The sequence below is a fragment of the Camellia sinensis genome, chromosome 9 (genome assembly GCF_055761805.1).
Source record: "Camellia sinensis isolate YWXY chromosome 9, ASM5576180v1, whole genome shotgun sequence".
Lineage (NCBI taxonomy): Eukaryota > Viridiplantae > Streptophyta > Magnoliopsida > Ericales > Theaceae > Camellia > Camellia sinensis.
Genome location: NC_138969.1, coordinates 68,210,822 through 68,282,910, shown reverse-complemented (window position 1 = coordinate 68,282,910; position 72,089 = coordinate 68,210,822). Strand labels below are relative to the sequence as shown.

The following is a 72,089-nucleotide window of genomic DNA, read 5'->3' as shown; positions in this document are numbered from 1 at the left end:
ATATGTAAAATTTTCCAAATGTGAATTTTGACTTGACAGTGTGGTATTTCTGGGGCATGTAATCAATAAGGATGGTATCTCCATTGACCCACAGAAAATTGAAGCTATTGTGGACTGGCCTAGACCGACAAATGTATTGGATGTTTGAAGTTTTCTGGGACTTGCAGGTTATTATTGCAGATTTGTGAAAGATTTTTCCAAATTTGCTTTGCCACTCACTCAATTGACACAGAAAACTACACCATTTGATTTGACTAATCAAAAAGAGATTGCCTTCCAAGAGTTAAAGACCAAGTTAGTAACTGCACCAATTTTGACTTTGCCTAATGGTACTGATGGGTTTCAAATTTACAGTGATACTCCCTACAAAAGCTTGGGGTATGTGTTGATACAAAATGGAAAAGTAATTGCTTATGCTTCTCATACAACTTCGCCCTTATGAAAAGAACTATCCAACCCATGACCTTGAATTAGTAGTTATGGTATTTGCTTTGAAAATTTATCTATACGGTGTGCCTTGTGAAGTGTACACTGATCATAAAAGTCTCAAATATTTCTTCACCCAAAAGGAACTGAACATGCGACAGAGACGATGTCAGGGATTACAACTTGTAAATCTTGTACCATCCGAGAAAAGCCAATACCATTACAGATGCCTTGAGTCATAAATCCATGGGTAATTTGTCATGTTTACTCACCGGTCAGAAGGAATTAATATGTGATCTAGAAAGGAATGAGATTGAAATTGTACTGCATGAACAATACGGGATCTTAGCCGCCATTACTGCTCAGCCTATAATCGTTGAAGAGATTAAAGAGAAACAACATGAAGATGAGTTCTTGAAGAAAATTTTCGATGAAATTGACTCAAAATCGAGGCCCGGGTTTGTGATTGAAAATGATATGTTAAAATTTCATGATAGACTTTATGTACCAGATTGTTCTGATTTAAGGAAACGTGTTATAACCGAGGCTCATAATTCAAAATTTGCTATGCATCCGGGGAATACAAAGATGTACCATGACATGAAACAAAATTTTTGGTGGCCTGGAATGAAGAAGAGTATTGCTGACTTTGTAGCTAGATGTTTGCACTGCCAACAAGTTAAAGCTGAACATCAATGACTTGATGGATTGCTTCAGTTGCTCCCAATACTAGAATGGAAATGAGAGCATATCACCATGGACTTCATTGTGGGTTTGCCTCGCTCTTTTCGAGATATGGATTCTATTTGGGTCATTGTTGACCGATCAACTAAGTCTGCTCATTTTCTACCTGTTAAAACTATTTATAATGCGGACAAGTTGGCTAATATTTATATAAGTGAGATTGTGAGATTACATGGTGTCCCAGTATCTATTATATCCAACAGAGATTCGAAGTTTACATTAAGATTTTGTCAAAGTTTACAATCGGCTTTGGAAACTAAACTACGACTGATTAGTGCCTATCACGCATAGACAGACGACCAATCTAAACGAACCAATCAAACGTTAGAGAATATGTTACGGATGTGTGCCCTAGATTTCCAAGGAAATTGGGAGACCTACTTACCATTAGCTGAGTTTATGTATAACAACAGCTACCATTCGAGTATCGGTATGGCTCCGTATGAAGCTTTGTATGGTAGGAAGTGTCATTCTCTGATTTGTTGGGCTGAGATAGGTGAAAGACTGTTATTAGGACCAAAACTTGTGCAAGAAACAACTGAAAAAGTGAAATTGATACAACAACATTTGAAAACTGCACAGAGCCGCCAAAAGAGTTATGCCGATGTCCGAAGGCGTGATAAAGAATATAAAGTCGGAGATCATGTGTTTATCAAAGTGACTCCAATGAAAGGCTAGACACGGTTTGGAGTGAAGGGTAAGTTGGCACCAAGATATGTTGGGCCTTATGAAATCCTTGAGAAAATTAACCCGATGACGTATCAGGTAGCCTTGCCTCCAGTCATAGAAAATATGGACAATGTCTTTCATGTTTCAATGTTTCGGGACAATTTGAAGGATCCATTCCATGTTATTGAGCCGACACATGTACTTTTGAAGAATGATTATATGTATAAAGAACGACTAATTCAAATCGTTAACTGAAGAAACAAGAGGTTGAGGAACAAGGAAATTCCGTTAGAGGAAGTTGATTGGCAGAATCATGGAGGAACTTATGCTACATCGGAAACGGAAGAAGATATGATGAGAAGATATCCAGATTTCTTTTCGTTGGACCCAATGTTTTTTCAAAATGAAGGTAACTCGAGTTTAGAGGATCAAACTCTTTAAGCGGGGAAGACTATAACAACCCTAACCTCTAATTAACGTTAATTCATGATTAAATAAGCCTAATCAGTAATTTAGGTGAAATCTTGAATTAATTGCATGTGTGTCGCACTATTGTGTTTATATCTGTTTATCGTAGAAATATCTATTTGTATTTCTGTTTCGTTCTGCGAATTGAAAGCCTTATCGGCATCTGATTACAAAATTGACTTGATTTAGGTACTATTTAGGATTTTTAGAACATTATGGTAGGTTTAATTAGAATTTGATTCGGAACGATTAAATTAGAATAATTTAATGTTAACTAATTAACCAACTCCTAATTAAGCCTATATAAGGAATTTACTGTACCTCCACTTATTCTTTTTCTTCATTTCAACACATCTTTAAGCTTACACACACAAACCAAACATGGGAGAGAGAGGGAAGAGGAGTCTGAGCTCAAATTAAGAGAATTGCTAGAGAACTTAGAGATTTTGACTTGAAGCTTCCAACAATTAATCACCTAGAGTATCATTGACAAGCCTAGGTAAGAATTCAACTTTTAGATTGTATAATTATGATGTGTAAGACATGAACTCTAGAGAATTAAGTTGGATGATAAAAGAATTGAGTAGTGTAATGCAAGAATTGAACTTAGATGGTTGACCATAGGAGTGTATCATGCATGCATGCATATATCATGGCATTTTAAGTAGGTTTCTAAAGAATTTTCACATGCATGTGTCTATCTTGACTTGGTTTTAAGAATTCATCACATTTCTTACCAGTTGACATTAATTGATTATGTTTTGGAAAGCCTAAGTTCTGAGTAATTCATGTGTATCATGTTCATGTCATATTCATAAATTTCAAGTTGGAGTTTTGATCAATTGGCATGCTTTGGGGCCTTGATTTAGTGAAATGATCTTCAAATCATGGTATTTTACAAGTTTCTAAATGTTTTCTGGAGTTTTGGCACAAAAAGATGAGTTTGAAAGTGTGTGATTCGAGTTAGGAGCTTGGGAGTGCAATCTAGAAATTTCAAATTCTGCACTTCCTCTCAAGTGGCAAAAGCTAAGCTCGAGCGACCACTCTATGGTCTTGTACTTCTGCTCGAGCGACCAGAAGTCCGCTCGAGCATGGAATGCAAGCTTCCAGAAGTTTACATATTTTACAGACCGCTCGAGCGACAAAAGTTGTGCTCGAGCGAAGACCTTAGTCACATGCTCGAGCGACCGTCGAGCAGTCGCCGAGCGAAAATTTCACACAACCAATATTTTTGCAAAATTTATAGACTGCTCGAGCGAGGGAATCTGCGCTCGAGCGACCCATCACATGTTTGTATGTCCGATCGAGCGACAAAAGTTGTGCTCGAGCATGATCCCTGTTTTCAACAAGTTTTGTTAAGAGTTCCAAAGTGCATTTTGGCATCCACATTGCATCCTAAGCAATCCTAGGCCATGATTAAGACATAATAAGAGGTTAAGACATAGAAACACACTAAGAATGAAACGAAAGAAGTTAAGTACCAACAGAGTATATGTTTCATTATGTGTTTCTGCTATATGTGTGTAGGTCACGCATCACAAGTTATCTGATTTGTCTGTTTTGCAAGTGGAGCCATCTGTGAGTAATAACTCTGTAAACTTATATTTAACTTTAATTGTAAACTGATGCTATGAAATGATTAGTTTTCTAAAATGCAATGTTTTGTATGAATGAATGATTATTCGAATTTCTAAAATGTATTCGTGACATCCTTAGCACAAGACCCTTGCCCGAGGGTAATAATACTGTGGTCTACAAGTACAAGGCCCTTGCCCGGGGGGTAATAATACCTTGGTCTCAAGGCCCTTTCCTTGGGGTAATAGTACCATGGCTCAAGTATATTACAAGTTCCCAGTACCAGAGGTTTCTTATGGAACTGACAAGCATGATAACGCTATTGGACGTACCATGTATGATGAAGCATGAATTTTGATTTATGTATGTAGTTTAAACAAGAACATGAATATAAATTTGTTTCTGATATGAACTCTGGTTTCTGAATCTGTTATGGACATCATTCATTTAAACCCTTTACTTTGTTATTATTTACTGGGCTTCCGTTCACTATTTATATTATGTATGTAGGTGAGCAGGTGCATGACCAGGCCTAAGTTGCTGCCTAGAGTGTTTTGTGTCAGCCAACTACTGTGCCTCCTAGGGAGGTTCCTCTTTGAGAAATCAAGTTTTGTGAACCTGTTGAAGATGTTTTGTTGTTTGTTTTGCTTATCTGTATGCTGGACTAGTCCCTCATGACGTTATATGTATCGTGATACCAGTCTTATGCACGTTTGACATTATATAAGTTTAAAACTTATTTGTCTCATGTATGTCTTCACAGCTCTATGGACCTTTTGTATTTTGTATATTTGCTTCTGCAGCCCCTAATATTATGTTAAGAGGCCTTCGGTAATCCTAAGATTACTGACCAGTTACGTCGCTAAACCTAAAGGAAGGGGTTTGGGTCGTGACAGTATGTTTCCAGCTTACTGGCACTAGTATAGCTAGTACTCACTGCTTGTGTTGTTGAGCAACTTTCTTCTCATCATTTTGTCCATAAGACCATTCAAACCATGTATATATCTTAATCACCTCTTTACTTAAAGAGATAATACTTTTCCTTTCTTAACTAATTTGCTGATTTGCTCTTGGCTTTCTATGATTTATATAGATGATGCAGCTTCCTTTCACCTACTACAGATATCCATATGTGCATTATTTTATTGAGAAATGCACAGGACTTTTTTTTTTTTTTTTTTTTTTGGAGGGGGTTGTTACAATATGACATATATGAAAGATTTGTAGAAAATACAAGAAAGGATTTGTACTATTGTATCCATGAAAATGATTTTTTTTTTTTTTTTTTTCAATGTGCCACTTATTTGGAATTTCTCCTAATTTTAATAGGAATGTATTTGGATTATGGATTAAGTTAGAGATTTGAAAAGAAAATGTAAGAAAAATATAAATATTAGATATTTTTTTCTATTTCCCCCACATTTTTTTCCACTTTTTTCAAATGTCCATCTTAATTCATGATTAAAACACAACATAAAAATAATTTTTGACTTAAAGGAGTTCAGTGTAATTTGCCCTTTATATTTGAATTACACGGACTTTCGTTAAGATTTGAAAAATATACAACAAACCCTATAAGTTTGATATAATTATATTGAGCCCCTTTAAGATTTTGATTCAATTAACACTTAGTCCTCTTTTCATCAAAAATTCGCTTTGTATGAATTAAAAAAATGATATTGTCATCCCTTTACATTAAAATGTATAACTTACTAATTACATTGTGTATATTTGTATTTTTATGCCATCGACATCAATTTCAATCTCATTAATTTTACTAAACAAGATATCAATATCATTATATTAAAATTATAAAATTTATTGTATTTTCTATCAAATTTCCAAAGAAGTCAATGTAATTACTGTAATAATAAACTTTTGCCTGGATTCTCATAAACTTTTGCCAAGCCCAAGTGTCCATCTGACATAGGTGACACATGTTTGTTTGTTTCTACTTCAGCAATATATATGCATTCTAAAAAGCTAAACTGGCTTCCATCAACCTTCCCATCTTGGACAAGTTACAGTAATGTAGGTCTGTTCGCTATTTTTCACACGTTAAAAGTTAGAAATATAATTTAAGCGTATCAGTAAGGATTTAAATTTTGTTTATAGATAATAAATGTTAATCTTAATTAAGTGATTGTGTTAAGATTCTCTTACTCTCAATAAAGAGAATTTTATTATGTTGTGTTAAAAAGAACAATCAAAATTTTAACGTGAATTCGTAACAGAATGAGAGGGAGAGATTAAGCAAAAATTACAGTTGATTAACTAAATAAATAATTACAAAATGTTACCTTTAGTAAGAGTAAATTTGAAACTTTTAAATCGATCGGTTTATGAAATTACAAGACTAATTTACTCTGAAAATCCTACGTGATTTGTGATTAGATCAAGATTAACTTATTCCAAATCCCAATAAATCAAAACACTCAACCTAAAATCATCAAACACTTACGAGAGTGATTTTAGTTTGTTTGCTTTTGAGAATAAACAATAAATCGACACAAACGATTTTTTACGTGGAAAAAACCACAATTGAAGAGCCTTCAATTGTAATCAAAAACCACGGGCGAACCGCCACTATCAATCCACTACTGAAGAACAAAAAGATTACAAAGATACCATACAAATTACCCAACCCAGTCAATTTGTCTCTGAATCTTCTGTAACTCTTTCACCACGCCTTCGTCACGGAATTGATCCTGAAGTTGATTCCACACCACAACTTCTCTTGTCGAATTAACGACTGCGTAGAATCAAACACCTTTTGGATTCTACGTTTTAATCTTCGGAATCCACCGAAGAACTCTCTCTCTTGAAATCAAAGTCACCAACTCCTTGATGTATGTATTTTAGATCATGAGTGAAGAACTCTTCTCAAAATATCAAGGAAAAAACTCACCAAAACCCAGAATAAATCCTCTGAACGAAACCCTAGAACCCTTGAATCAGATCTAGCAAAAATCCTCCTAAAAACAACCTAAAACGATATAAATAGGAAACCTGAATCTGCGATCTCCGCTCGAGCGCCCAACAGCCCGCTCGAGCGGCTTCAACAACATACGCGTGTGGTAACACAGTGGTCCGCTCGAGCGCTTCATCACCCGCTCGAGCGCCAAATTACGCACTCCAGTACTTTTACAGACCTGTCACAAATACTGGGAGACCACAAATTCCGCTCGAGCGTCAATGTCCCCGCTCGAGCGGGAAGAACAAAAATACTGAAAAATAAACAACTTGAACAACACAAGGTTTTGTATCTGGATTTGACAATCAAGGGACCTAACAATCTCCCCCTTTGTCAATTCCCGGACAAAACCTTTCTAAACAAATGTTCTTTTCTAAACAAATGTTCTTAAACACACGAACTAAACAACCAAAAAAAAACTCAAAACATCTTGCTAAACAAACAAACTTGCAATGTATCAGTCCATCAAGCCAACTCGTCCTCCAACATATACCTGAAAAAAAAAAAACCAACAACATACCAGAAAAAACAAAACTTGTGGAACTATATAAGAATATATCAAAACGTGTCCATCCGATAGAACCAAAGAAACAAAATAGCCAAGATATCCATATGAACAACAAAATATCCAGAGACCAGGAGAACATAACAATATCCAGGTGAACAAAAAAAACAAAAAAAATACCATCAATACAATATACCATCAATCCATCAAGAACAGCATCAATACAATATACCATCAAGCCATCAAGAACAGCATCAAGAACAGCAAGAACCACTCTCCCCCTTTTTGACCGGGAATGAAGAAAGCAAGAAATCAAGCATCTGTTTTCACTTCCACGGTTTCTCCCTCAGTTCCTTGAAGTCCGGGCATTAGGAAAAGGCTACCTCAGAGGCACCAACCAGGCCATCCTTTATGATTTCATTCTTCTCTGGTTTGGTTTCCATACTCTTGAGAGTGAAAGCCACCAGTGAGTGCCCACCAAAAAAAAAAAAAATGGACTCTTTGATTGAGGGGGAGCCTCCGCATTTACTCAACAAATACCCCGTGATTCCTAGTGGTTTGACTTTTCACTGTATTGTTGAGTTACTCTTGATGGAGGTCCAGCCATCCGATCACTACTAGGATTAACTCTAGCTCAGTGACCTCTCATGGATTGCACACACACACTTTTTTATGTGAGCTCTCATATTGGATTTTGAGTTGTACATTCTCATGTAGCTTATGATCATTGATTATATTTTATCTGCTTTGTTCATGATTTCCAGTGTTGTTTTTTTAAAAGTGCAAGTTCACACGATTCATGAATTACGGATTATTTCATCTTAGTATTCACTTGGCTCAGTATGATCATCTATTTTTGTTTCAGGTCTCACCTCTTGATTTTGAGTATAGTGTTGTTTTTATATTTATAAAAAAAAAAAAAAAAAAATACCATCAATACAATATACCATCAATCCATCAAGAACAGCATCAATACAATATACCATCAAGCCATCAAGAACAGCAAGAACCACTCTCCCCCTTTTTGACCGGGAATGAAGAAAGCAAGAAATCAAGCACCAGGTGGAGGAGGGGGCGACTGAAGCGTCAGCAAGGAAATGATGTGGTCCAGCTGCGAAGTAGTGTGAGCGGCAGTCTGCTCCATCTGACCAAGACGACCATCAAAGGCATCAAAACGGGCATCAAGAAGATCTAACCTCCGGGTCATGGCCTCCTCAAAACGCTGAAGCTGGTCAGGAAAAGGGCAAGGTGGAACAGGTGGAGTAGGATCCTCCTCACCCCCGGCGGTGGCAGCATCATATTCAGCCTCCTCAGCAAGGCCAGCAGTGGTACCTGCAGAAGGATCAGCCCGAGAAGACTCCTCCTTAACATGAGCCCGACTCTGTGAGACAGTTTTCTTTGTGAAAGGTCGGGAGGGAAAGGCAAACTCATCATCCTCGAACACCCGAACCCCAAGGTCAGACAAAAGACGATTAACCAAACACCCATAAGGAAGCCCTAACTGTCTATTCCCAGAGACACCTATCATTTTCCGAATAATCAAGGGAGCGAGATCAATAGACATATGACGGGCGATACAAAATAACACAAAACCTTGGTCTTGATTAATTTCGGAGGAGTGAGTGGTCACAAGAATGTTGGCACAAACAATCAGATTAAGCAGTCTAAACTCCGGAAGAAGTTCAAACTGTTTTATCAAAGTGCCTGTAGGCCAAGGACGGGAAGAACCACAAAGTACCTCAGTCACATGGGTGAAATCACAGGTAGGACGACCTGGGACGGGATAAGGATAGTGTTGAGGGAACACTTGATCAATCTTAAGAAGATGTCGAATGAGAGCTGGGGTGACGGAAATGGATTTGGATCGAACCCAAGTAGTAAAGGAAGGCTCAACATCACTAATTTGCTCAATATTACAATAAAACTCTCGAATCCAGTCGAGATTTTGACGCCCAGAAAACGACAATACCAAATCACCACCTAGAGGATCAAACAGATGACGGATAGGGATGGACTCGAATGTGTTAGGTTGGACAGTCCGCTCTAGGTGAACAGTGCGAGCGTCAAAAGACTTATGAAACAACTTGTCTTGCTGAGCATTTTGAAACCTCTCAGAATTAAAGGTAGGACGAGACACAGTTGCCTTTCGGCGTTTAGGGGCGGACATGATGAGAGGAGAGAAGACTAAAACCAGAAAAAAAACAACCAACCCAAAAAGAAACCAAACCCGAATATCAAAACAGACACAAGACAGAAATCATTAGCAACATTTAAACACAGAATGCAAAATCATGGATGACAATTTGCAGGGACAGCATTTCATAAACATGTAAAACACATATTAATGAAAAGCAGAAGGCAAAAATGTGCATACTGATAATGGAAGAATAGAAATGGCCTAGTGAAGCTAAACACTGAGATCAAAACAAATGGTACTGCATATGACAACACTGCTCTATCTTGTGTTCAAAACAGGGGCTCACACAGGGAGCACAAACACAGAAACTGCAAGCATGTGGAACTCCCACAAACACTGAGGGTATACACAAAAACAAGAAATGCAACATGAGGAAGACAGGATGATGCAGTGAAAGAGTGTGTGAAAAAAAAGAAAAAACAAAAAAAAAAAACCAAGAAGCTAAAAAAAACAAAACACGACCAGAATACAACCCCCAAAAGTGCCGATAAAAGAGACAAAACAGAGGAGAAGAGAGGGGAAAACTTACCAATAGGGAAATCAGGAAGGAAGAGAACTAATCTGAGTAAGCATGGCACTCTGCTCATCAAGGCGGCCATCAACACCATCAAGACGTGTAGCCAAAAGATCAAGGCGACGTGTAACAGACTGCTCAAAGTGCTGTAGCTGGCCACGAAATGAGCGAGGACGTAGCTCAGGAAGATCAGGGGCACCGGCATTGGCGGCCTCAAACTCCTCCTCCTCGGCAAGGGGATCATCATTACCTGCACCAGAACTCCCAACCCCCGACACACTCCCCCTCACATGAGCCTGACTCTGAGAGACTGTCAATTTAGTAATGGGTTTGATAGGGTAAGCAAACTTATCATCATCAAAAGAAAGAACATCAAGGGCAGTGAGAAAACGAGTAAGCAAACATTTACACCTACTCAAGAAACAAGTAACACTCTAGTGATCGAGCATGACACCCAAGGTCTTTCTAAGGAACTCAAACCGAAGAAGATCAAGGGGTTTTGTAAAAATGTCAGCTTTTTGATGCTCAGTGGGAATGTGCTCAAGAACAACAAGGCCTTCATCCACTAACTCTCGAATAAAATGATGACGGATGTCAATATGTTTGGTGCGAGAGTGTTGGACTGGATTTTTTGAAATGTTTATGGCACTTGTGTTATCACAAAAAAGAGTAAGAGTGTTCTGTTCTATCCCATAATCATGAAGCATTTGCTTCATCCACAACATTTGAGCACAACAACTCCCTGCAGCAATGTACTCAGCCTCAGCAGTAGAAAGAGAGATGGCATTTTGCTTTTTACTATGCCAGGAAACCAGATTATTCCCAAGGTAAAAACACCCCCCAGAAGTACTTTTCCTATCATCAGCACACCCTGCCCAGTCGGCATCAGAAAAACCAGTAATCTCAGCTGTAGTATCAGTAGAAAACCAAACCCCATACCCCAAAGTCCCATTAACATATTTAATGATGCGTTTGACAGCAAGTAGATGAGACTCTTTAGGACTAGCTTGGTAACGGGCACAAACACCTACACTGAAAGCAATATCTGGACGACTGGCTGTGAGATACAAAAGACTCCCTATCATACTCCGATAAAGGGTAGGATCAACATCAATACCAGAGGAATCTTTGGAGAGGTGAAGACTGGTGCTCATGGGAGTACGGGCATGTTTGGCAGACTCAAGACCAAACTTAGACACAAGATTTTTCGCATACTTAGACTGAGACACAAATATACCTGAAGGAGACTGTTTTATTTGAAGACCCAAAAAATAAGACAACTCTCCCATCATGCTCATCTCAAACTCATGTGTCATGCAATCCGAAAAATATTTCACAAGATGTTCCGCAGTGGATCCAAACACAATATCATCAACATAAATTTGAGCAACAAGAATATGAGACTTAGTATGTTTCACAAATAAAGTCTTATCCACACTACCCCTTTGAAAATCATTATCAAGAAGAAATGTAGTGAGTCTATCATACCAAGCACGAGGGGCTTGTTTCAATCCATACAAAGCCTTGTCTAACTTGTAGACATGATTAGGACATTTAGGGTCCTCAAACCCTTTTGGTTGCTCAACATATGCCTCTTCTTTCAAGTACCCATTCAGAAAAGCACTTTTCACATCCATTTGAAATAATTTAAATCCAAGAAAACATGCAACACCAAGTAAAATACGAATAGATTCGAGACGTGCAACTGGGGCAAACGTCTCATCATAGTCAACACCCTCTACTTGTGTGTAGCCTTGAGCAACCAGCCTAGCTTTGTTCCTAACAACTGTACCATTCTCATCAGATTTATTTTTAAAGATCCACTTGGTACCTATCACATTCATGTCTCTAGGTCTGGGAACTAGAGTCCAAACTTTGTTACGTTCAAATTGACCTAATTCTTCATGCATAGCATTGACCCAACTATCATCTAGCAAGGCTTCTTTAAAATTCTTAGGTTCAATTAATGAAACATAACACATATGTGATACCTCATCCCGAATCTGTCTTCGGGTTTTCATTCGATCCGAGACACTTCCAATCACCTGTTGAGCTGGATGATTCAGTTTCACCCTAGCTGATGGTTTAAGCTCAGGACTTGCGGTGACAGGGGCAACAGGAGTGATGTCCCTTGGAGCACTCTTTGGACTTGACCTTACCTGTGAACATGGTTCTGTAACCATTTCTTGTGATGGGTCCGCACCTTCTCCTTGATTTTGTGATTCCGTGTCCAAGATTGGAGACTCATCATTATCATCCTCATTTGTTGCTGGAGTAGGTGCACCTGTGTCATCTATATCCACATTGATAGATTCCATTAAAGATGAAGTTCGCAGGTTATAGACTCTAAAAGCCCTACTAGTGGTTGAATACCCTAGAAAAATACCTTCATCACTTCGGGAGTCAAATTTGCCCAAAGGCTCTCTATCTTTGAAGATGTAACACTTACTCCCAAAAGTTTTGAAGTATTTTACATTAGGTTTCAAACCCTTCCACAATTCATATGGAGTTTGTAAAGTGCCGGGCCTTAAATACACGCAATTTATGACATACACAGCAGTATTTAAGGCTTCAGCCCAAAACTTAGGAGGAAGTTTCTTACTAAGGAGCATGACCCTAGCCATTTCTTGAACAACCCTGTTCTTCCTCTCAACAACTCCATTTTGTTGTGGAGTAATAGGGGCAGAAAATTCATGCTTGATTCCATGCATATCACAAAAATCCGAAAACGAACTATTTTCAAATTCACGACCATGATCAGTTTGGATTCTTATGATACGCCCAATGGAAACACCCTGTTCATTTTGGATTTTAAGGACTAAGGCCTGGAAAGCATCAAACGTATCAGATTTTTCCCTTAAAAAATTTACCCACGAAAATCGAGTAAAATCATCAACAGTTAAAAAAATGTATCTTTTACCTCCGATGCTTTCAGTGCGAGTAGGGCCCATTAAATCCATGTGAACCAATTCAAGAGGACGTTTGGTTGTAAAGCTATTCACTTTTTTATGAGGAGCACGGGTTTGCTTGCCAAGCTGACATGGTCCACACACATGGCTCAAATTCTTACCTAGTTTAGGTATTCCCCTCACAAGCTCTTTGTTGGCTATCTTAGTTAGGTCATTGAAATTCATGTGACCTAATCTTTGATGCCACAAGTCAATGTTACTAATGATGGCAGAGTGACAAGTGAGATCATTAGTAGTAACAATCCCATAGCAGTTATCAGATGTGCGAACCCCATGTAAGACAGTATTTCCCTTTTTATCCAAAATTTCACATTTATTTTTAGAAAACAATACTTCATGATGGGAATCACACATTTGACTAATGCTTAAAAGATTTGCTTTAAGACCATCAACTAGTAGAACATTATCTAGCTTGGGAAGACCAGCAACACTTATAGAGCCCTTACCAATGACTCTCGAAGTGCCGCCATCTCCAAAGGTAACAATTCCTCCTTCATATTTTTCAAGGGAGGTGAAGTAGGATTTGTTACCGGACATATGACGAGAACACCCACTATCAAGATACCACATGTGTGAATCACGTGCTTTTAGAGCAGTGTGAGCAACAAAACAAGTCAAATCCTCTTTTCTAATCCAAATCTTTTTAGTCTTGGTGTTCACCCTAGACATGTAAGGTTGTCTCCTAACCCAAAAAGTATTAGAATTTCTACCCTTTTGAGACACCTTACCAAAAAGTTCAAAACAGTAAGGACGAATGTGGCCATACCTACCACAGTGATGACAAATAAAAACCGGTTTTACCTCCTTTTTGTTGATTTTACCAGCTTTCGGTAGACGGAGAGAGAGATCAGCCTGGTCTACCTTCAATTTTCCCTTTGCTTGAGTCTTCTTGTCATGTGAAGTAGAGGCCTGTCCCTTGTGTGCTGTTGCACCATAGCCTAACCCGCTTTTGTCGCAACCCATTTGTTGAGACCCGAGGATGTCTTCTAAAGATTTTGAACCTTTGTTCCACATGGCAATAGTGGCTCTAGCAACCCGAAGCTCTTCATCCTTTTGACAGACTATCTCTTCCAATCTGGCTTGTGACAGCTCAAGACTTTCAAGCTTTTCTTCATATGTGGAATACACCTTCAGAAGTTCATTCCTTTCAGTTTCAGAGGATAGTAATTTTCCACATAAGTCTTGCCTGTCACTCGAGATCTTGACGATATTCTGCTTTGCTGCTACAAGTTCTCCTTTCAGCCTGACATTCTCACTCTCACATGTCTTGAGCTTGAGAGAGAGTTTGTCGTTGAGTTTGGACAAATTCAAGGATTCCTCGTACAGCTTTTCGTAGGCTTGTTGTAGTTCATCGCCATTGATCTCCTCGTTATCCTCAGATGTTTCATCATCCTCTTTTTGCTCTTCATTCTCCTTTGCCTCCTCCAATCTTGCAACTAAGACTGAAAAGTCACTGGATGGTGGTGAATGTGAGTTTCCTCTTTCATGGAATTGGCTCAAAATTTCCCATGCCTCTTTAGCCTTTGTGCAACGAACAACCCGTTGCTGTTCTTCAGCAGAAATTGCTCTACGAATAGTGCTAAGGGCTCTCAGATTGCTCGGACTGTCAACACTTTCTGTATCTTCTTCAATGGCCTGCCAGCCTTCTGGATCAAAGGCTCTCAGAAAAGCCCTCATTCTGATTTTCCAAAACAGGTAGTTACTCCCATCAAAAGTAGGAGCATGATGCAAGTTCTGACCACGAGCTAACTCCGCTGGCTTTGGAAGAGTTTGAGTGAAAGTGGACCAAAAAGCCATAAAAGCACTATCCCCGTCTTCTCCAGATTCAGGTTCTTCGGGTTCTTGCTCCGACCCGCTTTCATCATCCCAAGTTACAGTGTAGACTTTCTTTCGATTCTTTTTCGAAGGGCATTCAAGGGCAATGTGACTAAAACCTTGACATTCATAGCACTTGACCCCTTGCCCCTTTACAATCTTCTTTTCAGTTTTTGAAGCAAGTTTTGGTGGAAAAGTTTTGGGTTTGTCATTACTCTTATCTTTTGAAATAGGGGCTCTGAAATTCGGCTTCTTTTTCAAAAAATTTTTAAACTGTTTTGTAAGCATAGCCGTCATCTCAGACTCTAAATCAAATTCAGTCTCCGGAGGTTTTGCAGTCTCATGGGCACTCGTGAAAGCCATATTTTCTTTTTGCTTTTTCTTAGAAATTTGGTGGGCTTCATAAGTCTGCAAATTTCCAACCAATTGATCGAGCTTGAGGGTATCAACATTCTGAGCCTCCTCAATGGCTGTCACCTTTGGTTGGAACCTCTCGGGAAGGGACCTCAAAATTTTTCCAACAACTTTTGCTTCCGGGATTTTTTCACCGAGAGTGAAACAGGAATTCACGATATCACTGAGTTTTGCATAAAATTCATCGAACGTCTCATCGTCTCGCATAAAAAGGGTTTCAAAGGCGGACGTGAGACGTTGAAGTTTTGCCCTTTTAACAGAGGTAGTACCTTCGTGAATCGTTTCAAGAATATCCCACGCCTCTTTTGCTATTTCACACGTGCAAATTCGACGGAATTCTTCAGGTGTGACAGAGCAGAAGAGGGAGTTGAGAGCTTTGCTGTTCCAACTCGAATTCTGGTAATCGGTTGTGTCCCATTTATCAAGGGGTTTAGGAATATCAATCCCATCCACGGTGATTGTAGGTTCACTCCACCCAAAGATTACGAAGTGCCAAACTTTCTCATCGATGGATTTTAAAAATGCTCTCATACGAGCTTTCCAATAAGAATAGTTTGTACCGTCAAGTAATGGGGGTCTATGAGTCGAGTTACCTTCACGAATAGAATCCATGATACTAATCACACAAAATCACACTCCTATAGTTTTGAAAAAACAAAGAGTGACCCGCTCTGATACCAATTGAAAATCCTACGTGATTTGTGATTAGATCAAGATTAACTTATTCCAAATCCCAATAAATCAAAACACTCAACCTAAAATCATCAAACACTTACGAGAGTGATTTTAGTTTGTTTGCTTTTGAGAATAAACAATAAATCGACACAAACGATTTTTTACGTGGAAAAAACCACAATTGAAGAGCCTTCAATTGTAATCAAAAACCACGGGCGAACCGCCACTATCAATCCACTACTGAAGAACAAAAAGATTACAAAGATACCATACAAATTACCCAACCCAGTCAATTTGTCTCTGAATCTTCTGTAACTCTTTCACCACGCCTTCGTCACGGAATTGATCCTGAAGTTGATTCCACACCACAACTTCTCTTGTCGAATTAACGACTGCGTAGAATCAAACACCTTTTGGATTCTACGTTTTAATCTTCGGAATCCACCGAAGAACTCTCTCTCTTGAAATCAAAGTCACCAACTCCTTGATGTATGTATTTTAGATCATGAGTGAAGAACTCTTCTCAAAATATCAAGGAAAAAACTCACCAAAACCCAGGATAAATCCTCTGAACGAAACCCTAGAACCCTTGAATCAGATCTAGCAAAAATCCTCCTAAAAACAACCTAAAACGATATAAATAGGAAACCTGAATCTGCGATCTCCGCTCGAGCGCCCAACAGCCCGCTCGAGCGGCTTCAACAACATACGCGTGTGGTAACACAGTGGTCCGCTCGAGCGCTTCATCACCCGCTCGAGCGCCAAATTACGCACTCCAGTACTTTTACAGACCTGTCACAAATACTGGGAGACCACAAATTCCGCTCGAGCGTCAATGTCCCCGCTCGAGCGGGAAGAACAAAAATACTGAAAAATAAACAACTTGAACAACACAAGGTTTTGTATCTGGATTTGACAATCAAGGGACCTAACATACTCTTACGAAATGTAAGTACAATGCATAAAAATAAGTGCAAAAATTTAAAGATAAATAAAATTGACAAAGATGTAGAGTCTGGATTTGGTTGGGGTCTCCTTAATTTTTGCTTTCGCCTATTTATAGCCTTCACTTGGCGCTTTCAAAGCAGTTAGGCTGCTCTATCTCGCCATGATCTTCTTCTTTCTCACTATCTCTTAGAGTCATAATCTTCTCCCCATGCGTGTTTTACTACTAGTAACTGCTCTTTGTTAACTCATTCTTCACGTGTCTCTTACATGTCGCTCATTATCTTTACCGGTTGAATTTGTATTCGCAGCGCATGTGGACACCTTCAAAGATAGGACTCTTCACTATCTCATCAAATACCATAGGATATTATTTGTTTGTCACGTGTTACTTTCAAATTTGATAGTTTAAATGAGGCGCCAATAAGATTAAATGCAATGTTATCATAGAATGACATAAATTTGTACAAATTTATGTAAGTGATTTTGTAAATATGCGTAAGTTGCACACAAATTTATATAAATTCACTTTTATGAAAAAATTTACATAAATTTATGTTTAACTTATGTATTTTTGTAAAATTATTAATATAAATTCGTAAAATTTTATATAATTTTATGATAAAGTTGTATAATTATTCCAATCCTTGAACCGCAATTCTAATTTCCTTGTAATAATTGCACCAATAAGAGCTACCCCACTTTGAAAGCGAGAGATGACACGTGAAGGAAGAAAACAAATTAACAATAAATTCACGGTAAATTGTGAATATACCTATTAAAATTTATTTAAAATATGAATTATCTTTTATAATTTTAAAAATTATATTTTATTTCTTAAAATTTATAATTTAGTAATAAATAGTTTCTTTTATTAATAAATTATTAAGTCAATCAAATTTTTTTAATGATGTCAGCAATTTATTTCAACTAATAATTCAAATAATTTTATTATTCAATAAGAGAACAATTAGAAATTTTATTTTTTCAGTTAACTCTGTTAAGTAAAAAATTCTGACAATTTGGTATTTCTAATTTTTCAACACGTAGAGCAACTTGTATTTTAAATAAATCTTAGGGGATGTGTTCATTATTTATCCACAAATTTATTAACGAGGAATCAATTACAAAAATAATTATATAAAATATAACTAGTGTAATTTAAATAAAATTTTCTTTTTATAAATTATGTGAAATGTATACTAAACATATTTTATTTAATTAATTATGTGATCATTTATATATCCATAGTTTTATGTTAAATTAAACCGGACCCTCAAACAAATCTTACTTTCTAACGTAATTCTCTTTTAAGTCCTATTAACCTATGTGGCAACTCTCTCATCATAGTGTTAATAGGACTCAATAAATATACATTAAAAAATAAGACTGGTTAGATGTTTCTTTGAAAAATAAAAAATAAAAAAGAAGAAGATAAGCTAGTGCAATTTTCATGCCTAATTATATTAATTTAATAATGATGTTTATTCTATCACCACTAATGGAGTCGTGTATATATATATATATATAATTTTCTTTCTTTCTGCCGACAGATCTTGTTGGTTCCACCAAATTTATTTCATTAGATGGTGCCTCTGTGTTTGACGAAGAAGACAAAGTACAATAAAAAATTAATAAAAACAAGAGCAAAACCACATATTGTTATTGATTCTTGCTCTACATTACAAATTATAATATTTTAATATATGTTAAGTTTATCTCATATTAGTCATCTCAATTTGAGAAAACGTTTAAATTTAGTAAGTTTTGAGAGGGTAATTTGTAAACAAATTAGGCCAAGTTAGGAAAAGTCTTCTTGGGGAGTTAGGTCGCGTAATGGGCCGAGATAAGGGCTGGTGTAGCTCGGTCTAAGACCAAGAAAACATCTTATATTTTGGGTTTGGGCCGAACTATGGGCCGAGGTAATTATTTATGTATCACGATCCTTGATCATCTAAACATCGGGTCGGTCAGAGATGGGCTACCAGTGGCCTGACCTAGCTATCCCGGACCGAGGTATCCCGAACCGAGGTATCACTGGAGGGAAGACCGAGCTAAAGAATAGCTCTGCAGGGCGTCATCTCAAAGTTAAGACTGACAACGGTGCTTAAAGTATCACCAAGCTGTGTGAGCACGGTTAACCGCAATGTCAGCCAAGGTAAGGGTTCAGCCACCTCACATGGCTTGCAGTGATGAGAGTATTTTAAGAATAAGCATTATCTTTGGGCTTGGAACTCCTAGGAGGACTCTGCTAAGGAGAGTAGAGTCTTACTAGGATTATGCAAAACCATCTCATTTGGTTGGTAATGAGTAGGAGTGTGACTCCTAGGAGGACTCTACTAAGGAGAGTAGAGTCCTACTAGGATTGTGCAAACCATCTCACTTGGTTGGTAGTGAGTAGGGTGTGTGATTCCTAGGAGGACTCTTATGAGGAGAGTTGGAATCCTACTAGGATTGGGCCATGCCAAGTCTATAAAAGCTCATAGCAGGACCTATGGATAGGTATCACAATCACAATTCTTACTCTAGAATACACAGAGCTTATTGTCTATTGTCTAGTTGCTGACTTAGGCATTGGAGGGGTTTCCGGCACACACCCGCCGATTAGCTCACTTTTGTGTTTTCAGGTGGCAAAGCAACGTTGTTTAGAGGAGTGCAAACTTGATCAACAGGATCATACGATAAGAATTATTTTGTGCTCGTACAATTCATTTTAAGATTGATTTCAATGATCCAAATTGTGAAAGGTGAAATTATCTCCACAAGAAAAAACGAGATGACATGTCCCTTCTATAACTTCTACAAGAAAAATCAAAAGTCAGTGGTCATCCCCCAACCTAGGTAAGTCAGGAGGACTCTCCAGCGATTAAGTCAGTATACTAATCGGCCATTATGAGAAATAGGTATTGACTGTATTTAATGAATTTTTTAAGTTATCTTTGTTTGTCCTTGGCATTTGACCTGCTTATCCTTTTATAGCTCCTTAGTGTTAATATTGATTGTCCATTCTTCCTTTGATTGGAGGGCTCTGCCCTCATCAGAAGCCAATTTGGCCAATTGCCAACTTGCCTTCATTATTGATTGTTAGATTACTCCTTGTTGGACAGTAGGGACAGTGTCAGTTGTTAGTGGCCAACTTGTCCCTTATTGTGATCGTTGGATGAAACTGATCGGATGGCTTTCCTTCTTGTTAGCCCCAGCCTATATCTCTGCTCTTCCTGACATAAATTGTCATCCGTCGAATCAAGGTCTGATCTAATGGCCATCTTTATTTCAAAGATCTCCCTTGTAGAAGGACATCTTCCTCTTTAGCTATTCTGACATGCCAGAGTTTGGGTCCCATTAGGGTCAATATCTTTTTGGGCCCAACGTGTTTTTGGGCTTTTACCTTCTTGGGGCTAAAAAATACAAATTGGGCCTGGAACCATATTTTTCCCTCCACATGAACCGTTCACTTTTTATGATTCATTAGTAAAATATTCAAGTAAAAAATCAAGATGATAAGATATCTGTAACTATATGTTTGAATCAAATTTGTATTACAAAAAATAGATAACTATTATTGAAATTATATTTGTTATCTATTTTTTTTTAAATAAATATGATTTAAACATATAGTTACCGATATTCAATCATTTTAATTTTTTATATGAATATTCCACTCAACAAATTTTAAAAAATGAATGATTCGAATCACCTAAATCGGTTAAAAAATGAACTTATTAAGTCCAAACTCTGTCAAATTAAGATAACAATTTGAAAGAAACTGAAAAATCTAAAAAACCCCAATATATTGATTTATGATTTTGTATCAATTTTAAATAGTAAATAACAATCTCAAATCAGCACAACGATTTAACATGGAAAAATCACAATTAGAGCACTTTTAATTGTGATAAAAAAAGCCATGGGCAAAAGTCACAAAACAATCTACTAAGAAGATAAAAATGAATTACATAAGTATACCCTCAATTACCTAGTAAATCCACGTCTGAATTGAACCAACCTCTATGTGCCTCTTCACTACTGTCTTCACCTCAAAATCGTCTTACCCAACGTTGAATCCACAACGCCGATGTCGAGGCCACGACGATGAGCCATTTCGGAATCCACCAAAGCTTTAGGCCCAAGTTTCACGGAATCTATCGAAGAACAACTCTCTTTTTTATAAATAAACGAAAACAAACAACCCTCGATGATATTGATATAAAGTTCACGGATCTATTAATCACTCTTAAATCATCAAGGAAACACTCAGAAAGTACCCTCTAATAAAAAACACTTTGTATCTTGTTTCTCTCTAAAAATCTGGACAGCTCAAACCTTAGAAACAGCGAACAGTGCACTTTATAGAAAATGGGATCGCGTAGACCGCTCGAACGCACATTTCACCACTCGAGCGGTGTGAAACATATAGGCTGACCGCTCGAGCGCAACTTTCATCGCTTGAGTGGTAAAACTTTTTTTCCAGAAGTTCGGGCACTCTGCAAAAATACTAAATAATCTGTTTCTTTGTTCGAGCGCACAAATGACTGCTCGAGTGGTCAAATAATTTCAGCTCCATCCCTAACATAGCCATCGAAGTGGTCAAATAATCACTCATTACATACTAATAAGTTCAGCTCGATCCCTAACAAAAATTATTTGGATAGTTATTTTGTAATAAATGATTGTATTTGTTATTAATAGATATTTTTGAATGGTTATTAGGATTTTAATATATAATTGATATGTTTAATATATGAAATATTTTTAGTTTTGACTTTTTTGATTTAATGGATTAATTTAATAATGATATCAAAGTTGTCGCTATGTTTAACTTTTGAAAAAATAAAAATTAATTTAATGAAAATAAATACAAAAAACATTATTTTAAAAAAAATATTTTTACCCTCCCAAAAGATATAATTATATAAAAATGATGTGTTTTTTAATTTTTTTTCACCAATTTAATTTTTAATTTTTTAGAAAAAAAATTTTGAAAATAAATTCTAAAAACCAAACCAAATAACACTTTATAACAAAATAAGTTATAATATTATTCATTAAAAAAAAAGACCCTTATATTTCAAATAACATATAATTTAATCAATGCAAAATAAGTTATATGATGACTTTGGCTTTCAAATAGTGTAACAATGTCTTCAATTATTCTTATTTGAAACATGATTCAAAATTCAAGATCAAATGTATCACAATTAAAAAGTTATGTACCAAAGTAATACAAGTCCTAAACTATAAGAATTGTTAGTGCAATCTTGTTACGATATAATATATTCTATTGTTTAATAAACATAATTCAAATTAATTTTTTTTATTATGATTTATGTTTGTATTATTTGATATATATGGAGAATTCTACAATACATACCCCTTATCATATCTATTTTTAGTTACGTCATTTTCTTCTTTAGTTATAACCAATTTCCTTCTTTAATTATGACATTATTTTAAGATCTTTAGTTATACCTTATGTAGTGTTTGACTATAATTTTTTATTTTTTTAGTTATGACTCAGAAAGTATGAAGTTATGCCATTTTCTTCTTTAGTTATAAAATACATATTTGAGGGGGGTGTACTGTAGTCTTTACCATGGAATAAGGAAAATGAGGTTTCTAATGAGAAGTCCCTTAAGAGTTCCAAACTATTATTTTAAAATTACTAATGTTTTAATTTACAAAATAGATTTAAAAAAACTTTTGGCTGATTTATTTATTTAATTGTTTTAGAAATAATAATTATCCCTTAATTTATGGATTTCAAATGGAAACATAACAAAAATATTTCATAATCTCTCAATCATAATCTCTCTGACCGATTTCCAAAAGAAAATATTAAAACTTGTCTTTCTTCTCTCTTCCTAAAAAATTAGATAATATTTTTCATGAGAGTTGTGGATATCCATTTATATCTTATTATATCTTATATATTATATTATAACATAACAAAAAAAAATTAAAATTAGATATACAAACAAATAAAATCAATAAATTTGATTTCTATTTATTTAGTTAAAATCGTTCTTTTGCCTCTCAATATCCAATTTTAAATTTTAAAAATCTTTAAAATCCATCTAAATAAATCTAATTTCAAAATATCTCTCACCATTATATTTTAAATCAATAAAACTCACATGACTATTGCATATTTAACTCACATTATAACTTATTTAAATAATAATAAAAATATATATATAGAAATCACAGATAAATTAAATTAAAAAAAATAAAAACTCACAACTCCATCTTAGATAAATTGAAACAAAATAAAAACCACATAAAAATAAAGAAAATAAGAATTTAGATATGAATCTAAAAAAGATATGACAATAACTAAATTTGAATTATGATTTAATAATATAACTATATATATATATATATATATTTACGTATATCTATCAAAATTTTAAATCACTTAATGGGACAAATTAATCAATTTTCAAGTCTGATTTAAAGAATAATCTGATTAGTCACCCAAATCCCTAAACTTCGCGAGCACTAGCGGAGGAGCTGACAGATTAGACTGAACAAGATCTAAGTTGTTGGAAGTAACATCCTACCACTCCATAAATTTATTTATTTTTTAATTTTATTTATTTTTCCCTGTATGATTCTCTTTCTCTACTGTTGATTTTGGTTTTGATTTCAGTTTTAGTGAGGCTTATGTGTTTATTTACAGATTTGCATGGTAAAAAAAAATTATAAGTGATGATAGTTGCAATTGAAGTATCTATGCCTATTTTATGCCAAAGATTTTGATTGGATTTTGTTTTCTTCAATGAAGACCATAAAATTGAATTTAAAAAAATGGGTATCAAATTTTTTATTTCGTTTTATTTTATAGAAAATGTGAAAATTTATTTGAAATTCAAGATTTTTACTATAACATTATATTTTTGTATAACTAGATAAATTTAAAACTTTTTTAAATATCATTGTGTTATTTATTTTTATCCTCTTTTTATCTAATTGTATCACTACTGCTATTTGTTAGTTTATTAATTATAATTCAATTAATTGAAAATGAAAGGTTAGTATAACTTTTCATATATATTACTGTATAATTAATTTGTTACTGCTATAGTTGTATATAATAGTATAATATGTAGAGATAATCTCTAAATATAATTTCTTTTTTTTTTATGTGATTAAAATTGTTCATCTTAAATAGTATATGGAGGAGTTACGTGGATTCTTTTATCCCCAAAAAGCCCAATCTATTTTTTTTTTTAATTTCTAATTTTTTAAATTCAAACATCAATTGTCTATATCCACAAATCTAAATTGAAAAACACATATCCAAAAACTACATATTTCTTTTTTTTTTTTTAATAGGTAGGATATTTACAAATGAAAATTTTTTGACACCTCAAAAAGCTTTTCATAATCCGATCTATAATGATGTGGTCATAAGTGTCAATTTTTATACAATTATGAGAAGAGAATTAATCAAATTATACATTTCAACCAATCACATACTCAAACTTTAACTATTTCAAGATGCTATTTCAATATAATTCCAATTAAGAGAATCTCCATCCCTTAACATTTTTTTTTTATCAAATTATAATTTCATAAAAATTAAAAAAGATGAATCATTAGAAATTAGAGAAAATTGTTGAAAAATCCAAGCTAGGATGGATACAAGGCATTAGGTTCAGTATATATTTTTTATTGGTGATAGGTCTGCCTTTTGTAAAATAGTTTGATGAGAAGTCATTTTATTTGCTTTAATGGACATTTTGTTTTCAATTTTACCCTTTAATTTATCCGTTGACTTTTAATGACTATTTGTTCAAGAAAAATTTGTTCAAATTTTCCCTTATTTGTTAAAAAACTTTCTATCTATTTAAATCTTTTCCCTATCTGTTCAATTTTTCATTTATCTGTTTAAATCTATCTCTCCCAAGTTTATTATTTGTTCTATCTGTCAAATTAGATAAAAAAAATTAAAAGAAAATGAAGAATGGTTGAAAATACTCTAAAGCCTTTTTATTCTTAAAGATTAAAAATATGTGTACGTATTATATTCATATTGTATTTTTAGTTATGAAATTAAAATCAAAAGAAATATATAACTTAAATTATTGAATTAATAATAAAAACACCATATCAATTATTGTTAAATATCACTTCACTTCACATTTAATAATAAAATTGTATATTTGTTTTAATTATAACTTTTAAATTTTTATATTTTCATAACAAAAAGAGGTATGTCATAGTTGATTTAAGCTCATTTAATCAGGTTTAACTTTTTTTTTTTAATACAAATTATCAAAACCGCACTAAATAGATTTATATATTTTTTAATTTTTTAAACTAATAATTTAAAAAATTATAAACATAAAAGTTAACTTATAAATTTTATGTATAACACAAGACAAAATATTAAATTATTTCAAGATAATTATAAAGATTTTTTTTTTTAATTTATAAAGTTCCGTGCATAGCACGGGTCACCATTAGTGTATATATATATATTTAAATGAGTAATATTATGGTACACACCCTCGAAACAGTGTGTACCATATACAAGTTATGTTATTTATGAGTTTGATTATCACAAATAATATAACTCAATATTATGAGAGTCATGGCTAAAATAAAAAAATAAAAAAAATAAGTTATCACCAAACATTACATAAGGTATAACCAAATAACTCTTGGATCATAATCAAAATAATGTCATAACCAATATCACAATGTGTCATAACGAACAACATAATGGGTTATAACAAAATATGCAAATGTCGAAACTAAAATTGCATATGGTGTGTGTACCATAAGAGTTTTCATATTTAAATTTTCAAGGAGTGATTTGTATACCATATGCAAATTATAATATTTGTGGTGTTGTTTACCACAAATGTCATAAATAAATTCTCTTTAGTCATAACTTAAATATATACTAAAAAAAAAAAATTATAACCCAACGCAACATAAGATTTAACTAAAAACATTTTGAATCATAACTAAAATAATATTATAACTAATATCACAACGAGTCATAACCACAAGAGTCATAGTCAAATTATAACTAACACCACAATAAATCTTAACTAAAGACCATAAAATTGTAACTGGAGCATCTGATCAAAAAAAAATTGAGGGGTTACCATAGAATTCTCTACTTTGAAGAAGTGTAATACATTTAGGATAAGCAAAGATAATTTTTGTGTACATTCAGGAAAGGCAAGCCTAATCTGAAATATTTGAGCTAAACCTAGGCTGGATGGGCAAGCAAGTTTGGATGGTGATTGGACTCGAGTTTCGAAAGATCTCTTTTATATTTCGAATTAAAAATTCTACTTTTTTATTTTTGTATATTTTTTATTTTTATTGATTTTTTTTAATATTTTAAGCAATTTGTAAAATTTTTAGACATACCTAACTTAGATGTATCTAAAAAGTAAAAAATTTGTGAAGAAAACCTTTTAAAAATTCACTAAATATCCAAAATACAAAAAAAATACGAGAATTCAGTACATTTTTTGTATTTTTATATATTTATTAATTTTTTAAAATATTTTTTCACAAATTTTTTACTTTTTAGATATATCTAAGTAAGGTGCATCTAAAAAGTAAAAAAAAAAATGTTTAAAATTTAAAAAATATTCAATAAAAACAAAAAAATACGAAAATCAAAAAGCTTAATTTTCAAAAAACTTAATTCAAAAAATTTAAACCAAACACACTAGAACTCTTAGGGTCTTTCTCAATTCAACCAAGTTCAATTGAATTGCAACTCTAAGAGCAATTCCAAAGGTAAGAAGCAAAATACCTTGCAAAAGAACACATAAAAGTACATTTTTATTTTACCTAACCAGTTTAGCTAGTGTGTATTCCAAACATACTCTTTATTTTAGCTAATCAATCAAACTAATTTAACTAATTTTTAAAATAAAAATATTATAAATATAGATAAATAGATAAATAGTCTTTTTATGACATACTGCATATGTTGATGTGGCATTTGCAAATTTTTTAAAAATATATAATTAGATTATTTAAAAATCTATATATTAAAATATTTTAAAAAATATATATTTTCAAATGATGGAGGGAGCAAGTAATTTTAGCGAGAAATCCTTTTGTCTCTAAATAAAGACTAAACTATGGAGAGCAAAAATCAAAATGTACATTTTGCTTCTTCTCATGTAGAGCGCAATTGAAGGAGGAGAAAACCAGTCACACAGTAAAAATGTCTCATAATGCTCTTTTACTTCCTCCTTTGAAGATGCTGTAAGTATTAGAGTTATCCATATATACATCATACCATTTAATAGTCTAAAAGGAAAGCCAAAATTAGTGAAATAGATTGAATTGATATCAATGAGTTACCCCTTTGTTGAAGTAGCAAATACTGGTTGGATTGGACCACTCTAAGGCAGCAATGCGCTGTTGATTCTGACACCTAAGCAAGTTCCAAGGACCATAACTGCTTTTCACACTATCTTTATTTTTGGATAAATTCACTAATGTTTGAAAACTTAATATTTTAAATAAAAAATTATTAAAAAATCAATTTTCAAATAATCTTTAAATTTGAGATTGAAAAAGAAAAAGAAAAAATTGACATAATTATATTAAATTCTTTTAAATTTTTAATTCAAATAAAACTTTTCTTTTTTACTAGTAATTCATTATTTATCTTTATATTTTACACTATCTACATTAATTGTGTATATATATATATATATTTTTGGAACTCAAGACACATCAATGTAATTTACTTGTATATCTAACCATTTTGCTTTTGCAGGACGTGAATAGGAGAAATGGAAGCATATTGATACACCAATCAGAAAAAAAATAATTCATTGGGGTTTATTAAACTAATTATTTAGATGTGTTTGGTAGGAAATTTGACAAAGGAAAAGCGAGGAAAATAAAAATAAAAGTGATTTGAATCATGAATTTGGATGTGTTATTACACTATCTTCATTGAGCAATGTTAGGAATAAAAATAAAAAATTACAATTTTTGTATACAATATTTATATGGGTGTGGGATCTACACTATCATGAATTTTTTATCATCATAGTCCTTGTCTTTTTATTTTTTTTTTCTAAATTTTTATTCAAATTCATAACTCAAATATAATTTTATATATTATATTTAAATCTTAGATTCATTTCCTGATTTGTGGTGTGAAAGAAAGTAAAAATAAAAAGATGAATAATATGAGCTAGAATTTTTCGCTTTTTCCACGCTTAGTTTTGCCTCCATAATCCTTTCACAAATGTCACTGACTTTTGACTTTGATGGCATTGTTAGGATTAGTGCACTCTTATAATAAAGGTGGGTCTCATATAATTATTTGGTTAATTTATGCATATATTTAGGTTAAGATAGTAGAGTCCGAAATTTATTAGGAAACCTAATATATATAGGATTTGGTTATCTAATTGTATGAAACTAGAATTCTCTAGATTATTATAAATAGTCATGTGGACTATAAAGTTTCTTTGACAAAGAGATTAAGAGAGTAGTGAGGGGGAAAAAACGAAGATATAAAAGGTGAGAGAAAAAAAATCGTGGGCACCAAGTGAGCAAGGGCTCAACTACCCTTGAGTATGGGGTTCAGGTAATGATGTAAGTTTTGAGTATTTTGGTCATTTCTCATGTATTCTCTATTTTATTCATAGTGGAAATTCTCTCTCTCATAAATATAGGCAATTTGGGCCGAACCGCGTCAAATATGTGTGATTGATTTTCTCCTTGATATGTGTGTGGATGTGATTCAATTCTCATCAATGGGATGTGATACAAATCCCAACAAGTAGTATCAGAGCTTAAGGTTGTCAATCCTAGATCCGGTTGGCAAAGGGTGCGATTACCGCATAAGGAGGACTTGCACAGAAGAGAAAGAAATTGTGGTGGTATAGAAAAAAATCAAAATCCAATGAATGCAGCAACGTAGTGGAGGCATCGATTAATTAGAACACAGTGCACAATGGAGTGCACAAATTGAGGGTTTGGTTCTATGTCTTTGTCTTGTCAAAGGGTTATGATCTTGTGTGACAAAAATCATAAAATCAACAGTTTAAAATATTTATGTTATATCGATGTGTACATATAATACAAAATTGAAGGTGAACGTAGTTTCCACGATTTTCAGTTGTTGCGGATTCATTGGTACAGTTAGAATTTTCAAATTCTGAACAAGTTTAAATGTTTAAACAGATTCAAGGACAAGCAAAGGTGATTGCTTGTGATCTAGGTGATCTAGGAACAATTTGGTTTAATCAATGATGGAAGACCAATCACTGATGGACAGTTGGTTGGCAACTTGTACATGCTCGTGGAGTATGATATAACAAGAGAGGAGCTACCGTTAAGCATCAGACGAGTAATATGAGTTGTAGGTAAACAGTGGTGAGCAACAGTTATAAGGATATTTGGCGGCCAGCAAAAGGAAGACGACAAGTTGTTCGATATTCATAGAATGAAGCTTCAGGTATAGAAATTAAGATGGTTTCACAACAAGAAGGTGTACGCTGAGGGAGGATGCATGTCTTTTTATATGAAGGTTGAAAAATCTAAAATCCCTGAGATATTGATTCGTGATTATATTCCAATTTAAACAATAAACAACAATCCCAATAAAACAATCCAAACAAATCGACAGAACGATTTAACGTAAAAAAAACCATAATTGGAGCACCTCCAATTGTGAGAAAAAAAACATCATAGGCCAAAGCTACAAAACAATCCACTAAGAAGACAAAAAGGAATTGCATAAGTGTACTCTTAACTACCTAGCAAATCCACGTCCGAATTGAACTGACCCCTATGTTCCTTTTCCATCTTCGTTTTCACATTAGAATTGTCTTGCCCAACATTAAATCTATAATGCCGATGTCAAATCCACGACTATGAGTCACTTTGGAATCCACCAAAATTTCAGGCCTAAGATCGTTAGAATCCACCGAAGAATACCTTTCTCTTTTGTGAACGAAATAATAAGAACAACCCTTGATGTTTGACAAGTTGAAGTTCATTGATCAATCGATCACCTTTTATACACCAAGGAAACTCATATAAAATAGTCTCTAATAGAAAACACTTTTTCTTTTCTTTCTCTCTAAGATTCTGAACGGTTTCAACCCTAAAAATATCAAACTGCACACTTTATAGTAAATTGAATTGCGAAGACTGCTTGAGCGCACATTTCACTGCTCGAGCAGTGTGAATAAAGGTGGTGCAAAACATATAAACCGACCACTTGAGTGCAACTTTTACCGCTCAAGCGGTGAAACTTTCTTCTTAGAAGTTCAGGCGCTCTACAAAAGTACTGGATGATGTCATTCACTGCTCGAGTGCACAAATGACCACTCAAGCAGTCAAGCCACTTTAGCTTTGGGGGCATTGTCCCTCGACCTCGCCTAGGCGTTGCCCTCGACTTGCCATGGGGCGCTACCCTTTAGACCCCTGCAAGTTGACCGGGCAGCTCGATCCCCATACATAATCAAAGAAGTGACACACATGAAAGCCTCAAGATCACAAACTCCTTAACATAGACACAATTCAGGTTGGATTTGCATCTATACAATCACATCCTCACTGAAACATAAGAGTGAATAAAATTACAACTGAAAATGAGTTTTGTTAAACGGGATTGCCTACAACAAAAACTTAACAAAGATTTTGGTTCGTTGTTATGGACACACCTTAAGGAGGTGCGGCCGATCTCATCGGCTTGAGCATGAGGACAAAGAAAGCCATGAAGGACACATTTGAGCACTATTGCGTGAGGTGCAAATAACATGGGTACTCGGTTCAAAGGGGTGTAACATCTTCTAGGTAAAAGTAGAGTGTATCACGCAAACTAGAACATTCAGGTTGGAGGATGCACATAACATTTACCCCACATGAATGGAAGGGGTGATTGTTAGGATTAGTCCACTCATGTGATAAACATAGGTCCCATACAGTTATTAGGTTAGTTTATACATATATTTGGGTTAGGATAGTAAAGTCCAAAATTTACTAGAAAACCTAATATGTGTAGGATTTGGTTACCTAATTGTATGAAATTAGGATTCTCAAGGATAGACTATTATAAACAGTCATGTGGACTATAAGGTTTATTTTAGAGAGAGAGAGAGAGAGAGAGAGATTGAGAGAGTAGCGAAGGGAAGAAAAATAAAGATGTAAGGGGTGAGAGAAAAAATATCGTGGGTACCAGGTGAGTAAGGGCTCAACTATCCTTAAGTATGGGGTTCAGGTGGTGGTGTAAGTTTTGAGTATTTTGACCATCTTATATGTATTCTATATTTTATTTATAATGAAAATTCTCTCTCCCATGAATATAAATAATTTGGGCCAAATCACATAAATCAGTGTGATTGTTTTTTCTCTTTGATGTGTACGTAGATGTGCTTCCGTTCGTGTCGGTGTGATGTGGTATAATTCCCAACAGGCATCACTCCAATTCTCATTTGCGAGATGTTGGAAATTCCAAGTCCCCTACCCTACTTTGCAATATCATGATTTCCCTATAATAAATTTTAAAATTTTAAATTCCTTTACAAATTTAAAATCTTATTTTTTATTTGACATAAATTTAAAATTTGATCACAAACTTCACACTATATGTTAATCAACAAAACCAAATTCCAATAAAAAAAATTGTGTCACTTGTTTTTATCACCCTCTGTATCATCACCTATGTGGATGGACGCTCATAATTGATTCTTTATCAATAAAAAAACAATAAAAACAAATAATATGATGTTAGTAGGCAAAATTTCTTTGGTAATTGGAAATAGCATTATCATGGTATCTCACGCCAATCATCAATTACCGCCTCATATTATTAGAAAAAATAATAATATAAATATAATGATTCTTACTACATGATCAATCACATTCAAATAGAGAGCCATCTCATAAATACCCTACAACTAACCAAAGTTGAGATTTTTAAATGACATTTGGGCCTTCTAAGCAATAATGCTACAATTGCAAACAAATATACAAATATATTTATTATTATAAAAACTAACAAATTGTATAAATTATCACTACAATATATGACATATTTAGGAACTAAAACATTTCATATTTAAAAGTGAAAATTCAGTTGAAAAAAAATAGGAAATCAATTCGTGTCGTCATGTAAATCATCCAAAAAAGACCATCCCAAAAAATTAAAAAATATATATATGTATATATCTTTAACGATAAGATTTTGAAAATGTTGTAAATAAATCAATGCATTTTAAAGACGACACAATTTCTTCCCAAAAGATTACCATTTGAGACAAACAAATAGTTCCAAATGATAGTAATTTATTATTAAATGTCTAATTTTATATCTAAAAATACAACAATAATACATTTGGTAACTAAGATATTTCATCTTTAAAAAGTGATTTTATCCTTAGATTTGGTCATAAAACCTTAATTTATTTGTGTATTTTTAGTAATTGATGTGTTATGTAGCAATAAAACAAGACTCACTTCAATAGCATGATAAGTATCATATCAGTTAGTAAGAAAAGTTCAGTTTGTATAAGCATTACATATAGGTTCTTCCTAATAATAGTCGTTTGGTCATGAGAAACACTAGACTCTTTTTACTAAATTCAATATATTTTTTAAACTTTTTTTACCATTTTTTATATAAATCCTGTTGTTAAACAACAAAAACTCTACAAACCTAGAAAAATTACCAAAATTTGCTCAAAAGTCTAAATCAATGATGTATATTTAATCTTATTATTGCGGGACCAAACCAAGAATAAATATCAGCATTTAATTACAATGTCTCGGTAATTTAGGCTTTTGGTTAAACAATGCTCATGAGACACTTTATATATCTAAGAAAGGGAAATTACATCCCAATGAGACATAATTTTTTTATTTACACAAATATAAAGGGGTGCTAGTAACACTTGAACCCCCACAACTTTTCACCTACACTCTACCACAGAATGAATTGCATCCCAATATTTTTTTGTAATTTTTTTCTCCGTTCCAATAGGTTATAATTCCCCATATAAGAAAAGGTAAAAAATAAAAATAAAAAAAAGTTAAATGGCATCAGAGTCATAACTCCAATTTATGGAGGTTGTCTCTATTATTTTTTTGTAGTTTAATCCTTCTTTGCATTATTTAAGCAGCAGCTAGCCAGCCACAACTTATCCAAAAGCAAGGTCTCCTAAATCAAGAATGGGTTCCAAAGCTCTCTTCTTTTTCTTTGCCATCTTTTCTTTCTCACTAGTAACATCAGCTTTTGCAGAAAATGAAGAAGCTAATGACCCAGCAGGTCTTGTTATGAACTTCTACAAAGATTCATGTCCTCAAGCTGAAGACATCATCAAAGAACAAGTTAAGCTTCTCTACAAGCGCCACAAGAACACTGCTTTCTCTTGGCTCAGAAACATCTTCCATGACTGTGCTGTTCAGGTACATATACACACATATAATTCACTCTCTCAACTCTTCTCTCTCTCTCTCTCTCTCTCTCTCTCTCTCTCTCTCTTTATGTGATTTATATATAGATGCTTTTGGGTGTGTTTATATGTAGTCATGTGATGCTTCACTACTGCTGGACTCAACAAGAAGGAGCTTATCTGAGAAGGAGACTGACAGGAGCTTTGGACTAAGGAACTTTAGGTACCTTGACACCATCAAAGAAGCTGTGGAGAGAGAGTGCCCTGGAGTTGTTTCTTGTGCAGATATCCTTGTTTTGTCTGGTAGAGATGGCATTGTTTCGGTAACTCAATTTCTTTAATATATTTAGTTTATATTTCAATTTTCACCTCATACCCTTACTGGGTTCTCTTGATTTTCTGTGTTTTTCTCACAAACTGTTCTTTATAATAGATCTGAAATGCAGGTACATTGTTCATCTTAATTTGTTCTTTGCATGTGTATATATACACTAGATCAGTAGATCTACACCAATTGTAGTGGGTTTCAAGAGAAAACTCCGCATTCCTCTGTTTTATCCTTTATTAAGCTAACAAAACAGGGGGATTTGGGAGGAGAGACTCTGTTTCCTTCTATTCTCTCTCTAAATCACCCTATCCAAACAGGATGTAATGAGTTGTTGCAGGATTTTACTCAATTTGGAAGCATATACTAATTTTGATCATGTTTCGACACTTGCTTTTACACAGCTTGGAGGGCCTTACATCCCTCTAAAGACCGGAAGAAGAGATGGGAGGAAGAGCAGAGCAGAAGTGCTAGAGCAATACCTACCAGATCACAATGAGAGCATGTCAGTTGTACTAGAGAGGTTTGGATCTATTGGTATTGACACCCCCGGAGTTGTTGCCTTGCTAGGTATACCACATCTCTCATCATATTATTGTACCACCATACACATACTCAACCACCAATAGCTCATTAGAATTAATTTCTATCAACCCCTATTGAAAACAAATCTTAATAAAATCATTTCTAAAAATAACCTTTTATGATATTTTTTACATATCGCTAAAAATTAATAATTGGTAACTTTTTTATCACAATTTTTATAAATTGTCGCTAAGACATATAATTAGTTACGTTTTTTTGTGCTGAAAGTTGAAAATTAGTGATTTTTTTGGTGATAATTTTTTAAATTGTCGCTAAAATTTATAATTAGTGACATTTTTTATAACAAAATTTTCAAACTGTTGATAAAAATTAACAAGTAGTGATGTTTTTTAATAGTATTTGATGAAAAATATCATTAATTATCGTATAATCTATTGGACAATAAATCTATCTATTACGACCTACATGTAAAACATGAAATTTTAATACACTAAGGCCTCGTTTGGGAGCAGGCTAATTTAGTAACTTTTTGACTATTTAGCTAAAATATGAACTAAAAAAAACTAGTATGTTTGGGATATTTTTTGACTTTTTACGAAAAGATGTGCAAAAAGTAGAGAGAAAATAGAATCTTTGACTTTTGGTATAGATGGTTGGTTTTTTAATTTTTTTAGTGACTTTTTGACTTTTTGGCTAAAAAAATCACTTGCCAAACGAGACCTAAAAGCCTACAATATCACAATGTGTTTGGTTTAAATTTTTTGGATTAAGTTTTTTGAAAACTAAGTTTTTTGGTTTTCGTATTTTTTTGTTTTTAATGAATATTTTTAAAATTTTAAACTTTTTTTTTATTTTTTTAGATGCACCTTATTTAGATGTATCTAAAGTAAAAAATTTATGAAAAAATATTTTAAAAATTAATAAATACATAAAAATATAAATAGTGTACTGAATTCTTGTAATTTTTTTTTGTATTTTTGGTATTTAGTGAATTTTTTAAAAAATTCACAAATTTTTTACTTTTTAAGTATATTTATGTTAAGTATGTCTAAAAATTTTAAAAAATGCTTAAAATATTAAAAAAAAATTAATAAAAATAAAAAAATACGAAAAACAAGAAAGTAGAATTTTCTGAAAAATATTTTTGGAAAACTCTAACCAAGCAAAGTGAAATACTTTCAGAAAGAAAATATCTAAATATAACGAATCTGTATAATTTGAAGACATTATTAGTTAATATTATATTTACATATGTAAATTAGAGATTGGCTTATCAAGTAATTCAAGCTTGGGTTTGAACTCGATCAAGTAATTCAATAGTCAAGATTGCGACCCCTCAGCATTTTGTGACAAACAAAGGCACAGTTGTTTATGCACTCACATGCCTAGTCGGTATAACTGAAATGTCGTTATCTCAAATTTTGGGACTCCTCTGCTCAGTCCAAACAGTAAGAATAATGTTTGGTGGCCCGAATTCTGTGGCTCGAATGGCCTGAATTCTGTAAAACGACGTCGTTTTGAGTGTTTCGAGCCATTCGAGCCATGTAGTTTCGGTCCACCAACCATTGCTGAAACAGTAATGGGAGACCAGCCCTCTATAAATTTTAGAAGAGCAGAGCTTATAGTCCAATGTAAATTGGCCTGTCCAGTTCACCAAACTTTGATAATTCAGTCTGCTCATTTGTAAGTTTCTATGGGTAGATTGTCTACGAAAAAAATCAGATTAATCTAATAATTGTAGCCATATTTCTTTTTACATTCGTCTTGAAAAAAAAATTAAAAAATAGATAATTTATTTTTAAAACCATTTTTGTTGTCCATTAGACTTATAAAATGAGCAAATCACTGTAGCAGTATCGTGCCCGTGGTAGCCCCCCCAGGTCCAGTCCACATTTATATTCCTATGCTCATAATTATAGGAGCATTGGGTGTATTGACAATTGCATAGACAATCCGGCAGGCGTGCCTAAAGTTATGTGATTTTACTCTTGTTGCTCTCAATAGGTGCTCACAGTGTGGGTCGAACCCACTGTGTCAAATTGGTTCACCGATTGTACCCAGAGGTGGACCCTGTGCTTAACCCTGACCATGTTGAGCACATGCTCCACAAGTGCCCGGACTCGATCCCCGACCCGAAAGCAGTCCAATATGTGAGGAATGACAGGGGCACACCCATGGTACTAGACAACAACTACTACAGAAACATATTGGACAACAAAGGGTTGTTGATAGTGGATCACCAACTAGCCACAGACAAGAGGACTAAGCCTTATGTGAAGAAAATGGCAAAGAGCCAAGACTACTTCTTCAAGGAGTTTGGAAGAGCCATCACTATTCTGTCTGAGAACAACCCTCTCACTGGCACTCAGGGTGAGATCAGATTGCAATGCAATGTTGCCAACAAGCACCACTAGATGAAGAAGCTTTGTGAATCACTAAGTCTCACTCTCATTATGCGAAGAGAGTGAAGAAGAGTGACTAAATAAGATGGTTATTTATTTTTATTTTTATTTTTCTAAATGGGGGGTTTGCTTTTTGGAGAAGCGTTATGTATTCAGAAAAACTATTCAGAAAATTGTTCAAAATTTGAAATATGCGGTCTTGTTGTAGGGTCACACCTATAATGAATCTGATCCGTAAATTTTAAATCATGAGCACTTTTCTAAGTTTTTTTTGGATATGTAATAGTGTTGCTGAATGGGTTGAAGATGGTGGTGACAATGTCGGTAGTATGTAATGTTTTCATTGTAGTTTTCTCCTTGTGATGTTAATGTTGGCATGGATGTATCTAAGGATGGTGGTGATTGTGTGTAAAGCTTGAATTGTAATGATGAAAGTTGATGATGATTCATGCCTGTAATGCACTCTCTTTCATGATGTTAATAGTGAGGGCTCCATATTGTATTGAAATAAATGAAAAAGACGCATCTTGCATCAAAGTAAGAGAAATGACAACAAAGAAATTAGATATGTGAAGGAGAAGATGCCCATGTGAAGGAGATGCCCTTACATGAGCAAATATGACTTTATGCATATTTATGCATTAATCAATATCTTTTGGTAGGTAGAGAATTATATATATTGAAATCCAGACAAAGAGATAAAGAGTAGCATAGAGTGGGGCCATATCCTCTTTCTGAATCTTCTACTTCAAGCTTCTCTATCACTTGATTCAGTCAAAATGATCGAATCGTGCGGTGGAGATGAGTCTTGGGATAGGGCGTTTGGTTGGATCGTGTGATGGAGAAGAGCTTTGAAACGCGAGATCCCTTTGAAGTTGTGAGCAAGAGACAGAAGAGACTGTGAGAGAGGGACTTCTGCAATAATTCATTAACTCAAACTTGATGATTAAGCCCAAATGGACGATGGTGGATATATAGACGTGGCCTACCATATGAACTTGATTGGGGTGTATGAATTATGGTATTATCATGATTTGGCGTATGGAAGAAAACAACTTTGTTGTTTAGCTTGAATTGTTTGAACATGCATCTTGACTACTTGTTTTAGATTTTAACTTTTTGAAATTTATGGTACTTGATAGTTGAACATCATTGCACCATTAAAAAGAAGAGAGATACTGTAGCATCTTTTCCAAAAGAGTGACTTCATTTTGAATCAACCAAAGGCTTCAACAACAGATATCTGAGGTATACTGGTGTCTACCATCACAAAAAATGTGAGCTGATAAAAGGTTGATAAAAGGTTAATGATATCCGATCAATTTGAATTTTTACAGATATGTTCTACTTGATATATTCTAAAAAGTGAACGATTTGGATTATCAAAGCGGGTCTCTTAATGGGCCCATATGAGGGTACAACAGTAACTGTTGTGCCGAGAGAATAACAACCACCCCATTTCCTGACAAAACTAACACGGAAACCAGTTACAGAATGGAATTTTTTTGAAGTGGGCCCTATCAGAAAATTCTGTAAAATCTTGTCCATTCATATATATGTTTTGTTCCTCTATTTGCAAATCGAAAGTGATCAACACACCTTTTTTTTTCTTCTATTTTTTTTTTTTTTTTTTTTTATAATAGTAGGTATATCATAAGTTTTATACCAAAAAATAGATATTATAGTGAGGCTCATTACACACCCAGAAACAACACACCCTTCGAGGAGAGAAAAAAAAAACATGCCTAGCTTCTACACAAAAATCTAACAAGTAAATTAACATATAAAGAAAATCCAAAAACTAGGCCGAGCAACAATCAACGGACACGTTTACAATTTCATAGGAGTCTTACAACTTGATTCTTAGACTTGATAGAGAGGCTAACCTCTTGAGCAAATTTAAGATTAGCAATTCTTTCAAGAAACTTTTTCTTGTTTTGCACCTTTGAAGATGGGTTTGTCCATGGAACAATGAATGTTCCATCCGAATGGGATTGAGGAACTCCTTTGGAACATGAAGATCGTCTAGGGGCTAACACATTTATATTACCTACATCCCTTACAATTTCTTTCTCTTCCTTTGAAGCCTCTTCATTTGGAATATTTTTTTAGGGGTTACTCACTTTCAAAGAGGAGCAATTCGCATTAAGCACGCTCTTAAAATTCGGAATATTTTTTTAGGGGATACTCATTTTCAAAGAGGAGCAATTCGCATTAAGCACACTCTTAAAATTCGCATGAAAAGAAACCTCCTCAATGGCTACACAAGTATTGAGAATATCAAATGCATACAATGAAGATGGAGGAGGTATAGGAACAAAGTTACCCATAGGAGCATCAACGACATCCTTGCCTTTTTTTCTTTTTCACTTCAACCCATTCACTTGGCTTGCCTCCCTCCTTCATCTCGGCCACTACTTTGGCCTTCCACTCTTGTTTGAGTTTACTAGGAGCTTGAGTTTTCGGTTTACTTGGACACAAATTTGTAGCATGACCAAATATTTTGCATTCTCCACACACTTGGGGTTTCCAAGGAATTTCTACTTTGATTTTGAACAGTTCTCCATATCCTAAGTTTACAACAAAGGAGGGTGGAATCTCTTTAGTAGCTTCTATCTCATTATAAATTCTAGCAAATGTTAACCGGCTATGATTTTGAGTAAATTTATCAAGGTACAACGGATTACCGATAAAACTTGCTATGTAACTCAATCCCTCCTTAGTCCAAAGTTCAAGCGGCACATTGAAAAATTTTACCCATATCGGCACACTTGAGAAGACATTTTTAGCAAGGGTTCATACCAGGGTGCCATTTTTTGATAACAATCAATTTGCTCCCAATATAATAAGACCCCTCATCAAGAATGGACTTTAAAGTTTCTTCATTTTTAATCTTGAATACAAAGTAGCCATTACTAACGTTACAACCTCTTCAACATTTTCCCTCCAGAACTTGTAGGCCCAAGTCTTCACTTGGAAGAAGGACAATTTTCTATCAATAAAATAACCCACAAGAGCATGTTCCCATTGCTTAAACCCAATTTTAAAGATTTCCAATGGGATTTGAAATTGATTGTTCTCATAACCCTCCGAGTATCTCTTGAGGCTTTTAACTACTTTCTTCTTAGCAATCTCAGGTTTAAATAAACCACTCCAAGGCATAGAGATCACATTATGGGAAGAAGACTTACCCAATCCATTGGAACTATGGCTTTGGATCATTTCTGTTTCAGTCTGATAGGATAAGTCCGTAGGAGCCACACCCACCAACCTCTCTACACATGACATCTGAACCTGAGCATACCCTTTTGCCTCATTGCAGTCTTGCACATTTGTAGTTGGGGTACTTCCCTTTGGTGATCAGCACACCTTGTTAATGGCAATGACTAACCTTTTATACTTGGATTAAAGAGAACAAAGAAACCTTGATCAATCTAATTTTTTACAAGATATTGGGAATGTCTTTCATATGAATTTGCTCTACAAATGCCATCATAAACTTCTCAATTCCTTATTAAACTGACACGAGATATTCAAGCTCACTGCTACAAGATTAACGTAGTTGCTGAGAAGAGACATAGAAATGCATGAAGTTGCATTACTCAAAGCTTGTTCTTTCCTGTGTTGGCTCTGTACTGCTTGAACTACTCACCGAGTCACTGTCAGATTTTTTCAAGGCTCCATCATTCGTCTCCCGGACTTCAGACACCTTTGGGATTAAAGTATGACTGTAATAAGGCTGTGGATGGACAGGGATGTAATTCCCGGTAGGAGGAAAAGACCGGTAACCATACGAAGATGATGGGTAAGGACAAGGAGGAAATGCATTAGTGGGTGGCCAATACAGCATGGGCACAAAAGAATTTGCAGGGTGTGGAGGTGGAAACATAGGATATGAAGTTTGGTTTCGGTAGGAGATGCAATGATGACCAGTATTACTGACCACGGGGTTAGAAACTGTTGCATGAGTTTGAATTGAGGTATACCCCATTAACCCAAATTGTGTCGTAAATGCAGAACTTGATGGATTAGACTGTTGAATTGAGGGTTTCTGCGAGTTATGGGGCTTGATTACTGGATTTGTGTGTTTCTTGCCTTTTGATTTTGCTGGAATTCGCTTCCCAGTTAGCTGATGAGGATTGGAACAAGCCTCCTGAAATATCAAGAACATGAAGCTACCACTCAGAAACTATCGCCAATTGAAATTAGAAGTGCTCTCAAGGCTTGAACGCAATAAATTAATTTTCAAAATAGAGACTAGTCATGGTTTTGGGGAGCAGTCATTAACAACCCATTCTTCAATCTCGTGGAGCAATTTATAGCGAATTCATTGGGCAACAAAAATGTAGATTATGAACCGGGCAACATAAGTTTCTTGAGGTTTCTAGATTTACACGGGAACAGATTAAGACAATAGCAGATCAAAAGAAGCTCAACAAATTGAGAGATCTTACAGTATCACAAGCCAATGGATGCGAAAGAAATAATTCCTCCCCCTCAGTATCGTCATCTGTCCTGAAATAAGAAGATCAAGAAGCATACTAAGAGTCGTGAGAAAATGGAGAACAAGCCACAAAAGTTTTAAACTGACAACCAATTCAGACATCTCTCACGTATTGTTAAGAACAAATGAAGTTCTTTTGTATGTCAATCCCATTTGATCAATAAAAATGGCTTGTTTACTATATGTTACCACTTCATTATTGGTATGAATTGTTAATATTATGAAGGCTCAAGCAAATGCATAGAAGTACTCTAAAAATAGAATTACATTGATAATCTCACAATTGAGCTTGCCAACAAGAATGCTCTGCTGCCAGTTCGAACTTTTAATAATCCTTGTCCAACAAGCATGAAATGTTATTTACCTGTAATACTTTTGAAGGAGGTCCAAGTTTCTGTATTTGGTTTCCTTCTGAACCTGATCATCAGGAAAACCAGCCATGAACAAAAGTGCGATACCCAAGGCCTTGAAGAAGAAACTTCCACTTCGAATGTGGACAAGCGTTGCCATTTGACACATAACGGGTCCAAAAGATTTCAGCTTGTTTCTTCCCATGCGCTGCCTGACATATCTGCAACAATTCAATTAGAAAAACTTCAATCCCTAAAAATCTGCAAGATCAACTTTCTTAATGGAATAGAACCTTTTATAACTGAGTGACTCCCAGCTTTGTTTAGATTAGCATTTCAATATAAAGGTAATATGGAAACATACAAAAACAAGCTTTTTCTATGATAATGGAAAAATAAAAAAAATATGAGAGCATGAATGTATGATCAAATGCATGAAAAGATAATGGAAACAGTACTCACTCATTTTGGGGAAGATTTCTTGTCCTTCCTCCATACTTAATGCACAGAAATAAGCATGATGGGCAGCTAGCATCGGATGGACGCATAGCTTTCTCCTCTTCAAGTATTTGAACAGGACATAATGTCGGGTTCTGTCGGTTAGGATAGAAGACCTTCCTTCGGACACCAGGATTCTCATATAGAACGTGCTCCTGAATAGATTTTAAATTGGTTAAGAGCTAATTGAGCTTAATGCAGAGCAGAAAACAGTTGTTGAATGGGCATTTTGATGTCATAAGGGGTCAAATCATATTATACATCACTTCAGGCTTCAGCACACAGGTTGGCATTAACACATTGTCACTAAGAAAAATAGAGTTTCATTTTTAATAATTCTAAAATGCCTTTGTTTCAGGTAAGCATTATGAATGATAAGCCAATTCAAATGCTATAAAACATAGTGAACTCATTCCACATCCGATACAAGAACGAGACTCATCCAATCTCCACTGACATCCAAAGGATTCATTATTCAATTTCCCATGGATTTGTCACATGATATAAAACCAGTATTCTTGATATGAGAAATTGCAGAGATGATATGTTATCCACTCATGCTATAGCAAGTATATTTAATGATACATTTGGAACTAGTATAACCAAGGAATTCCCTTAATAGCTAGAAATAAAAGCTAAGAAGATTTAGTCAGAAGAATCATGTCTATCCATACAAAACCACATAACATGAGGCTGCACACTAATTTGGTCCAATAACAATAAAGATATGTCCATTCCAATCTGGAAGACAGGAAGGTCTTTGGAGATTGGAAATACAGGAGTTTAGGACTTGATTTGGTTTTAGATAGTCATACCTATAAGTGTTTTTTTATCTAAAATGACCTACTAATATCTTCATTTCTTTGTATTGCTTGACTTAAAGAACACAAGAAATTGGAACAAGAAAATAAAATAAAAATAAAGACAACTGCAGACAGATGATGATACTGCAAATGATAGTAAGCGATGATAGAAACTTTGTCAGTAAACTAGTATCAAGATTTAATTTAAGTAATGGGTGTGAAATTAACTAGTTTACCCCGGGATTCTCTGAAGACACGTACGGCTCGCCCTTCTGTAAAATGCTAAAATGATTGAAGTCTAATTCATACATCTCTTCACACCCATGCCTTATGCCAAGAGATGCAAAAACTATGATTTTCCTAATGGTGTGAGACTGAGCATTTTTCAATTGAAGCACTTCTGATTCAAGTATCCACTTAACTTCCTTTGGACAGAAAGCAACCTTTGGGGACTTTTTCTGCATTGACATTCTCCCCGGAGTAGGTATTTGTAATGACACCTGATACTCTCCAATCAATTTGGATTCCTTCCTATCATGTTCTTTTAGTTCCCTATTGTTATTGATGGGTTTTATATCATGTGCTAAACTATGTTTTATGATATCCTTGTGCAATTCTTGACTCTCAAGTGGATATTTTGGCTCGACATGACCACTAGAGAAACTTTCCAAGTATGGTGAATGTATTTTCTTGTCGAGACCTTCTTCTGGAAGATGTTCTAGTTCAGTAGAATTTTTTTCATTTTCTCCTTTTTCCTTATCTCTATTATCAATATCGCTGTCATAATCATCAACGTATTCATCATCTTCATCATCACTATCATCTGTATTATCACAATCAGCAACAGAATCACCATTTTTCAATTTCTCATGATGGAGAAACTGGGAGTCATCCATGCTCATCCAGTTGACTATGAAGTTCTCTAGATTTGTTTCTCTTGGTGACATGCATCGAGTGTCATGCTTTGTCTGCAAGGTTTTGCTGTTTCCATCTTCAATTTTTTGGGTACTAAATCCTGCCTTTTGGCTCTTGAATTTCTTGAAGCTTCTTTTCTTTGCACTGGGATAGTTACCCTGGAAGAGATAACGTAAGAACTGACATTAATGATGTTGACCAATATGAGCAATGCAAAAGATTGTGGAAATTGTGCCTTATTCCAAGAAATTGTGTTTTAATAATTCCTTGAAATTTCAGACTGATGTGTTGCAGTTTATGAGTAGTTTATGAGCATATATAGAAAATAAATGCTAACAGAAAAATACAAATATAAGAGTAATCTACTTCCAAATTGTCTTCAGAGATGACACAGTGCATGGACATGGTTATTCGGCTATTTCTAGTTTCTAAACTACACATATAGCCCAACATCAGTATAGAAAAATTTGAAATGATTTAGTGTCACATGCATTTAAAATGTGGGAACGGTTTTACTATTTTCTACCAGAGTGAGTGAAAACAAAAATTGCATTCATTTTCTCAGTGTTATGATCATCCTACTTATATTTTCTCTGATCTTATTTTCATGAATGCGGCATTCAATCTTTTAATCCCTCTAATTGAACAAATAAATTGAGAGTATTATGTCTTCTATCTAACCATAGCTTGCTGATTAATATAGGTTATTTGCTTCATTTTATCCTATGTTCTCATGGTTATGGTAACCATATCAGCTCTTGCTAATCCGGCAAAGACTCAAAAACTACCAATAAGTAAATATAAACTTTTTTCAGATTAGGATATTCATCACTAAATAATGAAGACAATCATCAAATTGAACCCATAATTTGCATATAAGAACCCAAGAAAAAAAACAAAAACAAAAATGATTAATACCGTATCTAGATGCTGAAACTGAATCATTATCAGAGCAACCAAAGAGTTAAATACATTTTAAGAAACTGAGGGGATAAAAAAACAAATATGAAGCAGGAAATCGTACTTGTCCATTTGAGAGTAGAGAGTTGTTATCTCTCTTTAGTATTTGAGCTTCAAGTATTGATATCCTCTCTATAAGCTCTGCATTCTTCTGTCTTTCCCTCTGTAGCTCAGCTGAAATCTCTGCAACAATATTCACACTCTCTCCTTTCACTTCTTCCTCAATACCACAGAATGCAGAATCATTGACCAAGCTAGGACAGGACTGAAGCTCCACCATTGAAGTACACTACTACTTTTTTTAAAAAAGTACATATATATATATATTTCAAATTCTGTTGCTTTAATCCAAAACTCAATTAACACCCACAAGCCAAAACCTCAAAAGGGAACTTCCAAGATGAGAAATTTGTGGAGGTATCAAAGACCCATGAAGCAAAGGTACAAGGTGTCCCGTCAAATAAAAGAGTTCAAGACACCTCAATACAAATTTCAAGGTCATTAGTTAATCAATAAGTTTACAGATACATAAATTAATTATAGAACCAACTACAGACCCTTTCATTAGTTCTCATCCATTTATTTTTGTGTACGTAGTATTTTTGTACATTAGACATATTAAAAGAAAAATATTGAAATTTACCCAATTGTACAATTTTATAATTGAGGACTCAAGTATATAGTTTTATAGTTGAGGGATGAAGTGATATTCAGTGATAATTAAAGATTGCCCGTCTAATTAATCCAAAAGAAAAAGGGAAAAATGAAAAATAAAATCACAGTATAATCAGTTTTTAATCCAGTGACTAAAGTTTGTTTTTGACACTCTCACTCTGTTTGGGAATGTAGGAGAAAAAATAAAAGAAAGGTTTTACGTAAGATATGAGAGAAAAGAAGAAAAAATATAATAATTTCTCTCCTATCTTGTTTTGTTAAACTACATAAAATAAATAAATAATTTCATGTCGTATTATCAAAATAACTTTTTATAGGTGTTAGTTCTTTAATTTCTTCTATATTTAAGGGACAGCTGGGCATTATATGAAGAAATTGAAATTTGGTGGTTTGTTTTTCTCCCCCAATCACTTCATTTTGGAGAGATTCAAAAAGATGGTTATAACAAAAATGGGCTTCTTTCAATTTTTTCTCATCTCACTCAATTTCTCTTGGATTTTGATCCTCTCCATAATGGAAAGATTCCATTTATGAAATAGAAATTAAAATTTATAATTAGTTTAAATTAAAAAAGATCATTACACTCACCGTTAAATCATATAACAGAACCTCTCCATTACAAATATGTATTTGAGAGAATCACTATCCATTTCTCTCCTCGTTATTTACCCAAAAATGTAATACGAACTAGATAAATGCATTTCTTTTCTTTTATTCCCAAATCAGTAAATCCAAACACAGTTCTAATAGAAAATGGGATTTGAACCAAGACAATCTGGCTTATAAAAAGCTTCTTATAGTTCTTGAAATTACCAAGACAAATGAATCAATCACTGTATAGTTGATAATCTCATGATCTCACAGTTCCATTTAAATACAAGGGTCACATTACATTGTTGTTAATAACAACAATATAGTGTGGGTTGGGTTGACACCCCAACAATCAGAAGATTAAGAGCATCCTAGGCTACTCAATACTATTATTATACATGTCGTTGTTGTTGTTTCATGTTTTAAATATTATAAATAGTTACCAAAACTTCTTTAATAAGACAAACAATGAGGCCTCAATTAGGGGTAACTGGTAAGGCCAGCTGCCAGTATAGAGTAGTGCTAATTGTTCCCCATTAACCTAACCCAATTCTTGTCCACAGGGGATGGTGTCCTCATGATGTCCTAAACATGATAAGAAGGCTAAGTTTGGCTATCCTAAATAAGTACACATTTTTTATCTTTTTATCTTTTTTTCATCACATCATCTCTCTACTTTTCTGTACATCTTTTCATAAAAAGACAAAAAGTGCACTTATTTAGGTCATCCTAAACAACCCCGAAACAAGTCATGCATGCCCTTATAATTCTAAAATAAATGTATTTAATGTAATGGGTACAGGTGTTCCAGTTATACCCAGAATATGTGGGTGTCCAATTACACTCCTATAACTATTAACTAATGTTCAAATTTTAGATCCATAAAACCATCCTAAGTGTTGTTCTTGTTGAAATGAAGATGAAACGAATTAATCATTTCATTAGAATATCCATTCTCACATTCAGTTTACTAAAAACTAATGAAAAATAAATTATAAATAAAAATCATCATTTACCGTTATAAATCAATGATCATTGAAAGTAATTATTATGATAACCCAAAATATAGAATTTAGGGTAAATTACACTGACCTCCCCTGAGGTTTCTATCAAATACAGTGACCTGCCCTGTAGTTTTAATAATTACAGTAACTTTCTATACTTTACCTGACATCCTCCAGATTCTCCCCTTCTGTCAAATTCAAACAAACGGCGTTACTTTTTCTATAGTAAATGACCTTATTACCCTTCCTTTTAAAATATTAAAAAATATTTTTGGATTGGAGGACAGGTTTGGAAGAAACAAACCGCGTTTGAAACAGTATTTTTGGATTTATTTTTTTAAAATATTGAAAAATGTTTAAGAAAATTTTATTTTTTTTATTTTAAATATTTTATTTCATTGTGTAAATATTTTAATTTTTTAAATTTTAATATTTCAAGCTTAAAACACAATTCCATACTCATATTGTAACCAAACACATAACTCAAAACTCAATTAAAAAATTATTTTCAAACCTCATAAACAAACACATAAGTCGAAACTCTACACTACTTTCAAAACTCTACACTCAAATCATAACTAAACACATAACAAAAAAAATTAAAATATTTATAAAATAAAATAAAATATTTATAATAAAAATTATATATTTAAAATAAAAAACAATTTTTTTAATTTTTTAATATTTAAAAAATATATTTAAAAGGGAAAATTAGACTAAGGTCATTTTCCCATTTTTAGTAATGGAAGAGATCCATAATATTATATTTTGATGTCTAAGGTCCCTAAACCCATACCCGTATATCAGATCAAAAAAATTTGACACTCTCTCTCTCTTTTTGATCTTCATTCTATCCAAACTAAACCCTCTTTCTTTGTGCACATTTCTTTCTCTCTGCTTCTTTCTCCTCTCTCGGTCTTCATCTCTAACGCCGCCGGCTTCACCTTTGCCTTTGTCTCTACCACGCCGTCGTCGGAATATCGTGATCTAAGCTGGACCACAACAATCTGAGCCTCGAGCAGTGTAGAATTTGCAAACATTTCCAGAGATCAGAAGATTGAAGTCAAGAATGTGTCTTCTTCGAATCCAAATACTGAAATTTCAAATGTCGCCGAGGACTTGGCTGTAACAACCCTCGCCACTGTTTACCGTTAAACTACCGATTACTGCTAAACTGAGACTGATTATGAAAAGTAATTGAACTGATTGAAATACTGAACTGACTGACTGAAATCTGAAACTGATTGATTGACTGTATCTGTTTAAATGCGTTATCTATCTGTTTGACTGTTTGATTATCTGTTTATGTTTTCGTGTTTAAACTGCAATTGAAGGCCTTATCGGCGGCCGAACTAGAAATTGATTAGTGTTTCGTGATCAGTAGAATTTATGTGATTTTATGGTATATTTATCTGAAAACTGATTTGGTATGATTAAATTAGATTAAAGTAGGTTAAATTGCATTGTTGACTTAATTACTATTTTGCCATTGTGAGTGGCCACTATCTAAGACCACCTTTGAGCCTCATTACACCTAGATCAAACATTTGCTCAGCTTATTTCCCTTGTTCTTGCCGACCAAGAGAGTTAGAGTGAGAGAAAGTGAGTTCCTCTTTGATAGTTGCTTGTAGACTTGGAGATTTTAGAAGATAATTGTGAATTTGAGCTCCTACACCTTATAATTCAAGACTTAGGTAAGGATTTCACCGTTTCATTGATGTATTTAAGATTGTTCTTGCATGGTTCTTGAGCCTCTAGAGAGCTAAGTCATGTCTTAGTCTAATAATGTTGAATTAGAGCTCATTCCATGCATGCATGTTGGTATTGTTGAGTTTTAAGTTGATTTCATGGATAATTATTGCATGCTTGTACAAGTTCTAGCTAAGGTTCATGAAACCATCATGTTTTTGAAAGATTTGGTTTATTAGAGCATGTATTGAAGCTTTGAATTGATTAAAAACTCATGTATGTTCATTTGAATTGTTGTTCATGAAAATTGGTTTGAATTGAACACCCTTGGGCTTTGATTTTACAATTGAGCTTTGAAATCATGTTAAATTATGAGTTTTGGATGTTTTCTGGAAAATTGGCCCAAGAGGATCGAAATTTATACATTTGAACTTGGTTTTGAGCTTGAAGTTCAAATCTGGAATTTCCAGGATTTGGACACACGCTCGAGCGGGGTGACTGGCGCTCGAGCGTGGAAATCGTGCTCCCAGCATTTTGTTCTGTTTTTAAGTCAGCTCGAGCGAGGTAATTTACGCTTGAGCGGGACCTTGAGTTTAACGCTCGAGCGGGTGTCGAGCGCCCAATCGAGCGTGAATTTTACCTATCCAGCACTTTCGACTGTTTTGAAGTACGCTCGAGCGGTTGAGTCTGCGCTCGAGCGGAAACCTTTGTCTGCATGTCCGCTCGAGCGGATTAACCTACGCTCGAGCGGGACTCCTGTTTTCTGAAAATGCTTTTAAAGTGCATCTTTGCATCCTCATTTCATCCTAGGTATTCTTAGGCCTAGTTTAAGGCACCTTAATGAGGATATAGATGCAGAACCACACCAAGGCAAATTAGGGATTAAATTATTGTCTTTCCCAACTGTGTAGCTTAGTGTGTGTTCAATCTGTAAACTGTGTAGGGTTGGCGACTGGGGACGCGCTCTAGCTTTACTGTAGCCCAGAACTCTGTGAGTAACAATTGTGTAAAGATATGTTCAAAATGATTATCTTCTGAACACTTGAACTGTACTGCTTTCTGAACTGACACTGTTAATTGAATGAATGTATGTCCTATATTCTGAACTGTATTGTGGCATCCTTAGCAACTACTGTTTACTGTTACTGTTACAGAGACCTCTGTCGGTTCCCTTGTTGGAACCACTACTGTTTACTGATTGATGGCCATCATTTACTGTTCGGTCTTTTAAGACCTACTGTTTACTGTACTGTTATGCTAATGGATGTACCACATATGACTGAATGACTGATATACTGAATTAACGAACTGGTTTCATTACTGTAAGGACATTCATTCTTAACCTCTTTACGCATTATGTTATTCACTGGGCTTTAGCTCACTGCTCATATATATATGCAGGTGTACAGGCACCAGACCGTAGCTAAAAGCATCGGGGTAAACTCCAGTTTTGTCGAGCCAACCTATGTGCCTCACTGCGAGGTTCCGATCCTGTCAAGCTATGGCTTAGGGGTGTTTTAATTTCCCTCGTTTGTCTCTGTAACTGTTTTGTAAACTGTATAGACTGTTACTGTACTGTTTAATAGGGATTAGGTCCCTGAACTGAATGATTGTATATATGTACATACTGTTTTGTCACTGACTGCATATATGTATGAAAAGTCTTTTTGGCATACAGACTGTCACAACTCATTGGACATTGTTTATTTACTGTGTTGGCTTCCGACAGGCTCATGTACTCTATTTTACTGTTCTACTGTTAAGCAGGCCTTCGGTAATCTCAGATTACTGGCCGGTTACGGTGCTAAACCCATAGGGGCAGGTTTGGGTCGTGACATTGGCCTAACAAGTTTTCTGGTTCTGAACCTCTTTGCTCTACAAATGACATATGTATCCAGTTGGGGTTCTGGGACTGCAAATCATGCAGAAACAAAAAGCAACTTTCTCAATATATACATAGCATGCAAGTACAAAGCTTTCTCATGCCAATAGCTTTCTGTTTCTTTATTTACTTTGATGAATGTCATATTATCAACAAAAAATGAGACATCCAAGATCCCAAATTTATATTACAGATTTTTTAATTGAAAGGTGAACAGACATGAAAGTAATATCAATTATGTTGTTCAAATCATGTCAAGTATGTGAGCAAATTACATTGAATTTTCTCTAGACTGTGTGATTTTTCTCTGGACTGTGTAAATTTTCATTGAATGTGTGAATTTTCTCTAGACTGTGAATTTTCTCTAGATGTGTGCATTTTCTCTAGATCATTACGCTTTTTTTCCCAAAATCTACAGATGACATATGTGTCTAGCTAGGATTCTAGGACTGCAAATCATGCAGAAACAAAAAACAACTTTCTCAATATATACATAGCATGTAGGTACAAAGCTTTCTCATGCCAATAGCTTTCTGCTTCTTTATTTACTTTGATGAATTTCATATTATCTACAAAAAATCAGACACCCAAGACCCAAATTTATATTGCAGATTTTTTAATTGAAAGGTGAACAGATATGAAAGAAATATCAATCATGTCAAGTATGTGAGGAAATCAGATTGAATTTTCTCTGGACTGTGTGAGTTTTCTTTGGACTATGTAAATTTTCTTTGGACTATGAATTTTCTCTGGGCTTGTGAATTTTTTCTGGATGTATGAATTTTCTCTGGATCATTATTCTTTTTTTTCCAAAATCTAATACTTTGGATTCTACAATCAGTAGGACAATCAGAAGTATATTGATCACTGTAGAACCGTAGTCTGAGCAGAATTCTAAGCCACAATAAATTTATGTATTTAAAAAAACAAAACAAAACAAACTAAAAATAATCTGTTTTATTACTTGTAGTGCTTGAAGAAATTCTTGTTCAAGCTCGCCCAATGACTTCTTCTCTTTCTTGTGTGTCAACCACCACATCTTGTTAGACTTGACCTGCAAGGAGCATTGGGATTACCAAACAAAATTTTGATGGCAACCCGCCATGAAAATATATTTATAAGAGAACATATAAAATGTACGATGATGCAGCGTTTCCTGGATTGTGTGAATTTTCTCTTAACTATCTGAATTTTCTCTGGATGTCTAAATTTTCTTTGGACAATCTGAATTTTCATTGGATGTTTAAATTTTCTCTAGATTTCTGGAGAGAATTTCTCTGAGATGTCCAGAGAAATTCTCTAGATTGATGTTGAGGAACCTTAGACATTATGAAAATATTGGGTGTCATTTATATTATAAAATCTTAATATCAGGGACCTTAAAAAAACCCCTATTTAAAATTAAAAAAAAAAATACAACACAGAAATGTATGAAATATATTGCACATTAAAATAAATAAAAAAATATTTAAAATATAAAATATTTACCTTAAAAAAATAAATTCAAAAAAATTCAAAACTTATAACCAAACAAATTTTTTCTTTTCAAAACTCATAACTTAAAATACCACTCCACACTCAAATCATGATTTTAAAAATAATTTTAAAAAATAAAAGAATTTTTTTTAAAAAAAATTCTTTTAAAGTAGAGTTTTGGAAAAAGTTTGGTTTTGAGTTTTGAAAAGAGTTTTGAATTGAATTTTAAGTTTGTGTTTAGTTATAAGTTTTGAAAATAATTTTTGAATTGAGTTTTGAGTAAAAACATGTTTCGAAAAATAATTTTTTTTAGAAACATGTTATGATTTTTTTTGTAGAAAACATGTTTGGTTCTCTTTTAGAATCACAATTCCAATTAGAAATTTTCAAAAATCTTTTCAAAACTCATAGAGTCTTAACTAAATACACAACTCAAAACTCAATTAAAAAATTATTTTCAAAACTCATAACCAAGCACAAACTTAAAAAAATACAAACTTATGTTAAATATATTTTTTAAATATTAAAAAAATTAAAAATTTTATTTTTTTATTTTAAATATATAGTTTTTATTTTAAATATTTTATTTTATATTATAAATATATTTTTAAATATTTTAATTTTTTTGTTATGTGTTTGGTTATGATTTGAGTGGAGAGTTTTGAAAATAGTGTGAAGTTTCGAGTTATGATTTTGGTTGAGGTTTGAAAATAATTTTTAAATTGAGTTTTGAGTTATGTATTTGGTTACGATCTGAGTGTGAAGTTGTGTTTTGAGTTTAAAATATTAAAATTAAAAAAAATATTTACAAAATAAAATAAAATATTTAAAAATATTTCAATAAAAATTATATATTTAAAATAAAAAAATAATTTTTTTAAAAACATTTTTTAATATTTTTAAAAAATAAATCTAAAAATGTTTTTTCAAACACTGTTTGTTTCTTCTAAATCCGTCCTCTAATCCAAAAATATTTTTTAATATTTTAAAAGGAAGGGTAATAAGGTCATTTATTATAAAAAAGGAACATTGTTTGTTCTAATTTGACAGAAGGGAGAAATTTGGAGAATGTCAGGTAAAATAGCGAAAGTTATTGTAATTATTGAAACTACAAAAGGGACTCCTGTATTTGTCAAAAATCTCAAAAGAAGTCAGTAGAATTTACCCTAGAATTTACAGTCATGACAATTACCAACTTGCAGTCCAATTTTCTTTTTCTTTTTTTTTTTTTTTTTTTCATGCCTTCAAGTTGAGAATGGATCTCCTTAAATTTTTACTTAAAACAATGTTAGATATTACTGAATTTTTCACTATTTTATATCACTTAAGATGTATGATAACATATTATTTACCTTCATTATTTCCACAGTAGCAGGCTTCTCTCTACTCTATCAATAGATTCGACGGTGTAGTTTGTCTTCTCTGGGTCCATCTCGGGCTTAGCTTTGTAAGGAGTCGTTGGGATGTTGGCTAATTTAGTTTTTTTTTTTTTGGCTAAATTAGTTATAAAAAGATAAAATAGATTAAAAAATTAGAAGATAAAATGTCACATTTAAATCAAAATTATTTTATTTATTTTCTTACAAAAGTTATAAAAGCCATAAAAGGCAACCCAAACGAACTTTTTAGCCTAGACTAAAAAAAATAATAATAAGGTAAACTACCAATAGGTCCTAATAGTTGGCCTTAATTCCTATCAAATTCTATTGAAAATAAGTCTTAATAAAATTGTCGCTAAAAATAATTTTTTTGTGACAATTTTTAATATATGCAGCTAAAAATTGACAATTAGTAACTTTTTTTGTCATAATTTTTATAAATTATCGTTAAAATTTATAATTCGTGACATTTTTTTATGAATTTTTTTTTTCCATAAGTCCTATTAGATAATAAATCTACTTATTAGGACCTACACGTAAGTACCCCATAAAAATAGTCATAAAGCTAAACGAAGTCTAATTAAAATATTCAATTTGTAAGGCTCATCGACAAAATCATCAATGGATGGTATGATTTAAAAATAAATCGTTTATTTTTTTACATGATTGTGTGATTCGATCATGTAAATACCAATGCTCAATCAATTTAATTTTTTATGACTGATTTTTTAGACAAAATTAATAAGAACGATTTAAATTACCAAACGCATGTGGATGCACAAAAGGCAAACTAAATCACCTAAGTCCATTTGGAGACAAACCTTACTTATTTGGTGACAAACCAATCAAAAGAATCAATGTAGGTGATAACACAAAATGGTGACAAAAAGAATTAATGAAAAATTTAAAAATATAAGGACTAATCACATAATCAGATAAAACTTTCTTACGCGGGATGAGTCTCATATTGATATGTGAAAATTATATTCAATTTTATAATTAATTTCAATACAACTAGAAGAACTGAAAGTTGATGGTATATATCATATTTCTTTGGATAAATTATACAAATAGTCCCTATAATTTGGGATTTGTGTCATTTTGAACCCTAACTTTTCAATTGTGACACATTTGACTCTGAATTTTGAATCTTGTTCCAAATAAGGACAATTGAACATATCATTAGATTTTTCAAGGGTAAAATTGTCAATTTGATAAAATATAAACTAATTTCACAAAAATAAATGTCAAACAAATATTTTTGAATTTTTAAAAATTATTTCTACCCACTAAAATAAAATTATGTAAAATTGATAAATCTTTTAGACATTTTTTTATTTTTTTTACCAAATTAATTTTTATTATGTGTTTGGATGATGATCATGTAAAATTAATTTAAAAAAATTAATCATGTAATTTTTATTAATTTATCATTGGTGGATAAAAATAATTTTTAAAAAATTAAAAATATTTTTTTGACATTTATTTTTGTCAAATTAGTTTTATATTTTTTCAAATTAGTTTATATTTTATCAAATTAACGATTTTATCCTTGAAAAATCTAATAATATTTTCAATTGTCCTTATTTGGAACAAGATTCAAAATTTAAGGTCAAATATATTATAATTAAAAAGTCAGGGACCAAAGTGACACAAGTCCAAAACTATAGGAGCTACTAATGTAATTAACCCTATTTCTTTTACATAATACCCTTTCCTTCTCTAGAGCTTCCACCACGGTTGCCAAAAGTTAGAGTTAATGGTTTACAAAAAGAAATAGTTCTCTTAATTCACACAGCAGGTAATTCTATTTTTTCAATAATTTGTTAGTTATATGAATGAAAAATGATAGTATTATATGGTAATTATTCAGTAATCCCGGTGTATAGACATGTGGTATTTCATAGCATTGTGATTGATGGAGAAGGTGGGTAGGTGGGATATTGTGTTGGGTGATTGAGAAACATGAAGGGACATATTGAACTAAGATGTTTATTTATCTTTGTATTTTTACCATCTATATTAAGGCCTCGTTTGGGATGTTACTAAATTAGCCAATTAGTCAAAAAGTTACTAAATTAACCAATTAGCCAATTAGTCATACCAAAAAGTCAACAATTACGGCTTCTCTCTACTTTTTGCACAGCTTTTCGTAATTAGTCAAAAAATCATCCCAAACATACAAGTTTTTTTTACCTACCTTTTTAGCCAATTAACCAAAAAATTATTAAATTAGCTTGTTCCCAAACGAGACCTAAGTTTTTAATAAAATTAAAAGGGAGATCAATATAATTATACTAAAATTATAATACTTGTTACATTTTTTTTTTCTAAACTTTAAGAAATTCAGTTCAATTTATCAATAAAAAAAATAAAAAAAAATATTGAAATTTGTTGTCTGTCAGTGTCTTGACTGCCGAGTCCATAAACCCTTTTCCTAGGTATAAATAAATAAAATGAGTGCACACGTGCATGTAATATACTTAATATGGGAATACAAATGCATAAAAATAGAATACAAGCTCACGTGCAGTGGTAACTTAAATGGTTGTCTCTAATGTCAAATTGTGTATCAGAAAGAATATGATGCCTAAAAACTTTGGATTCCATCCTTTTAATTTTAAACTAATAAATCCGACTCACCTGCCTACTCTTTATTTTTAACAAAATGGTTGTCCCCTCATTGGTTGAAATGACATAAAAGCCCTTGATTATGGCAAGAGGTTAATGCATTATCATTGGGGTCTTTAAGTCTTTTTACTTGGCCCAAAATCACAGCTTTAAATTAGTCTTAAAAAGGGTTCTATGGAAAATGTGCTAGTAAAGATAAAGGAGTCCCATAATGAGTGCACACACCTTCATTGATTCACTGTCTTTCCCTTTTCTTATTTTTTTAAAGATATATAATAATATTGTTTAAAACCCTAATTGGACCAAAGGATTGCAAGTGGGATTAGTGCATTTCTTTTTCTTTTTTTTTTTTTCTTTTTTTTTTTTGGTGCTTCGGAAAAGTGCATTGGTGCATTTCAATGCTTAAGATATGTGTATATTGATTAGCTTCACATGATGTGATCTATACTTCAAAAAATATGTCGAATTCGTATCGGGTATTTATCGACGTATGATATTTCGTATGGTATTTTTATATACGTATCGGATACACAAAAAATATATTCAAATTTTTTCTTTTACATTTTTAGCGTATCCAGACATATCTTGTAGATACTCAAGTCATACCGTAGCTCAATTGAAACCATATTTTTTTTCTACTATAGAGATAAAACTCTTTTCACTAGACTTCTTTTTTATTTTTAGTTTTATACTTAGCATAACTTAAAATTAAACTATAATTTGTAAGTTATTTAATATATTGACATTTAATTTTGATTTATACTTTTACTTTTGGTATTAAATATTAATTATAGGTTGGATCTTAACAAATTAAACTATTTAATTAATTTTTACATTACTCTAAATTAAAAATAAATATTTTTTTTACAAGCGTATCAAACCGTACCCGTACCCGTATTCTTTTTTTTTTATTTTTTATTTTACTATATCAATGTACCCGTATTGTACCGATATCAATACTCGTATCCATACCTGTGCTTTCATATATTGTGATGTTCATGTCTTCAAGTAGCTTTCAAGTAAATAGAAGAAAAATATACGTGAAGATGGATTTGTTTTCTCTATTGATGTTGAGAGGGTAATTTGTGAACAAATTGGGCCGAGCTAAGGAAGGGCCTTCTTTGTAAGTTGGGCCGCACAAATGAGCCGGGGTAAAGGGTTGACATAGCCCGGTCTTAGAGCTAACGAGTTGGACCCAGGTGAAGTTGGACCGGGCTAAGCATCGCGCATAGAAACGCCGAGCGAAGGTCGTCATTGGGTATGGTTCGATCAGTCTTAAGTAAATAGCTCGGTTGGAGTATGCCAAACCGAGGTACAAGCGGTGAAGGGAAGACCCGAGCTAGGCAGAGCTCGGTCTAACCTGCCACTTGAGCATGGCAATACTAGCTCGGTCGTTTGGTCATACCACCGAGCTAGACCCATCTCACTTGGTTTATGTAGTGAGGGGGGTGTGAAAAGATAAGCATTATCTTTCAGGAGTGTGATTCCTAGGAGAATTCTACATGGAGGAATAAGAGTCATACTAGGATTGTGCTATGCGGAACCCATAAAAGCTCACAATCTAACCTATGTAGAGGTAACACACAACTTTGATTCTCAAATACACAGAGTCTTTTGTCTATTTGTCTATTTTGCTGACTTAAGCATCGGAGAGGTATCCGGTACACACCCGCCAGCTAGCTCACGTTTGTGTTTTCAGGGAGTAAAGCGACGACGTTTAGAGAAGTGCAGGCTTGATTAACAGGATCATACAAGAAGATTATTTCATACTCGTACAGATGTTGACTAATCTAGTTGAAATTGAGCATTTGTTAAGATTATGCATATTTTGCTTCAACTCAATTCGTCTTGTTTCAACTAGATTCGCCAGCTTGACAATTATTTTCCTTTATCAATGTTGATGTAAAGAAATGAAGTTTTTTTTATGTGCCATGATGAAAAGGGTTGGGATAAACCGTACACGAGTCATTTTGGGTTCGACCAGTCCTAGTATTTCCCCTACTTAATTGAAATTTGTGATTTACAGATGATTGTAAGTATTTTACTCTACAAAAGCGAGTCCAATGTAACTTTGCCTTAGGAAGGTTCCTCGGCATCTGTGAGTGAGTGAGTGAGTGAGTGAGAGGGACAGAGAGAAGGGTTCCTGGTCATGAACTACTGATCTAAACATCACTAAGGGTTGGTTTGGGAAGTGTGTTGGCTTTTTTGGCTATTTTAGCCTAGACTAAAAAGTTTGGTTTAGAAATGACTTTTTGACTTTTTGATTTTTTTGATTTTTTTTTGTGAGAGAAGAGTGTAATGATTATGGGTTGGATGTGATGTTTTGTTTGTTGTGGCTAAAATAGCCTATTTTGTCTTTTGTAACTATTTTAGCCACAAACCATCTTGCCAAACAGACCCTAACCAAGTTTCATGGTCCAATGAGCATTTGGAACCTTTCTTTCCTAAAATTAGTTTTCCAAACCATCCTTGTAGTCTGTTATTAGGTAGCAAATAAAAAAGACATTTTTTTGATTTTATTAATCTTGAGAAAGTATATGATAGAGTGAATCGGGATATAATCTGGTAGATGTTAGAGCAGAAAATGGTGACAAAATATTATATTGATGTGATTAGGGATATGTATGAAAGTGTTGTAACCACTATTAAATCGTTGGCTAGAAAGATTAGTGAATTTTCAATTACTATAGGATTACACGAAGGATCAATCTTAAATCCTTATTTTTTTGCTTTAGTTATGGATGAGTTGACGAAAAACATTCAGGTTGATGTGTCATGATGTATGTTTTTTGCAAATAATATTGTGTTAATGGATGATACTAGACTAGAGAAAAAGTTAACACTAAATTGGAGACTTGGCGAGAAGCATTTGAATATAAAGTATTTAAGATAAGTAGAACTAAGGTAAAGTACATGAAATGTAATTTTAGTAACAGTAATAATGGAAGCAGAGAAGAATTGAAAATTGAGGACCAAACACTATTTAAAAGTGAACATTTTCGTTATTTAAGATCGATTATCACAACGGCCAGGGAGATTGGAGCAGATATTGTCCATAGAATTAAAGCGGGGTTGCTAAGGAGGAGTGCGTCTGGGGTACTATGCGATGTTGTATGGGACGAAAAGCTAGGCAACTAAGAAATAATATGCAGATAAAATGAGTGTTGTTGAGATGAAGATACTCAAGTAGATGTGTAGGAAAACTAAAAAAGACAAAGTTAAGAATTAATATATTCGAAAATGAGTAAGAGTAATACCGATAAAAAATAAGTTCAGAGAGAATAGATTGAGATAATTTGGTCATATGCAATGGAGATCAACAGAGGCAATAGTAAAGAAATGCGATACAGTGACGGTAGATGAAAATGTTAAGAGAAGAGACAAATCTAGATTGACGTGAACTAGTATAGTAAATAGATATATAAATTTCTTTAATTTGACTAACGATATGGCCTTGGATAGAATCGAACAGAAAAGAAAAATTCATGTAATTAACCCTATTTGATGGGATTTAAAACTTGATTTGATTTGGTTTGTGGAGTTATTTGCCTATCACAATGAAATTTTGATTTTCAAACATTCAAGTCATACATTTAATAATAAATAAAAAACACACAAAAGGGAAATAAATAAACATCCACATAGCATCTGAATTTATTTTTCTTACAGAGGACCAAAAAGAGTCACTTCCAAAGAAACATAAGCCAGGTAACACAATCTCAAATCATCTATCGTCAACCATATGAGATCATATACATTTCCTTTCAAAAGGGATCTGCTAAAACGTAGAGATCAAAAGTGGGGTGGAAACAATACACAAAAAACCACAATGATGCTGAAAGCAAACAAAGAAACTAAATATGCAAAAAACCGCATTTAACCTCAAAGCAATCAACTCTCCTACCCAGCTGCCTACTTTTGAAGTGGAGAAGCCAGCAAAAGCCTCTCTACAAACCTTGTGGTTAAATATCTTTCACTCCCACGCGTCTCTTAATCACCCGAGCAGAACCTAGAGATTAGTGCATGAGTGAAACTAAAAGAGTTTGCCTGCCTGTGGTGCTCCACTTCTCATCATTGTGCAGAACTCTTCGTAGTTGATTCTTCCATCCTACAGTGTTTAAAAAAATCAGCATGGAATCAATACCAACCAACAACATGATCCTCTGAGAAGGTTGGAAATTTCAATTCTCAAAACCACCTACATTATCTGTGTCGACCTCTGATATTATTTCTTTTATGGTGGCATCATCGCCCATTCCGTATTGCTTCATGGCAGTTTCCAATTCATCTCTTGTGATAAAGCTGTCAACATCTCATGATGAAACAAACAATATTCAGTATGAAGTCACTTGAAAAACCATACTAATGTCGGGTTTCTCAGATATATTGGCCCTATTTGGTGCAGTTTTTGGAGCTGCTTGTAACTTCTTTTTTTAATAGAAATTTGCATTGACATGTTTGGTGTAGTTTCTATTTATAGCTCATGAGGCAAAAATAGCATAAATAAGCTGGAAAAAAAGCTAATAATTATCTTGAAAGCAAGAGTGGTGTTTTTAACTTCTGCTTTTTTATTATCAAGGTTGTTTGGGAATATCTAAATAAGTGTACTTTTTGACTTTTTACGAAAAGACATACAAAAAAGTAGAAAATGTGATATGACCCAAAAAAGACAAAAAGTGTGCTATTTTAGTGCACCACAAACAAGCTCCGATTTTCACTATGAGAAAAGCTACAACAAATTATCCTCTATTTTTTAAAGTCAATACTCTTAGAATCTTTGTCCAATTAGGTTATAGAACTTGTTACTTCATTGGAAAAAGTTATGCCTGATAAATTCAAGTAACTCAAAACTGATAGAACACCATGATATTTAACACACAGCCAGTTTGCTCCATCATCAGTATTGTAGCAAATAGCTAGAAGTACAAGAACTGAATTGGCCAAATATAGGGAAAAAAAACTTGGGTTTTCAAGTGTTTTTATTTTTCTAAAGCTAACATTATCGTCATTGGACTAACATGGCATCTAAAAGTGTGCACACCTGTTGTATTAAATGGTATTATTGATTTTTCAAAGAATTCATAAGATGAAACCACATTAAAAACAGGGAACCCAATTGTATGTCTGTAATGCAGAGACAATATGACTATTATTATCTTCATGAAAAATATATGGACTCACCCACTGCTATCCGTGTCAAAATACTGAAATGCTTTATATAGATGCTCATCTTTTTCTAGTTTGTGTCTATGCATGGTTGCGGTAATAAATTCAAGGTAGTCAATCGTTCCATTTCCATCCACATCAGCCTGCAATGTAGGACAATATCATATTTACATTTTAGAATGCTGTTGAGATGCAAAGAATGAGGAAAAAAATTTAAGGGACCGTATTCTTGAAGGTTTCAAGGGACCTTATTCTTGAAGGTTTTACAACTTACAGCTTCCATGAGTTGCTTGACTTCAGTCTCCGACAACTTTGACCCCAGCCGAGCCAATCCTGTCTTCAGTTCCTCATAGGTGATAGTGCCACTCTTGTCTGTGTCAATGTTTCTGAACATTTCTTTAAGACCTTTGATTTCATCTTCTGATAGATTTTCAGCAATGACCTAGGAGAGTTTTTCAAATCCATCAAGATACTTAGAACATTTAATGTAGAACCTCCTTCATGTAATTTCAAAAATAAAACTTAGCAATTTTCAACTATGTAACAAAAACCCTGAAAGTTCAGTTAATTGTAAAAACACAACCCTCAATCATAACAGTTTCCAGTGACGTCAGTTTAGTGAACAGAAAATTTTAGAAAGGCCAGTGACTACTACAACATTCATACACATGGCAATTGAAGGTTTAGTGCAAAATTAAACCCATTTGTCTACCATATTTGCAATAAATAACTTGAACAGAAGCACTGATGCAATGAATTGTCCATAGCTTGGCAGTGTGCCTACTCTTTTATAGCAGGATAAGATGAATCATAATTTCTAAGGGAAGAGTTCTCAATATAAACCCAATTTGTGCCCATTGGGACTCTGTTACATGAACTCTTTACTCTCCTAAATGTGAACCTGTCTTGGACAGTAAACACTTAGGGTATAAGATGTGCGTCCAACATGTCCACTTGATCTTGCATCTAGTAATCATGTCTTAGTAACTGAACTCACTATATGACAATGCATAAAATGTTCTCTACTTTGCAAATACCATTTTACTCTAGAAAAAGGAAAAAAAAGAAGAAAAAAAAAGAAATATGAATATCTGGTTATATTCTGGTGTCCTTGGATCAGACATATGAATTAGTAGAACAAGATGTTTAGACACATACTCGTGCCCAAATCTCATACCTGAGTCCATGTAATGTAGCTGTAGGATATGGATAACTCCAGCAAAGACAGTAACGATAATATTTTCACAAGTATAAACTGGATATTGGGACTACTGCAGTAAATAACTAGTTACAAGATACATAAAGTAGTTTGAGGCAGAAATGATAACTTCTCGGAGAATATTTTTTTCTTTCTTTCTTTCCATTTCAAAAAATAAATTAAAAACAATGATCATTTAAAAATATATACATATATATATATATATATATAAAAGAAGTCGGTAACTTAAACCAACCAATGTGCCGAGGATTGGTTTGATCCAAATTGAGGGTGGAAAATCAACAGAGGAAGACCAAGGAAAACATGGTTGACACGATAAGCATCGACAAAATTGCTTCAGAATTAGCAGAGGGTATGGCTTCTAATAGAGCAAACCGGAGAAAATGGATCCTTGTAGCTGACCCCAAATAATTAAGACAAAAGCTTGTTGAGTTGAGTTATGGAAAAGAACTCAAGCATCCATAGGAAGGACTATGACATTAAAATTACATAATTTTTTTGTATTGCTAGCAAGATTAGAAAATATCATAAAATGATCCCTTGATACATTTGACAGTTAGTGACAATAGTTTGGGACAAATGTATTCACAGACAGCTTCTGAGAAGCATCGCAAGAGGTTCCAATCACCTTGCATATCTGCCATATCTATTGAATTGACAGAAAGGCTGACTTCTATACATTACACATTCCTTAATTACAATTTACATGCATAATCTTAGCTTTCAAAGGGGCTTGAGTCACTTGACAAAACAGTTTTCCAGGCATGGCATTAATATTTACTCATTTTATAATGAAAGAAGAATAAAATAGCCAACCTTCAATGCAAGTTTCTTGAGCTTATTCATTGCCCTGAATTGCTTCATTCTAGAGAGTACTGCACTATCTAGTGGCTTGTCTGATGCTTCTCCATCTTCTCGAATCCATGGGTGCTCTTCCAACCATAAAGTATATTTAAAAAAATGTTAAGTCATATGCACACATGCAGAATATATAGAAAGTTAGTACTAGGAAACTATTTCAATGATTTACTCACGGATAACATCCAAATGATACTACAAGAACAGTATAATACCACATATTTTACATTACATAAGATCTCCAACTTTTGGAATTTGATATGGTCTGAAATTATGAAATCAATACATGCCACTTTAAGAGAAACTCTTTTATTGATAAGTAAGACGTGTGATGAGAAAATCACTCAACAAATTGCCACTTACCTCTCCCACTACTGTGGCATGAGACACAACTCTCACTTGCTCTAATTTTTACCTCCTTAAAAGTGCAATTATTTGGAGTAATTTCCACTTAAATGCAATTTTCCAAAAAATATAATAATAATAATTTGGCCTTTCAGTTAATGCCTTGAACTTCGGTGAAATCACTTCTTGTCAAGGACTCAAGGAGAAGATGCTTTCCCTCATTGAATGTAAAATGAGTGCATCCAAAGGAAATTATTTAAGGTGCATTCTTCTTGGAGGTGAAGGTGCATACCTTCCTTTCAATGCCTAATTTTCTGTTTAACAGCTTCTTCTCTGACGGCCCATCCCTCACAATTTCCTCATTTCAGCAATTTATGGGGAAATATCATTGGAAAGCATAATTTATTGTGGGAAAATAAGTAGGATTTAGATGCCTTAATTACACAGGTAGCTATGGCGTTGGTTATGATGTTTACGAAATGGGCAAAAATACTTTTTGAAACTGACGGAACAGATTTTCGAGGAAATTGACTTTATATATTTAGAAGCAGACAATAATCAGAACAAAATTTATTTCTTTTCTCTTTTTGTTTTTCCTTTTTTTCCCTGGTGAGACTAATACCCGTGGAGTCAAGGCTAGGCCAAAGGACGAGTAGAACCTGGGACCTCTAATTTATCCCAGAACCACAGACCAACTCAGGCAACAAAACCAAAAGTCAATTAGACATAGTCATCATTTAGCAAAGAAAGAAAACCAGAGTCATGTACCAAGAACTTGGGCAGAAGTAATCCTCTTTTTGGGGTCCTGTGTCAGCATCTTCCGAACAAGGCTTTTGGCACTGTATGATATAGATGGCCATGGTGGGCTTTCGAAGTCAATTTGTCCCTCCAGTATGGCATCAAATATTCCCTTCTCGGTTTCTGAAATACAAGCCAAGTGAAATATCTAACTCTATGTTTTTATCCAAAATTCATGGAAGAAAAACCTTAGCAATTGCAAGAAAACACAAGATAATCCCAATAACTGTTTGTCTTTACCAGCCCAAAATGGGGGCACACCACTGAGAAGAATATACAAAATAACTCCCGCACTCCAAGTATCTATTTCCTTTCCATAACTGCGCCGCAACACTTCAGGAGCAACATAGTATGCACTACCAACCATGTCACGGTACACCTTTCCTGACATTAGTTTCAAAAAAAAAAAATGTCAATAGCCATTAGATTTTACATACTAGAGAAAGCTGTGTTACCTAAAGGCAAAAGTTAACTAGACAAAAAAATCAAAACAAGAAAAAGTCAACCAGTGGAAGACAGTAGGCACTGTACATTTTATCTATGAGATGTAAATGATAGATCCTCATAGACAAATCCTCATTAGAAGCTCACAGAAAGTGAAGAAACCAAGTGTTTCTTAATGCTTATTAATTTAAACAACAAAGATGAACATGAAAAGAAAGCCAGCAAACTGTCTCAATTAAAAATGAAATGCCTTTCCTGCTGGTGCTTATGAGAAATTTTGATGCTATGCTTCCAAGCGCCATTGCAAGAGAGAACTTTGGATTTTGAAAGATAGAAGGTTGAAAAGGGTAATTAATACGTTCAAGCAATGTTGTAAATCTTAACTTGACAATATCTCAACAATTTAGACACTATGTTTTTATACAAGTTAGTTAGTTATACTGATATTTAATTCATTTTAAACACAGTGTGGGTCTTTTTACATGTATATACATACATACATATATATATATATATAATTAAAAAAAAACATGCTAAATAACGTGAATCTTTACTATTTTAGCAAAATGATTCATGATTAGATTTGTGATTTGACAACAATGGTATTAAGGATGTTAATGAACTCGAATGAGCTCAATATGTGTGTTCAAGTGATCCCAAGTTCAGCTTAGTTGTTTGAACAATAACCCAAATGTAAAGTAGAAATAAGAGAAAAAAGTTCAAAATTAGAAAGTATTCAAGCACGACTAAAAAGCCTAACGCATAGATCTTACACTATTCAACCTCATGCATATATATTTTATTTCATATTATTTTATTGTGAACATAGCAATCCAAGTTGGGTCATGCGCTCAAGCACAGCTCATCTATTAATCGAGCTCAAAAATAAAACTCAAACTCTTGTACAAGTCAAACATGAGAGGTCCATGAACAACTTGGTTCATTTGAAGCAAATATTTGTGACCAGCTCAAGTCAGACAAGAACTCTTTGCCCCTAGAGATAAATCATTTAGCCTTGTCCATGTAGTCCATATTTGATAGATTTAGCAGGATCTTCCATCTCACTATTGCATATCCCAGCGGCAATCCATGATCAAATTCATTGAGGACTCACAACAGTATCCATGTGCAATTGGTCACATGTCTAGCCCTCCACAATCAAGATGCCGTGAACAGCTAGATCAGTTTTTTTTTTTTTTTTCCTTGATCAACAACATAAGTAATTTTATTAAGAAAAAAACAGAACAATACAGAGGAGGACAAGGTGTCCTCAGAGATCCAACCTAAAGAACTAAGGAAAAATCACACACACGCACAAAAAAAAAAAAAAAAACACAAAGACAAGAAATTATGTAACAAACTGCCAACCAATCTCTAGAGATCAAGAAAAGCGAAATCCCTTTAAATAGTGGAGACACCGAACCCAAAAAGATGCCAAACTTTGAACTTTCTCCCACATAGAATTCACATCCCCTTATTTGTCTCAAAAAATCCTTGCATTTCTTTCCAACCAAATTAGTCAAAAGATCGCGTACACCACAAAAAGCCACAGTGGTTTTTTGCACAGCAGTTTAGCCCTCTCATTGCAACCTTATCCTTGCAAATTGATAAGCAACATGTGAAAACATGCAAATGGAGCCACACACAAAACCTCCACCATCCGACAAAGTCTATGCCACAAACTCAATGCCACAAGGCAAATGTAAGAAAAGCTGATTCAAAGATTCCTCGCTTTCTTACACATGATGCATCATTGAGGACAAAGAAAGCGACTGGGCCTTCTCTTTTGAAAGGTATTGTTTGTCAAAATGCTTTCATGAGCCAATGACCACAAAAAGATCTACACCTTGAGAAGCACAACAAATTTTCAAATTTTCTTGCACAACACAAAAGAAGACACTCGGTTTGTCAACAATTTTGTCAAAGAAGGATTTACATGTAAAGTCACCTGAAGGACGAATGGACCAAATCCTTTTATCACTCATATTTGGATTCAAAGAAAAAAGGTCAATCTGAGACAGCAAAGAGGACAACTCACTTGTTTCCTGATATTAAGATTCCTCAAAAAGTTAAAATTCCAAGAGATTGGTGCTACAAGGGAAGCAATGGAAGAGTTATGAGAACGAGCTACTCTATACAAATGCAAAAAGGCCACATCAAAGGAAGAATCACCCACCCAAAGATCCTTCCAAAATCGAACAATAACCCCATTACTCACCCTCACAAAGAGAAATCTAAACCACGTTGGAAGAATCTAAGAGATGGATTTCCAAGGAGATCGTCCATTACCCCTAATAACCACCAGAGTATCTCTGCCATTAACTTGAACCCCATATTTGCTCTTACTAATGGAATGCCATAACGAATTGCATTCAATATGGGGAATCTCCATAACCAATTACCAAGCAAGGCAATGTTCCTAGGCACAATATTACCAATGGCTAATCCCCTTTTTTCCTTAGGAAGTGAGACTCTCCCTAATGGTCCCTCTTGCCCTCATCATTCCCTTTCCAAAAAAAATTTCTCATCAACTTCTCAATCTTCTTTGCAATCCTAACTAGAATTTCAAAGATAGACAAAAAGTAGCCTGGGGTTCCACTCAAAATCACCTAAACCAAAGTATATCTCCCCCATTTGATAAAAACGCTCTCCTCCAACCTTCCAACCTTCTCTCAATTTTTTCTAAAACCAAAGCCCAAAAATTCATTCTTAGGTTACCCCCGAACGGAAGCCCCAAATACCTAAACAAAAGACTTCAGTAGAACACCCTAAAATTTACACCCTAAAATTTCCACCACCCTTTGAATTTTGTTTTGTTGCATGTTAGTGCCTGCAACACTTGTTTTATTCAAATTAACCTTGAGCCTCAAAACAAACTCAAAAATTTTCAACAATGATAGAAAAAAACCTACCTTATTCTCTTCACCCGAAGAACACAACATAATGTTATCAGCATATTGTAGATGAGACACACAAACCAATTCCCTTCCTACCTCAAAACCACCCACAAAACAAAACTCCCTAGCCCTTTCTACCAATCTTCCCAACACATCGGCAACCAAGTTCCATAGCATCCTAAAGGTCGTAGATCTTCCTCTTATTAACGTCCATGCATATCAAAGTTCTTCATTTTTATTTTATGCTAATTTTAATTTTTATGATTCTTGAAAGCTTACTACTAGTAATTAGAAGAATACTAATCAAATGAAATGAGGTATCATGCTCAACTCTATGAAGGTATCGATACTGAACTAAAACAAGAGGCTTAGTTTCCAAGACATTAAATTGTTCGGTATTTGTTCGCTAACTTTGCACGCTTGAGAAGGGCCGTGTTAAGACTCAAACAGTCGCACATTAGTCAGACCCAAGTAAAGTTAGACACATATTCATTCTTGCAAACAAAACGTGATCAACATGATTATAGCGATGGAAAAAAAAGAGTCCTTCCTATTTAAAGCTTATCCAAGCTGAACAAATCAAGTGAGACTTATGCTAAGAAGCACGGACACTTCTAAGAACGTGACGTATCCGTGTCGTGTCCGTGTCGGACACCGACACTCTTTGGACACTCTTAGGACACGTGTCCGATACTCTTCAAAACGTGTCCTATTTTTTAAATATTTTTAAAGACCCGGACACTCTTTGGACACTTTGAGGACACACGTGTCAATTGTTTAAACACATGTGTCTATTGATTATAGATATGTAAAACTAATTATAAGTTTGAACAAAACAACTTAAGATACAATAATAAAACAAAAACCATATAAATTTATAGGAAATAGTGCTATATTGCATTTTTTATTATCTTTGAATGATATATTCATATATATAACATATAATAAATATATAAAATTATATATTTCATGCGTGTCCTCCACGTGTCGTGTCCTGCATTTTTTTAAAATTAACGTGTCGGCGTGTCCGTGTCGTATTCGTGTCGTGTCACGTGTCCGTGTCCATGCTTCTTAGGACTTATGTTAGGACAAGGATTGAACAATTACGATAATGCTTGTGTACATTCATCTATTCTAAGCAAACGTGTTATATTGCTATGTTAATAAGTGGTAAGTGCACATACTATTATCGAGTCGCCCAATGTTATTAAAGGCACGCCTAGGCCTAAGTCCCATCCAGGCCCAAGGTTTGCACCTTGCAATATTCCAAACCAAGCGACTTCGATAAGGTGTCTAACTAGTCCAAGGCACAATAAGGCCCAAGACTTGTGTCTTGAGGGCTTTTTTTGTTATTGCTTTAATTGGTTTTGTTTAAAATCTAACCATTGATTTAATATGGTGAAACTACAGAAGATCTCTACTCTTATAACAGATGCCAATACATTGGCCATTCAATCCCAAATCAATGATAAAAAAAAATTAACCCTAATTCCTAATCCCCGAAGAACACTAAAAGTTTAATATTTTATTTTGTTTATGTAGAACCCTAAATTATTTACTTCTATTAAAATTTTTTTTTTTCCCGTACAAGGTGCGCCTCGCCTTGCAGCTTGAGCCTAGGCCCCAGGAGACCTTGGTGCCTTAGTGCACCTATCGCCTTTAATAACACAGTTACCGACTTCCATGTTATGCATCAGAAAAACTATACTTTGTATTTTGAGGTTGTGAAGTGTGTGCACACACATTGCAAGTATTAACCAAATCATTCAAAGGTTTCATGAATAACCAATTTCTAATGAATCAATGAACACATTAAACTTATAAGTTCTCAAATTAAATTCATATAATTGTAAACATAAAAAGGACAAGAAACTTACCTTCTTCAATGAAGACAGACAGTCCAAAATCAATTGCCTTGAGCATTGCCCCTTCATCCTTGCTTGATAACAAAAAATTCTCAGGTTTGAGATCCCTATGCATCACACCCATAAAATGGCAAATGTGAACAAAATTCACAATAGACCTACAAATTGCTGCTGCAGCTCTCTCAGAATAGTGCCCCTGAGCGGTAATTAGATCAAATAGCTCCCCACCGGTGCAAAGCTCCATCACGACATGCACCGAATGCCGATCCTCATAGGCACCTTTAAACTCCACAATATTGGGCTGCCCACTCAAATGCTGCATAATCTGAATCTCTCTTTTCACATCATCTTCGTCATTTTTACTGCGGAGTTTTCTCTTCAATATTGACTTGCAAGCATAAGTGTGTCTAGTTGAATTCTCAGTACAAAGATAAGTCACTCCAAATTGACCCCTACCCAGTTCTTTCCCAAGTGTGTAGTGTAGCTTAATGTCTTCAAATGGCTTACCCAGTATGGTCTCTGTGTCCGACCTATGAACATTCTTCAATGGAGAAGGGACTAGTGGCTTTGGCTTTGGCTTTGGCTTTGGCTGTGGCTGTGGCTGTGACCGGTGGTGTCTTTCTGGAGGGGGCTGAATGTATTCAGTGGATGGCTTTTGATAGCTCTGGTGAACAATTGGTTGTTGTTGGTAGCTTTGGTGATGCCCAGTACCACTACCTCTTCCTGATCTATACCCATTAACACCTGTTTCTGAAACATTTTTCTTGCTGATACAACCACCCATTTTTGCAACCTATCTCTTCAACAAAACCCAGATCAGAAAAGAGGGTATACACAGATGATTTTCTTGTAAAAGACCCAACTGGGTAATTGAGATTTGTGGGATGGTTCAGAATAAATTACCCAAAACAAGGAATTCAACTTCGTAGACAAGGAAAGAAAGACAAGAAATAGTGAATGAAAACCAACAAGATTACCTATTTAAGCAAATCCCAGATCAGAAATAAGTGATTGAATCTAAACGTTTGACACAGAGAGAGAGAGAGAGAATTGATCCAAATATATTCAGATCAGAAAGTTAGAGAACATGTTTGTCTTTGTTACAAATAGGTAAAGCGGTATCAAAGTCTTCTGAAGCTCAGCCTTGGCAAGGTAAGAAGAAAAAGAGGCTCGCACTTTTGGGTTATAGATAGACAGGACCGAAGAATTTTAATGAATCAATGAACATACCTAAAATTATGGCTTCGTTGGTTTGTCTGCTGATAGACAAATTTTGGGAAAAAATTCCAAAAATTTATTTGGTTGGAAAATTTTAAAAAATAAAAAATTATAATTATTTTTATTTATATTTCACATTAATCAAAGATTTTTTTTTCCTCTTATCTTGGCCTCTCACAACTTATATATTAATCAATTATTTTTTTTCACACTCGTCTTTTTAACTAACAAAAAAAAAAAAAAAAAATATCCCAAATTGCAAAACTCTAAAACTATTTTTAAAACATCCAATCACATAAATTTTTAAATTTTACAAACACTTTTTAAAAAATTATTTTTCAAAATTATTTCACAAATACAAACTAGACATAGCTAATATGTCTATAGGAGTGTAAAATTATCCGGCCTAATTATATTTGTTTTAATTTGATTTTGATAAAAGATATTTGGAAAAATATTGATAGAGTAGGGTAAATTATAGACATAGGAGATCCAAACTACATTAGAATAAAGTATAGAATTATATTAGTAAAATAGTTGAGTTTAAAACTAAAAATTTGCACACAAAACTCGGAACAGCCCGACCTATTGTCATCCGTAACTATAACTGGAGGCTGGTCTTTGGATGGGGTGGACTCATTTTGGGATTCACCTTGATTATTCGAATTATTTATTTTGTAAGATATGACAAAATATAATTTATATAAAAAATTATATTGATTAGAGATCAGTAATTATATGTTTGGATTACATTTATCTTATAAAATGAATGACAAATATAATTTTGAGAATAAATTGTATACATATTTTTTTAAGACAACATGGATATATTTTTTTGGCAATTCTTAAAATTGAAATGCTCGAATCTCTCAAAAATGGCCCACCAAACTCAAAAACACCTCTCGAGATGGTGGAGTTACCTAAAGTTCTGAATTCAATTATCTTAAGACGCCAATTTGATGGGTTTTGGGAAAGATCAAATTGGTCTTGTTTTCCTTTTCTTTTTTTGTCTAGTTTTTTGATTTGCAGGTTATGTTTATGTGTTTTAATTGGGTTTTGAGTAAAATTTCTATGAATTTTTGAGGTGGTGTTACCCTATTTCCTTGAATGTAGATGATGTTTAGTTTGGTGACAATTGTTATCTCTAGTTGAAGAATTGATAAAGAATTGTTTTGATTTTTGTGAAATCCCATTTGTGTAGCTAGACTGTTTGATAGATTGATTTGGGTGTGAGTATCTATAATAGCATTTTTTGTTGGAGAATTGATAAAGAAGTTCAACTGTTTTACTAGGCTTTACTTCATATTTGATATTTGCAAAAGGTATGAAATGTTAAAACCTGCAAGGATTAGT

At 33.8% G+C, this 72,089-nt stretch overlaps 3 protein-coding genes across 3 annotated transcripts; 1 reads left to right on the top strand and 2 right to left on the bottom strand.

Annotated features, from left to right (window-relative positions):
- Nucleotides 1-32,552: 32,552 nt before the first annotated feature.
- LOC114274880 (peroxidase 42) lies at nt 32,553-37,027 on the top strand. Its single transcript, XM_028216862.2, has 4 exons — nt 32,553-33,309; nt 33,431-33,619; nt 34,026-34,191; nt 36,172-37,027. Exons 1-4 carry the CDS (start codon nt 33,073-33,075, stop codon nt 36,579-36,581), a joined length of 1,002 nt encoding a protein of 333 aa, XP_028072663.1. The 5' UTR covers nt 32,553-33,072; the 3' UTR covers nt 36,582-37,027.
- A 2,915-nt stretch (nt 37,028-39,942) lies between these two features.
- LOC114274881 (uncharacterized) lies at nt 39,943-44,541 on the bottom strand. The gene is made up of 5 exons (XM_028216863.2): nt 42,961-44,541; nt 41,886-42,076; nt 41,438-41,644; nt 41,024-41,084; nt 39,943-40,722 (listed from the first exon to the last, which is right to left on the bottom strand). The coding sequence occupies exons 1-5, from the start codon at nt 43,669-43,671 to the stop codon at nt 40,168-40,170; spliced, it is 1,725 nt and encodes a 574-aa protein (XP_028072664.2). The 5' UTR covers nt 43,672-44,541; the 3' UTR covers nt 39,943-40,167.
- A 15,011-nt stretch (nt 44,542-59,552) lies between these two features.
- On the bottom strand, nt 59,553-70,806 carry LOC114274882 (calcium-dependent protein kinase). Its single transcript, XM_028216864.2, has 8 exons — nt 69,531-70,806; nt 64,553-64,696; nt 64,283-64,435; nt 63,128-63,243; nt 61,367-61,534; nt 61,108-61,235; nt 60,129-60,228; nt 59,553-60,034 (listed from the first exon to the last, which is right to left on the bottom strand). Exons 1-8 carry the CDS (start codon nt 70,300-70,302, stop codon nt 59,960-59,962), a joined length of 1,656 nt encoding a protein of 551 aa, XP_028072665.2. The 5' UTR covers nt 70,303-70,806; the 3' UTR covers nt 59,553-59,959.
- Nucleotides 70,807-72,089: the final 1,283 nt, after the last annotated feature.

Excerpts from the sequence above, each read along its gene's own strand:
- LOC114274880 (XM_028216862.2), top strand. The coding sequence starts at position 33,073 with ATGGGTTCCAAAGCTCTCTTCTTTTTCTTTGCCATCTTTTCTTTCTCA. Across the intron at positions 33,310-33,430 it reads TCCATGACTGTGCTGTTCAG|TCATGTGATGCTTCACTACT; the intron begins GTACATATACAC and ends GTTTATATGTAG. Across the intron at positions 33,620-34,025 it reads GTAGAGATGGCATTGTTTCG|CTTGGAGGGCCTTACATCCC; the intron begins GTAACTCAATTT and ends GCTTTTACACAG.
- LOC114274882 (XM_028216864.2), bottom strand. The coding sequence starts at position 70,302 with ATGGGTGGTTGTATCAGCAAGAAAAATGTTTCAGAAACAGGTGTTAAT. Across the intron at positions 61,535-63,127 it reads TCAAGAAACTTGCATTGAAG|GTCATTGCTGAAAATCTATC; the intron begins GTTGGCTATTTT and ends AAACTCTCCTAG. Across the intron at positions 61,236-61,366 it reads TCAAGCAACTCATGGAAGCT|GCTGATGTGGATGGAAATGG; the intron begins GTAAGTTGTAAA and ends CCTACATTGCAG.
- LOC114274881 (XM_028216863.2), bottom strand. The coding sequence starts at position 43,671 with ATGTCACCAAGAGAAACAAATCTAGAGAACTTCATAGTCAACTGGATG. Across the intron at positions 41,645-41,885 it reads AGAAATCTTCCCCAAAATGA|ATATGTCAGGCAGCGCATGG; the intron begins GTGAGTACTGTT and ends GAATTGTTGCAG. Across the intron at positions 40,723-41,023 it reads ATCCATTGGCTTGTGATACT|GAGGCTTGTTCCAATCCTCA; the intron begins GTAAGATCTCTC and ends TTGATATTTCAG.